Genomic DNA, 72,089 nt, shown 5'->3' with positions numbered 1-72,089 from the left:
GTAAATGTGAAACCTTTTTAATCCAGTTGACAATCATGGTCCCAGTATGAGGGCACTCTTCCAATATCTTTACATAAGTCAGCATCGAGTCCCACTTAGGTCTAAATTCATCATCCCAGAAGAAATCTCTAACCAGCTCTGCTGTTGCATCTTCAAACACGGTTCTGCTACGGTATACAATCGGGCGCCTAATAAACAAATCAAAGAAAAGAAAAATACTGAACAATTCTGAATGAAAATAACCATTCTTATAACTTTTGTCATCATATTCACAAGCTAACAGGTGTTACGTCTCAACTTAAAAAAAAGTGACAAGCCATGTAAACTTTACCTCAGGCTCGTAACGCCAAGCTTGACAAGCCATGTTGGACATAGAGCGTTCAAACATATTTTGCCAAACAACATCCTTACCATCAAGAAGATGCAGCAAATATTCTAGATCCTTTCCTGTGATAACATCATGGTCTCCCCCTGAATTTACAATGCTGCACCTATCAATGATAATTAAGTGAATCGAGTAATTCACATGTCATGGTCCATTTTGTGACACGAGAATATTAGCAAAATTGAAGAAGGTTAAGTTTCACTGAGTGTTGAGAAAATACACCACCTAATTAACCCTTCACCGCTGTCATCCCTTACAGTTAGCAAGCTAGAATAAAAACACCAAAAACACACTCAAGGAAACAAACCAACAAAATTTATTTATGCAAAATTTGACCAGATATCTTTTGTAGCAGCGCCAATGAGGAATATCATAACGGGAAATCAAGAAAATAAAATGACATGACGTAAATAATAATCTATCTAGAAGCCTACGTCATAACAGAATTATACATCTACGAGAAGACACTAAAAAGGCACTGTTACCAATAATATTAAATGTCTCGCTAATGATAGAACATACATCTACGGTGAGCGATCTACCAGAAGATTTGTGACATCAAATGTATGAAACAGGCGAACGTTTAGCATAGTAAAGGCATTAAAAAGTTTTGCAAAGTAAATACTTTAATAAACCTTGCATTTTTTGGGCAATCAGGTACGCAAAAGGTCAGTCAAGTTCTCAGTTGAGAAATCTCACACTGTTCTATCTTACTTACAAGCTACAAGCATACTTTAGAAGCATACGGTTGAAAAAAAAAGAAACCAAGCAGTTAGACCACACCAACCAGAGTGTAAGTAGCATTCTTATTAGAAATACTTTACGTTACTAAAAGCTTAAGCTCCAACAATGTAACATTTATCAAAAAATCTTAGACTCCATAAATAAGACATAAGCACACATAGATTACACAAACTTGAAGTTGCCATGTAAAAGCATCCATGTATTCTACTAAAACAACCAAACAATGGCATGATTACCATTAAAGATAACTTTCACATTATAAAGAAGTCACCTGGAAAGAACTAGAACAAAAATATTACATTTATGGAGCTAGCATTGTAAACTGTATATAACTAAAACCTAAGCTAGCGCATCATACCATTGCCATCTATAATAATGTCAGACATGATATCTTCCACTAAAACTAAGCCAAAATAACTTCTTGACATATCTGTTATATCAAGAATCTCTACTTTCAATAAATCAATCCTCATTAGATACAAGTTAACCGGTAATTATCCAGAAAATTGCATGTAAAAACCACTCTGATCTGAAGAACTGCAAACTTGCAGGCTGGTGCTCGTTAAGGATCACATAATCAAACATTAATCATTCAAATAATATCTCATTTATCTTCTCACATCAGCATGATTCAAGTACACTAGCCGACAAAATACAACCGTATAATTAGCAATTTAAAACCCTATCCAGAGCAGTTAAGAGTTCCATATTATCAGCTACAACAAATCATACAATTACAATGTCCCACTCAGATTTGATTACACCTAGATGCCAAAAGGCATTAACTAACACATATCTCAATTCAACAATGGTAGACCTAAACTTAATTAGGAAATTCAACAAGTAAACCTAATATTTCAATTCCAAAAATAAACCTTAAGCAAACTTCACATAGCTAAATCATATATCACATTAAGAAATAAATAACATTAATAATAACAATAATAATAATAAATTAATAATCAACAATTAATAATCAACGGTTTTGATCAAATACAAATTAAATTAACGTGCTAATTATACGAATCGATTAGTTTAATTATATAATTCAACATAGTGTAACTATAGTGTAGTGTAATTACACATTACGTATAATTACGTATAATTACATAATTACACTAATTGGTTCTCACAATTATCACGTAAATTTAATTTTTCGTTAACTTTCCGAATAATAATAATAATAATAATAATAATAATAATAATAATAATAATAATAAAATACTGACGTAATATCAGCCGGAACCGGCTGCCGTCCAACCACCGCACGCGGTGGCGGCTGATCCTCCTTCCGCCGGAAGTTAGACCACATCCGACGGCCAACAGAAAAGGCCGACAGAGCGGTGAACGCTAACCATAGGCGTCGAGCACCGAATCCGGGCGGAGCCGTCCACGCGAAGCCTCTTAGCTTCGAACGAAACCCTAGAAACAGAAGACTGGTCCAGCGTGGGGTCCAGGCCCATCCGATGAGAATCCCGAGCGGCCCAAATTGGAAGCGCGCATAATAATATGTCGACGAGTGTTTCGATTAGAGACGGTTTGGTGATGGAATCGATTAATGTGTTGAGGTAATTTTGGTAATCCATCATTTGATTTTGATTAATTGATAGATGATGATTTACGTAATTATTAATAACACCTTCGATCGGTGCCGGAGGAATTAAAACAAGGATAGAGTACGCAAGGAAATGCGACGTGGCTGGCTACTGGTGGTGGATTTAGTTTTGTAGTGTAGGACGGGACCCACTTTAGAGTCCAAGTGTCGAGATGGTTGTATTATTAAGGGGGTGTTTGGTCTAGCTTTTTTAATCAAACTTATAGCTTTTTTTTTACAAAATAAGTTTAACTTGGTGTTTGGTTTTGCTTTTTAAGCTTATGCTTATTAGCTTATATAAGCTAATTAAGAAGTTTATTTGAAGATGGCTTTTTAGCTTATTTGATAGAAACTTATTTGTTTAAAGGTGTAAATTATTCATTTGTCCTTAATGATGATGGATTAGTAATTATTACTCTAGCAAATCAAAAAATGTTGGATTTAACAACTTATTAAGACACATAATTAACTTGTAGAATATAAGCTAATCCAAACACTTAAGAATGACTTGTCAAATAATATAAAAAAACCTATAAGCTAATTTTTTATATAAGCATAAGCTTAAAAATAAAAGCTAGGCCAAACACCCCCTAAATTTCTAAAAGTTTTGAATACACGGTTTAAAAATGAAATGTTAAAAAACACATATCCTACCGGGTGATTTGCCCCAAGCTATCTTCTTATATCATAAGTTACGTAGACTAACCAAGCCAGTAAAAAAAAGCATCGTTCGTCTCGTCATAAGAATGAAACTCTTCTTTTAACCATTTTTTCTTTTAACCATTTTTCGACGTAAGAATAATCATTTGGTCCATGATGTTAAACATAGAAAGCTTTTACGAGAGAGTTATGCCGTGCGTACTTATTGTGTTCCTTGGTTTTGCTTATTATATACTAGGCTAGGTAATTATAAGAAAATGAATGATTGCAGAACAAAAACAAAAAAAACATACTCATAACATTAAATTATGAATTACATAAATAACATAAAGTTACAATTCAGAAAGAGTAAAACCGTAAAACTAATGCAAAATTGCAGATTGTTTACCGATAGCATATAGTCGATTGTGTTAATTTTTATTGGACTTCAAAAAGATGAACTTTACTCATGTGAGGGTTCAATTAAAGAGAAAGTTATAGTAATTTATTAGTTATATTAATTGAGGTTGGGACATATTAATGGTTGCAATTACAACATTTTCATTTAATTTTAAGCATTTAAAATTAAACTAGTGGTCCATATTAATTTTTTGCACTTCTCACGTAAACTTCACGCTTGGTGTTATGTAGGTTTGTCTCACACTATCAAATTTCACATTTAGTTTGATGTAGTGTAGGTCATCCATGGATGAGAGAAGATGGTTATCCATGACATAAACTTATTCAATGATCTTATAAAAAATTGGCTCTGGAGTTAATAGTGGTTTCTATTCTTTTCAATCTTATTCTTTTTAACCAAAGCTCATTTGACCCGTGAGATATAACTGAATCGTCCCCTGCCAGTTATTAAACAGGACACAACTGGTTCGTCCAAAACAATTTCTTTAAAAAGTTTTAAACATTTAAATAGTTAATAACAAAAAGTTGAACGCTATAACAAATAGTTTTTCAAAATTGGTAGGGTAACATGTCAAATACTTTTAGATAAGCAAATTTTTGTTTCCCATAATTCCATGTACATAGTCCAAAATATTAATTGATACATCCATAAGAGCGTATTTGAAGTGATCCATTAAGCTCAATTTCATTGTCGCATGACTGAACAAACCTAACACGATTATAAAAACATACAAAAAACAAACTAAACTTTAACTTTAACTACAAACATAACATACTTTATATATTCATATAACATTTGTTTTAATACAAAATTAATTTATATACATCACAATTATATTAAAAAAAAAAATCTAAAGTAACCCGCGTGACACGCAGGCTAAAAGCTAGTATTTTTATATAACTATATTTTTATGAGTTTAAAATTTTAAATAAAAGTTTCTTTTGAGAGTAGGTGTCATTATTTTATGAGGCCGGTTTTAAAATTTCTTGAAAGTAGTTAGGATTAAATTGTATAGATATATTACAAAAATAATCACTACGTTCATCGTCACAACCTAAGTATATTAATAAAACCGATCCTCTACTTCACATCATGTCTTCTCTTATCCATATCGTATCACACGTCAAACCAACTCCTAAAGTTGTGGTAATGTTGCCTTTAATCCTTTGTTTGTTGTATTGAAAATTTAACTACTATATTAGTATGAATGATATTAAATAAGGCGAGTGGGTACACGACAATCGTGTGATACATTGGATAAACTCTGGTAGATGCCTATTAAACCTGGAAAATGGCCCCATGTTAATGTTAATAGGTGTTTCAATTTGACAATTTATGATCACTACAACATACATACAACCTTGGTCCATAATGTACAACTTCCTTTTAAATATAGAAAGAGCGTGTTTGGCTGTGTTAAAATTACGTGCTTGATTCTTGAGTAAATAATAATAATAATAATTATAATAATAATAATAAAATTATTATTATTATTATAATTATTATTATTATTATAAGAAAAAGAAAAAACTTTTATAGGTATTCCATCTAGAGGTGTACAAATCGGGTATTAAAAAAACCCGGGTTCAGGTATAATCGGGTATTTGCAATCCCAGTTCGGGTCCGGGTATTGCCTCTAAAAACCATACCCTATGTATCGGGTTCGGGTCGGGTATAGCACCGTGTATTCTAAAACCGGGTATTTGAATACCCTATTTCCGGGTATAGAAAACACTATATTTTCGGGTTTTTTTGGGTTTTTTTTCCGTTTTTTTTCGGGTATAGATTGAAATTTTTTAGGTGTTGCACTTTTTAGAGGTATTTTTCGGGTATTTTCTAGTTTTTCTGGTAATTTCGGGTATAGATCGGCTATTCGAAAAACCCGGTTTCAGGTATTGGAAAAACCCGGTTCCGGGAATGGAACCCGTTCGGGTATTACCCGGTACAAATCGTATACCCGGTACAAATCGGGCCCGGTTCGGGTACGAGTTTTGGTACTAAAATGCATGCCCTATATGTACCCTACGTGTAGGTTCGGGTACGAGTTCGAGTATTAAAAAACCCGGATATAAAAAAATTGGTTCCAGGTTTTTTTTTCGTGTACGGTTCCAAATTCATTTTTGCACCTCTAATTTCATCACTTATACATGTAATTTTTTCCACCATGTTCACCAACTACCAAAACCCAAGCCCATTAGCCTCCTTTGTTTTCGCACCATGGTTTACATAAAATCAAAAGATTATATCAATTCTAGTCAAATAAAATCTCTCTGAGTTAGGTGTGACTGTCCAGCTTTTTGAGAACATGTTTGCATATATCAATAATAAGTTAATAATACATACAGTACTTTCAAATATCTTCATAATTGAATTCTAACTGAATAGGCAACCGATTAATGTTTTCAAAACTAGTGCATACAGCATACTTAGAGATATATTTCTAGATGTGTTAGCGCTAGGTTGGCGAAATGGGTCGGTTTGAGGATTCTACACAACAATTATTAATCAAGTATAGTCTAATATGCAACTCTCTCTCTCTCTCTCTCTCTCTCTCACACACACACACACATATATATATATATGATATCATGGACTCATAAGAAACGTACAACCTCAAATATCACCAACACTTTTTGAATGGATGTATTATGAATAAGAAGAGAACATAATAGTTAAAAGTGTTTCACTGAGAATAATTTATAACGGGTGGCCTTCTAGAAGTATTTATATATGTGGCTCCTTGTGAACCACACAGATTCACACTTGATCAAGACTATTCTGATTCTCGGTGACTAGCTAGGAACCTTAAGTTCTACTGAAAGTTGTATGAAAACTGATCATGAACGACGTAAAAGATTCACATGGTAAAATGATTGTCACTGGTAAGTTACTATTTATTAACAACACTTGGTTCATCAATAAAAGATGATTGCCGGTAGTAATTAGTTACTGCTCATCACAAGCAACTTGGTCCTTGGTACAACTTGGTCATTAGTGTTAACCATAGTAACTAGTCATCAACAAAAACTTGGGCTATCGATGACAAGTGTGCATCAACAACAACTTGGGTTATCGATTACAGTTGTGCGTCAGCAGCAACTTGGGCTATTGACATGTGCATTAGCAGCAACTTAGGCTATCAACAACAAGTTACGGTAGTACTTGACCAACTACTGATAGGCCAATCATGAATAGTAACTAAGTTAATATTGACCGAATTCCAGCTAAATGTATTTTTTCCTATCGTTGTAACTGAATAGCCCTAATTGTTATAAGCATCAATTGTTAGTTATACTTTTTCGCTAAGAGTTGCAAAAATTCAGTAAGTCGTTGTGACGGTTCTCTACCTAGAAATGGACGATCTTTTGGTACTACTTTTCATGTGATATGTTGCTTTTGCAATCATACTAGAGTTATTAGTGGATTCGATCTCGGAGTGAAAGGGCACAATTGGTACACAAAAAGATAGCATTAATGGTCATTTTCAGAAGGCCACAAATATTGGTGACCATCATTAGATGGTGATGGAAGAAAACTGATGTGACACCGATGTGGAAGAGGGAGAGAGAGCTAAAAAATGTCATAAAGAGAAAGATGGATGCACTCTACGCTTAGCCTTCTTTGTTTTTGAGATTATTGTTTGTAACTTTGTATGAAGCCAAAAGATTATATCAATTTTAGTCAATTAAGATTAGGGAATATCTCATAATAGGTTAGTTGTAATAGAAGAAACTTTTTCTTAAATGTGTTTGCTTACAAACTTAATAATAAATACTTTCTTATATCTTCATAATTTTTTAATCGAATTTTTTCAATATATACGCTATCTTCATAATTGTTTTAATCGAAGAAGCAACCCATTGATATTTTGCTCATAATAATGTTCGACCTTACCAGTGCATGTTGTGTATATAGGCTGTGAACGATGGGAGAACATCATAGTTAGTTGTGTTTGGTTGGATGTAATTCCAGAACGAGTAATTACACCCTGAAGTCTCTGCTCGAACAACCAATACAAATCCTCCTTGTGATTAAACCGGACGGTTGTATGAGGTGACGGATATAACACATTTCTAGTGGACAAATTTTCTATTTAATTTTGTTAAATGTTGTGAAATTATGTTGTATATAAGAGATAAGGTTCCTCCATTTTCATATGTAAAACAATTATGTCTATTCGAGTTAAAATGTTATATCAAGGTTATTAGAAAGAAAAGAAGTAAAGAAGACTATGATATTTTTGTCTCACATTAAGGAGCACCCTGGTTATCAAATCAAATAAAGTTTCTAGAATGGTCCCAAAGCAAGGGGAAGTTATGATGGCAGTTAAAGTGATGAAAATCTCAAAGTTTTGATAAGGTGTTTGTTTTACTGCTTTTAGGATGTGGTTTATTGAAAAACAATCTGATTTTTAGGATTATAAGTCAAAACAATGGCTAGACCTAAACTAATGTTTTCTTAAACAATCTGACTTTTATAATATATTAATAACTTTTTTTATTTAAATTGATTATGAGAAGTAAAGAGAATATAATTATTATAATTATCATCTCCCTTTGAAAGATAAAGTGAAAGAGTATTGCTTCATATTCTTTGCAACTGTCTACAAGCAAGGTCCAATGGGATGACTAATCCAACTACTAAAAGTAGAAAAGTTAAAGCAATTTGTTTGTTTTGTAGTCATGTTTTCACACTTCAAATTTCAAGGGATTTGGTAAAAACAAAGAAATATGAGACCACAAGAACATCTCAAATTTCAACGGCAAAATCACCCCCATATCTCAAGTAAACCACAAGAGCAAACTGTTTACTTATGATCCTTGATCAAGAATAATTATAACTTAACTATTTTGTTCTATAATCCAACAAATCTAATTGACCAAATTCAATAACATCTATGATCACGAACTATAATGAAAAGAGTAAAATGTTGGATACAAGAACCTTAATTCTTCTATATAACATAATGCATGTGTGTGATAACATATGACCCATGCATTGAATACACAACAAACATTTTCTACTTCATTTTCCAAGGTGTTATTTTAAAGTTGATGTTGATTCATCTCTAACAATATTTATGAAACATCATTAGGTGCTAAATATTTAATTATTTATAAAACAATTTTATTAACTAGTGAAACAAGTACATATATGTAATGAATATACTATTTCTCATTAGAAACTTCAATGTATGAATGCATTAAAATCATGAACAAAATAATTTTAAGTATTTAATGGTTATACCTAAACTTACCCCTAACATCACATGACATGTGTATATGTAGATCAGTGTCATCTTGTCATCTTTTTTTGTGCTCCTATTCAAAGAAAACATAAGATGACCATGTGTTTTCAATGCTGACTACTCGAACGTTGGTGGGAATGAAGCCTGGTCCGAGATCACTTTATATTCAATCAAATTGGTCTCGAATCAGGTATCATTCTCATCAACCATTCTTGAGAGAGAAAGAGAGGATAATTGTGTGTTCTATGTTTTGGTATGCATCTCCCTTAAATAAGTTGATGAAAGGCAATAACATCTTTGGACCACTTTAATGACATGTAAGATTCAACTCACCTTCATTACCATGTTTTTCACACACATTTAGAATTGTAATTATATAAAGAGCTCAAGAAACATATATCATGAAAAGAATTTGTCGCTTATATATATACATTTTGTATTTATTTATTTTAATGGCCAATGAATCCCCCAAATAAGCAAAATTCATCACAACGGGATGCACTCGTCTCTGAACTGGGGACCCTCACCTAGGGCCGACGCCCAGTGAACACTCGTCCAAAAGTACGACAGTGCGTTGGGATACACATAAAATTCAAGGATCGAACTAGCGATCGTTGCCTATTCATATAGTCTTTCATCATCACCAGGTGCCGAAACTAAATATTGAGGGCATGAATCGAACCTAAGTCACATGAAACACATGGCCTCTCTCTTACCACTCCACCACTACCTTATTATCATATACACTTTGGATAATTATTTAAAACAATATATAAACTTCAAATTCTATTTTTTCATAGAAAAACAAGAACTTTAGTGATATAATATATGTGTGGGTTGTTGGACGTAATTTCAGACTCCAAGTCACAAGTTGGTGAACTTGAGGGACCAATATTGACAAGTCGGTCATAGTTGATTATGTTTCCTAATTACGTTATGTTTCCTAATTGTATTGTAATTATAATAGGTAATGTCTTTGATAGCAAGTTAAGTTAGTCCTGTATAAACATGTCATGGTTAGACATTATAGATTGTGTGTGGTGTGAGATGCAACCGAGTTAGGTTTCATCTAGATACACACGAGATGTAACCGAGTTAGGGTTCATCTAGGGTGGAGTTGGTGTAACCGAGTTAGGGTTCATCAAGAGTTAAACCGAGTTAGGGTTTGAGAGATTTGTAATCAGTTTTTAGAGTTATATTTTCTGATTAATATAAACGAGAGTTATTCGTTTAATTCGTGTGTTGATTATCGATATGGGACTTGAATTGGTATCAGAGCTATTTTTTTATTAAACAAATTGGTTTAATCACTCTTGCTTGGTATCTTATTTGGGTTGGACAAGTAGGTTCAATCAAAGTTCGTATTTATACGGGTTGAACGAGTTATGTTTTAACTGTGGTTTGATTTATTTTATTTTACGAGCAAAGGGTTTGTGCGAGGCAACTACGGGATATCAATCTGAGCGATTCAGATTGTGTGAAAAATTGATCACTTGCGACGGGTGTGAAATTTACCTAAGTGATTCGGGTGGTACGGTGTGATACCGGTGAAGAAGGAAATTGTTAATCCGTGATAGATTGATCAAAGAGTGAGTCGTTTGTGTGAAGCAATCAACTTGCTGAGAAAGTGTGTTCGAGAAGAACTGATCTGTGACGGATCAATGTGAGAAAACGGGTGATCCGTGAAAAGAAAATCAACGAAGATTGATGTTCACTCGATTAGATGACCGGGATTGCAGCCAAAGGAGTGGTTATGCGTTTTCATACGGCCGAGGGAATGGTCGAGGACAGGGTCACAGAGGCAGTCGAGTTCGGGGGAGCCGAAGAACACATCTATGGATCAAGAAAAGTTCCGGAGAGATCAAGGCCAAAATGGTTGTGAAAATTGAGAAGGTCAAGATCATGGGTCAAATCAAACAGGGCAAAAGAGGCATGCTCGGAGTTGAAGTTTTACCTATTTCGAGTGATTGTTGGACGTAATTTCAGACTCCAAGTCACAAGTTGGTGAACTTGAGGGACCAATATTGACAAGTCGGTCATAGTTGGTTATGTTTCCTAATTACGTTATGTTTCCTAATTGTATTGTAATTATAATAGGTAATGTCTTTTATAGCAAGTTAAGTTAGTCCTGTATAAACATGTTATGGTTAGACATTATAGATTGTGTGTGGTGTGAGATGCAACCGAGTTAGGTTTCATCTAGATACACACGAGATGTAACCGAGTTAGGGTTCATCTAGGGTGGAGTTGGTGTAACCGAGTTAGGGTTCATCAAGAGTCAAACCGAGTTAGGGTTTGAGAGATTTGTAATCAGTTTTTAGAGTTATATTTTCTGATTAATATAAACGAGAGTTATTCGTTTAATTCGTGTGTTAATTATCAATATGGGACTTGATGGGTATGTATATGCGTGCGTGCGTGCGTGCGTGCGTGCGTATGTACTGATTAATATTCTATATTCGGAGGGGAAAAAAAGGTTACTGAAACCCCTATCCGTGGTGGGTAAAAGATATATGACACCCAACAAACTTACTGTAATTTCAAGACAAAATATACTTAAAGCAATCACATGAAAATAACAATACTTTCCTTTGAAAATGAAAAAATAAAAAAATAATCATACCAATTATATTTTATCAGTTTTTAATAAAAGAAAAACTTTTCGGAATTCATATTATGATATAATATTGATAAAAAGAAATATAATAAAATGGACGTGTCTATGATTATGCGATAGAATGAGATTATGCAATTTTAGTAAAATAGTAAGTATAATTAACTAAAACACAACATGTTGATATGAGGTTTACCCGGATTTCATTACATTTATGGTTTTAGCAAATAAGTATACATCATGCATCAGGATCATGTAAAAAGTCAAAACCGCATGAAGAAGTACTATTCCAGCACTTAATGTCACATTTGGATTAGTGGTACTATTACAAATCAAAAAGAATTATTGCTTAAAAGGTTTTAAATCATGTAAAAATTCAAATGGTGTGAATGTTGTGTTAAGAGTATCAACTTCTAGGTTTCTTGCCATTGTTATTCGAAGTTAAAATAATATGTATGTAAGTTTTAATAAAATCTTTATTTACAAAAATTGTTGGGTCAAGTTACTCATAAGAGTCACATATTGAGTCACTTGTTGGTGTATATAGAATGTACAAATAATAAGATGTTAAACAACAAAGAAGCAACCATCAAGGTCATCTTGGTACACAAAACGGCATTAGGTTTTCTATGGTTAAAAAGTAGATCGAATGATCCCGCTATCACGTGGCATAATTGGTGTAATTTTCTCTTTTTCTAAATTCATTTCTAACTGCATTTTCTTCTCAAGTCTCAGCCATTGTTGTTTCTCTCTTGTTTATAATGCAGAAGTTGTTTTTTGAAAAAAAAAAACCCGTTATTTTTTGTTTGCAAATACCCTTGAAATTCGAAGTCATGAAACATTCAACCTTACGTGAGCTTCAAGTGCGGATATTTTCAGTCCTTAACCATAACCCCATAAGTCGATAGGTGGGAAGTGGTGAATGGCAATACAAATGCAAAAGATGTGATATTTAAGTATATCATATACTATGATTATTGATGACGTCTATTTTATCATGTTGATAATTGTGTTATATGTGTTGTATTGTGTTTTTGAACCTTTTATAAATAATCGTGCTAACTCCGTGGTGTCTGTAACCCGCTTATTAAATATTTCGTCTTAGCGTTGTAGCAAATGACTCAATTTGTTAAATATATCATGTTCAACTTAAATATAATTTTTATACTTATAGCAAGTCAACACTACCCATTTGACACACGCACTTGACACATTTTAGCTTCCCTAAGCAGAATTCGAGGAATTCCATAAAATAAAACTCGTGTAGAAATGGTATTCATGTGTCCAGTTGCTGACGATTAGAAATATATTAAGGGTGACTTAATAAATCTAAATTTATTATTCAAGATAACTTGAAATCCTAAATCCAAAATTCATAGCAATTATTTATTTATCACTAAACCATAAAATAATAATAATCTAACAATTCCCAAATGTGAACATATCTTACTTACCAGCCAAAGTTTCAACTATTGCTTTTCCTTTCAGAGTTTATTATGTTAAAACTTATAAAATTTGATTTGCACATAATAAAAGTTAGATTTTCATACCTTTTCTCTTTTAAGTTATGCACATTGATAATCAATATAAATATCATGAAACATATCAAGTAGTTTTGAGTTTAAACTCAATTCAAGTTTTATAGACTTGAGCCTTCATTGAGTTCAACCTATATCTTACGGTCTTACTCCTCGTCCAAAATAATTATCCGCAAACATTAAACACAGCTATAACTATATATACTTAGGGAAAAAAATCACTTTAATTTCTGAATAAATTAACTTTACAGTATAATCTCGATAAAGAATAACCTCGTTAAATGAATGATTTTTTTTATTTATAAAGATTTTACTGTAATTGGATATATATTTTTTTTCAATTACCATTAAGGCCTGTAATTGGATGTATATTTTTTTTCAATTACCATTAAGGCCTGTAATTGGATATATATATATGTTTTCAATTACCATTAAGGCATGTCATGTGTAGATTGTAGAAGAGTACATAAAAAAACATTAATTACAGCAGGAAAACATTTTCTCCATAAAGAAAAAAAAACATCTTGCAGTATAAATTACACTTCATACATAATAATAAATATTAAATACCAAACCACCAAATAAACAAACAGGTTAAGCAAACACTGCAAGTCCCTGACCAAGATCAGGATTTGATAATAAAGTTAACAAAAATACAATCAAGATTGTATAAATTAGAGAACTCACCAACAAGTAGAGTCTCAACTCTCAAGAGTCAAGACTGCATAGTAACCTTCTCATTAAAGTCTTAAGTAACACTGGTCAAAACAGGCTCATTTAGCTCGGTTTCATCACGACTTTGAAGCTTATTGTTGTCGGTTTTGTTTGTTGTGTCTTGGAAGATAACAAGACTATGGCGAACTGTAGCATTTGTTGTGTTTGACTTGTCAACACCGACAGTGACGCTGCAGCTTTTACTTCTACCCAGTTTTGGTGATTTTGCACGAGTCGGCGGTGGCTGTAACAAAATTAAAAATCATTATTATTTGTTAGAACAGTCTAAATAGACAAAAATATTAGTATTACAATTACAGTCTATATAGACATTTAGTAACGTAGATTAAAAAGTTTCCATAAAACACAATAAGCTAAATACTTTACAGAAAATAATAAATATTGCACAACTGATCCCTGTAACTTGACCAAATTGCAAATTTGGTCTCCAAGTTTGAAAATTGCAAACTTAGTCCAAACATTTGTGAGAGAATTGCAGGTTTAGTCACCACCAATAATCCCAGTTAGTTGTTATGATTAAGTAAGGGTATATTTGTCATTTTACAATTTTCTTTTATTTATTTGTTTAAAACATAATATTTAAAGACGTCATAATATCTAAGCATATTTATAAACCGAAAGTGATTAAGTTGACGTTAGAAGTTTTGAAGTTTGAAAGACTAATTTATTGGGGTTTCAAATCTGAAAAGACACAATTACACTCACATAAATGGCACAAGACATCACTTTTACGTTATAAACTGAGATTAATAGCGGGGTCTAAATGTCCAACATTCTAACAAGTGCTTGAGCCAAGTTTGCAATTTATACAAATTTGGTACCAAGCTTGCAATTTGGTCAAACCACAGGGACCATGATTGCAATTTTCTCTACTTGGTATTATAATAACTGTATTAACAAAACATGTGAAGTATATAGTTTACAGATTACCTTCTTTAGCTCAACTTTTGGTGGTGGGCCCTCATGGTAGAAGCTTGGCATTGGGTTTGCCTTAAATGTCATACTCTTTCTCAGTTCCTTCAAGGCTGCTTCTTTTTCCTCCTTTTATATATAATTTAAAAAAAACATAAGCATTACGTGGCAAAAAGAAACTAGATCATGAAAAATATTATATGTGTGTATGTACCTTGGTCCTTGCCTCACATTGAATTTTCTCTGCCTCCAGTGCTTGTTGTTTCTCCTCCAATTTGGAGTAAAACTATAGAAAATGAACATAAAAAGAAGAGATAAGTGCCGTTTTAGTACCAGTGGTTGGCCAACTGCGCTACTTTAATACCTAATCTTTATTTTGTGCAAATGGCTACCTCAGTTTCCCAAAACTTGCATTTTTAATACTTTTTTTCTAACCCCGTCTATTTTTTCCGTTAAGTCATGGATAATTTGGTAACTTCGTTATTTTCTTTGTTTTTTTTTCTTTTCTTTTAAAAGCTTATATCTTATATACCCTAAATCCGTAAATCATAACATCAAAATCCAAATCCTAAATCCTCAAATATCGTAAAAATTCAAACCCTATGATGATATGGAGAAAGGGTTTGGTGATTTAGGATTTGGATTTTGATGTCATGATTTGGGGATTTAGGGTTTACAAGATATAAGCATTTAAAAGAAAAAAATAAAAGAAAATAACGAAGTTTCCAAATTATCCTTGACTTAACTGAAAAAATGGACGAGGTTAGAAAAAAGTACTAAAAATGCAAGTTTTGGGAAACTGAGGTAGCCATTTGCACAAAATAAAGATTAGGTACTAAAGTTGCGTAGTTGGCCAAACCACATGTACTAAAATGACACTTAACTCTAAAAAGAACATAAAAAAAAGTTAACATTCTGATAAAGTATTTATGTAAACATGTAGCTTTTATTACGAGATGAAACAGGAAGGCCTAACCGAACGAGCACGAACAGATCATGTTCTAGTTCTTTTACCTTTAATGAACAAACGATCGGCACGAACAAATAAACGAGCAGGGTTTTCTTGTTCGTGTTCGTTCATTAAAAAATGAACATGTTCACGTTCAATTATGTTCGTTTGTTAACAATGTAAATGAACAGTTCGCAAGCGTAAACAAACGAACATATATAAACATACATGAGCAGACATAACTAAGCTAAAACCAATTAAAAGCAAATGTGAACAACAATGTGTGAGGTCTAACAGTTATTAAAACTATACGAAATTGTCATGTGCCTAAAAATATAAAGAATAGATTTCGTTATTAAGAAACGTACACGATCAAACATAAACAAATGCACAAAAAGAAACATAAATGAGAGTACATGAACAAACATAGATGAATTTAAATGAACGAACGTTCATGAACATAAATGTTCGCTTATTAAATAAACGAACAAAAACAAACTTCCCACCAAGCAGTTCACTAACGGTTCACTAAACGTCCAAACTCCAAGATACTCACGTCCAAGATATTTAAAACTTTTGTTAATCATTAGTGTGCCAAATATGATTACAAAAGTTATATTACTTCAATAATCTACATGTTAAAATAAAATGAGTTTGGAGGTTTTATACTTCAATAATAATCTAATTTTTAGCTAGTTCTTTTTGTTTACATGTTTGATCAAAATTATAATAAAAACATAGTTCAACGCAATCATTCATAAGCAAGTAGATCAAAAATTGTCACCTCTATTAACATGTAAAATTTTAACAAAATTTGTACCTCTTTTCGTCTCTCTGCACGTGTGCTGCACCTGAACACAGGAACTGCAGCAGAAGTGGGCTTAGACCTTACAGTCCTTGCTATTGCACCAGTACTTATTATGGTTAAGAAATAGCAAAAGAATATAATAATAATAACAATAATAATAATAATAATAATTATTAATAACATTCATAACAATAGTTCTAAAGGAAAACAAAGAAATGGATACGAAGATGCTACAGAACAAGAATCATCATCATCTGCATGCTTCTTGTTATTCGGTTGCAAAGGCTTCCTCCCTACCGAAGGTGGGACCGCCTGAACCCAAAAAACACAAATTGAAAAACAAAATATTATTTTGATGCAATTTTATAAAGACTTACTTCATTTGTTTTCTTTGTAACTTGGATTGAACGAGATGCCTTGGCAACAAGATTGCCAGCAGGGCGAGCACGTTTTTCAGTAGCAAGAGCAAATGGTTGTGGAACAGTGTGTTTGGTTTTAGCAGACTTGGTTGAAGGTTTGATTGTTGTGTTTGACTTCTTACTTTCGCCTTCTGTTTGCTGCACCACAGATGGCGTCTTCTCCTTCACCAAGCAAGTTTCAGAGTCCACTGTATCATTATTTGAATCACCAGAAAGATTGTTTGTATGTTTTATGTCTTCAATAATACATTTTTTCACTTCAAACTCCTTAACTTCATCTGTTGTCTGAACATCATCAGGCTTTGAGTCCTCATTGACAGAAACGTTGGATTCAACCAATAGCTCATTACTTGAATCACCAGAAATATTATTATTATCATTATCATCAACAGTGACAGAATCCACTTCCTTGTCCATACATATATTAGCCACTTCCATTCCCATTATACTGCATACACAACAATGAAGTTAAAAAATAATAAAAATTCTATATATATACATATCAAAGACCATCTAGCATCATATGTAGAGTCACCTTAGGTACTAATTCATTGTAATTAATACAAACTTTGAACTTTCAGTTTTTATCTAAATTCTATTTACTAATAAGCTAAACAATAGGCTTGTTTAATAAACGAACCGAGCTTGTGCTTCACTAATTGAGCTCAATCCGACTTGCGAGCCTAAACGAGCCTGTTATTTATATAATTTTAATTTAACATATATCTACTTAATATTTGTTATTATATATAAGACTGGGATAAAAATAACCAAATAATATATTATATGTACTTGTTATATATTAAATTATTCTTTAAATACAAACACATATATTAATAATTATAAATACGTATAAAATTATTAATAAATGAGAAACGAGTCGAGCCCGAGCGCGAGCTTGAAAAATTACTCATGAGCCAAAATCAAATTTTACACCGTTTACAGATAGAGCTCAAAACTAGCTGAGCTCAAGCTCAGGCTCTCTATAAGCTAAATGATCCGAGCTCAAGCCTGGTCGAGCGAGCTCGGCTTGGCTCGTTTACACCCCTATAATTTTTAATTGTGTCACAAATGTTAATTACGCTACACTACTACAGTATAACAGTAATCAGCTTTCTGTTTAGCAAAACTTCAGCTTCATAACACACAAAACCTAAATTTCATGAATCACTTCAAAATTTAACCACTAATCTCACGTATTCCGTAACAATCCGTCACATAAACCCTAAATAACAACTTAATTTAAAAAACAAGACGAAAAATCATACTGTAAACCTAATTACAATTCAATTGCTCTGCAAACACATAAATGTTGCATTAATTTGAAAATTAGAGAAAATGTGACGAGATTCTTACGGATTAAAGCATCTGATCTGCGAAGGATTTGAACAGTTCGTCTAGAGTCCGAAAGTGATTTCTATTCGTTTAACGAGGAGTGGTGTATAAATAGTGGATGTGTGTTAACGGCGTTAAGTTACCACCGTTAGTGTAGTTTTAAATATTTTAGGCGCTGTTCTCTTCTGTTTCAAACGAGTGCTATATCGATGTGTTTTGTATTATTGTTTACAAAGTTTACACGTACGGACGTTACATTGTTGTACACGTTTCTACTGAAAAATATATAAAATTAAATTCCACTGAAAAATATATAGAATTCGACTGGTTAGTAGGATCGGGTTTACCATTTAAAATTAAAAAAGAGTGTTTGTAACCTGCATACCTACATCTCTAATCTCTATTGTAATTGAATCTTTATGTTCAATATATGAATTTTCATTATAAAAAAGAAATAAAAAAATTACCAATATATGGCAGTTTAAAGGTCTACAAGTTTATATGAAAATGAATTAGTGAAGTTTTATGATATCTTAAATTAGTTTATTGAAAATAATAGCTTTTTAATCCTTCTGATATATCTTAATAAGTTTAATTGGTAGGAAATAAGATTGATTAATTCAACTCAATCCAGCGTTAAAAAGTTATTTCATGTTATACATGTAGACATGTAGTACAAGTAATTAAGAATGTGTAATAAAAAAATCAAAAATAATTTCTATATATGAGTATTTATATGATAATGATCCTGCTATATAACTTTCACATATATTTCCATGAAATATACAAATATATTCACATATATACGAATTGCCATAGCTTGTAAATGTCTTGTAATATAGAAACCTAACTTTATAATTCAAACCCATTTATTTGTTTCTCTATTGTAATTAGGTTTTGTTAGAAATCAATGTATATAAATTATATAAAAAAGAAAGTCAAATTTCTGAAAGAATTTCATGTAAAAATAGGCGTTTCGTGTATATGGCAAAAGTTGTAACTACTAAAAAAAGTGAATTGGATCTTGTATTTGGAATGAAAATGTTGATTAACAAATGGAATATAAAATAGGAACGTGAAATTTGTTTCCGTATAGTTTTTTATAGAAACACTTAAAGAGAGACAAATCTATAAATAAGTGTCAATTTACATTGATCCATCTCTACGTTAACAAAATAAATTAAAAATAAAGAAGATATGGTTACAGCTAAATTAGCACCAAAAACAGCAAATTTGAGGTGGGGTTGATTATCAATCTGATGTGGATATTCTATCAAATTGTAACATTTGAGTTTAAGCCACTAAATCAGTGGCCCCTCCAATAGTTCCATTTGATTAATCCTCTTAAACCATTGTTGATAATACCCTTTACAACCTTCTTTTATAATTAAGCCTGTCATCATTCTCTTTTGATAATTATATCAAAACAATCATTTATTTCTTTGAAAATATTGCAAAGGAAATTTGTGATTTGCAAAACATTAGAGGTGTTTCGAAGTGGATAATGTGTAACATTTACTCATGTCGGGCTAACTATATCTCAAACGGGCATGTACATAATAGATGTTCGGAACAAGACATTCGTCTCGTGACAAGCTAGCATAATCGTAACTGTTTTTTCATATTAGTACCGGATATATGGGAAGTTTTGGATTACACTCCGTTTTGCAACACATAGCATTATAAATAACTTGAATAAATTGTTTAAAAAATGTTTTAATTAAACAAGGGTTCAAAAAGATTTATCCGTCAACTTCTTGTTATCGAGTATATTACACATATCCTGCATTTACATCACTTAATTTAGAAAAAGACAACGTGTATGTTACGATTTCATTATACTGGAATAATATTAAAACTTGAGTTGTTTTTGTGAGTGACTCAGTTCAAATAATATTAAAATTTGATTATTTTATCTTTTTTGTATCTCGTATATATGTGTAATCTTATAAATAATTAATCTATTCAATATAATTAAACAAATTACCCTATTAGTTAACAATTGTTGTTTATAAATAAAATGAATTAAAAGTTCGTATACACATCTTTAAACTAGCTTTGGCATGCAACTTTTATTTTGTGGACATACTTCTATATTCTTATTTTACATTTATTTCATTCGTTAAATATTAAGTTATATCGGAATCAGCTTCTTGACATTTCATCAATCATCATTAGCTTTGTCATTTACAATGATTCCATACTTCTTGTGTAAGAGGTTTTGTCGTTAGTTTTTCTTTTTTATTTTTCTCAACTGCTGAAGAAATATACTATTAATAAAAAAAAATAAAAAAAATTCTAGCAATGATTAAACTGTAGAAAACACCAAATGAGTTACATAGAAACGTTGCTTAAATCTAAACTACGCCACCTAGACCAATTCATGCTTCTGAATTCCGACCTGTTTTCACTCATATGAATGAGTAGGACTTGATCTCCTCAATGATGATGTGAAGTTGTGAACGACAATATTTTGTTGTCATAAAGTATATCATTCCAAATCCTCAAGTAACCCAATAAATGGATAAGAATACAAGTTAAGTCAAAGCTGTCTATTTGGGAATCCCACAAAATGTGTGCAACTGAAGTACAAGAAGATGTATGACCAAGTTTACACCAAGTGCAAATCTGTAGTCATAGATTTTACGAAATCACACGACACTAGAACATGATCAAATTATTCATGCATTTCATCGCACTTATTAGTTAATGCATAAATTGATAACTATATAATGCCTCAATCTCTTCAGAGATCGTCCATGGATGGAATAAGCGGCCTTAAAGGCAAAGTAACTAAATTTCAACGAGATAACATTAATCCAATCATGTGTTGATTTTCCTGATTTGACCCAGCACCTTCAATTTCTTCGTTAAGGGAGTGGAGAAAGAAATCGACCGAGTCATTACGTTTCTGTTTCCATTTCCATTTGCAACTCACGAAGCTTCGAGTCATGAAGAATCTCTTCCGTTTCCACAACTAGTCTATGATGTTGTCGTGTTTTGTATATCGATCTTTTACCTTGCTAATTTTATCCTATTGTAACTCATACAAGGCAAGAAAAAAGAACATAAAGTGGGATGTGGGCACTTATCAGCCCATAAATCATGCCATAAGTTCAAGTTTTATTCCCACATCCAATCACATCTCTCAGTTAATCCAATCGGTCACCGTTAGTAACCTAATACAATAATTGCGACCGATAAAAACTAAGGATTACTAAAACTAAAGTTGTTTAAAAACCTCTAAAACCACTTGAACCATCTAAACCGATCAAAATTAACAAGTTTGATTGATTTTGAAGTAACATGGTTCTGTTTTTTGCTTAAAATTGGGTTTCACGGTTCTATCTATGGTTTGGTAGATATTTATGAAAAAAAAATTATTATTTTTAATGTATGTAACTTTAATAAAGAAATTTAAAAATAAATGTGTACATGTACGAATCTAATTAATAAAAAGTATTTTTAATTGTAACATGTATAGATTATTAATAAGAATGCGTTCATGCTTTCTTAAGTTTTTTTGGTCTCTTTATTTTTTTTACCATAAACCTCTTTAATAATTAGAAGGTAAAACTCTTGGTCCTTTTCTCAAGCCTATCACTGTTTAGAACATTAAAAAAATCTAGAAAACATTGAAAATGATACAATTTTATTTTTTTTTGTTAAAAATTGCCTAAACCGTCAAAACCAAATCATTTTGGTCATTCAGCCAACCAAGCCAGTTTCATTTACTTTTTCCAAAACCATAGTTAGCATATGGCCTAGAAATTTCATCAGGATTGAATGAACATGTTCAGAATATCCCCGCCATCTGAGCATCTGACACTACTAATTTCATGTTTTCAAAGGTGATAACTTACTCTTAAGTAGACCTTGAGTATGTTAACTGTAAAAGGCTAGTACTTTGATAGAGAGCCAAATTGTTTTACCACACTAATTACGGTTATTAATACAAATATTATAGATTCATATTGTTTCAGTCTTTCTTATTGTGTCTTTGTATGTGTTTTCTAATTATTGGTATACATAAATCATTAGGGTTCGGATTAAGAAAAGATCGATAAGTTACACTCATAGATAATGTTGTTAAAGTTCAATCTTACAATAATTGATGAACAACTTCGTGCATTTAAGGTTGAATATGTAATTGTTGCTTATCCCTTTCGAGTTATTCCACCCAGAAAACATTCTACATTAGTATTAATTATTTTGTTTACGAAAGTAATTAGTGAAGTAGTGATTCATCTTGTTCCAACTTTCTTTGTGTTGTAAATGCTTCTCTCATTTTCTACACTTATAAAAGACAATATCATAACTCCACACTAAACATCAAAAGTCAAATATATGATTTGTGCTTTGAATTAGGTCCACACTAGACATCAATAGTATTAGTAAATTAGCTCGTTCGAATGTGACCTTTCCCTATCAAACCATTTGAAACTAGTAATTATTATTTTATTAGGAATGCTTTTGCAATAAATTATTAGGCATGCTTTTGCAATAAGTAGATTAAAAATTATAAAACCTTGTGTTACAAGCAAACCAAATAATTTGCAGGCATAACATACGAAGGTCCAACTAGACAACTAGTTGCCAACTTACTTGAATACTTGCATGGTTAGTTAACAAGTTATAATTAACAGCACAAACTATGTAACTAATTAATTTGCTGAAACTGAATAAGGAGATGATCGATCATGTGCTCTCATTTTTGCACCATGTACTTATAAGACGAATCAAATATTATAGTGCTTTTGTTCGAAACAAATCCTTTATTGTTTTTGTAAGTGTATAATGGTTATCGTATGTTACACAAAGTCTAAAAGACTACAATAATCAACAAAAAGATTATCACTAGTGTATTGATCACCGTCCTTGCTTTAAACCATCCACTTTTAATTCTCAGTTTCAACAGACCAGATTATTTATGTATATCAGATTACATATTTCTGGAACCTGAGTTTACATAAATTACACTATTTTGTTAAAGGAAACCCTCAAAAGAATCTTACATACTTTCAAATCAAATTTGGTTAAGTTCCTGTGTAAATTTTGTGGTTGCCTTTTATTATCAACAATCATGAATCACTAGCGGGGGGTTACTGACCTACCTGATCATCTCATTTCTTAAGTATGAAATCGTGGGATGTTAGGATGACACGTCTCCAAAGGGAAACTCATTAAACAGTCCACCCTCCATTAAGGAAACCTTCTCATATAACCTGAAACCCTCTATTTATTTTGTCATGCACGAAAACTTAAACTCAAGATCTCCTCCTTAATAAAGTATTTGGGATGTCTCACCTCACCCATTTATGTTGGGGATCATTGGGATGGCTACTATAGTTCATAAGCTATGTTTATCTTGTTCAATTATATATTAAACACTTTTCCACTTTCTAAATCGAAAGTGTATACCTATATATGTGTGAATTAGTTTTTATCCCCCGTATTACGGGGTTGTTTTATATTATTTGTTTTAATATTTATCTATTTTTTTGTATTTATATATTTCTATTGTATGAAAGTTAATAATATACTTATGGCTTGATGATAAATTGTTTGACAAATATAAGATGCTATAACCCGATTTAAAAGATATATGATTTTAATGAGACCCAAGACCCGTTTATTTCTTTTACTATATTTATGAAAGTGAAAGTTAATAATATACTTATGGTTTAATGAGACCCAAGATCCGTTTATTTTTTTTACTATCAAATTGGTTTTTTTAATTTAAATAATATATATATCTTTTTTAAAATAAATAAGATATTAATTTTTAGTATATCCTATTTTATAGGATTTTTACATCAATAATTTGGTGAGAATAATTTTTTATTTAATGAGATGTTATAACTCGTTTAAGGAATATCTGGGTTTGGTAAGACTCATACCCATGAATTCGGGTCAAATGCATGAGAAGACTCTATTTAAAAATCAAGCAAATCTGGTGACTCCAAAAAATGGGGGAGCGACCACATCGCAACACATAGGATTTTTTGGTTTTCGTTTATATATATTATTATAGATAAGAAAATATAATTAGAGATATATTAACAAAAATTCACATGGTGACTTGAGTATATTTTATTTGAAAGTATGCAGGGGATTTCTATATGATAACGTTTGAATAAGGCACCTATTTTATTTGATACCATTGACATTTACATTATTAGCACATCTACCACAATCCCTATTAGAATAATTAGGACATATCTTTTCTATGATAACTTCAATTCTGACTAATTAGCACATCTACCACAATCCCTATTAGAATAATTAGGACATATCTTTTCTATGATAACTTCAATTCTGACTACTTATTAGGAGTATCGACTTATTGCATGTTAAGAAATCAGATAGAGTAATAAACACTAGTATTTAGAACAAAACAAAGTGTTTACGTCTATCTAACTTATTTAAGACACATAAAAGTAGTATAGTATTTTTTTTTCTTTTGAAAGCTAATTTATATTTTCCATCTTTTTGCCTTTTATAAGGCTCGAACCCTAGTTTTTACTAACAACTTTACCATCGCATCACTACAGGTAAGGCAAGTAGTATAGTATCTACTAATATTTGAACTTATTTATTTAGGCATGATTAATAGTTACAACTAAAAACTTAGAGGGTGTTTGGGATTCCTTATTTTCATCAACTTATAACTTATAAACTTTTTGAAAAGTTAATAAGGTGTATAAGAAGATTGGGAAAATATAAGACCTTATGGATTTTAACTTATGGTGAAGACAAAATAGAAGGGTTTTGAAAAGTTAGAAATATGCAACTTATTAACTTAATGAGTTTGATTTACCTATTATACCCCTCTCACCCTTAAACCTTATTACACTCATTTAAAAAAAGAGTGCCCATTTTGGTCATTTTGGTTTTCCGCAACACATAAGCTAATCCAAACATTCTTTTAAAAAACTTCTTTTCAAAATTTCATAAGTTTATGAGTCATTTTAATCAAAAAGTCCTTTTTCACCTAAATAAGCAATCCCAAACACACCCTTATTTAACCCAACATTTGTTTTTACTTTTTAATTACCATCTTTTGTGTAGGACCTCATCCATCATAATATTTTTAACAATATATATTACTGTATAATAATTTGAAAGTTTGGTGCCGTTAGACCTTTTATTGGCCCAAGCGGCACCACACCATTGGTTGCATATATTTTTATGTTTTTTATTATTATTTTAGTTCTGATATCGTAACGAATATTGATGATCGTCGTCTGAATCAATCAAAAACCTAATTATTCTAAATAGAAAGAGCAAGTAGGGTATCGTCTCACAAGAAGTATGCGGTCAATGCAATTCGTGTAACAGATTTATAAAACTGGTTTTTAGTGCTGATCACACCAGCAAATTTAGTAAATGTAGAGAACTAAGCAACGAACAAATAAACGAGTTGTAAGCAGTTAACAAAGCAAATCACACCCGGGAATTCAAGTAAGCAACCAAACAGTATCTCATGCAACCTAACAGATTTATTATTAACGATTAACAGAAAACTGATCAACCAGACAAACCTTAGACGTCAACAATTACTTTACACACGGCACTGGTTATCAAACAGTCCTTGCCAGTGTGACTCAGTTAAGGGCAATTGTACTTTTTATCGTATTCAATCTAACCAAACAGTTATATGACTAATTATTTAGCAACTGGTAACAGATCGTTCAGACCAAAGTAAACTCAAACCGACCGAACACACATAAATACCAAACATCAATAACCATATATTAATCATCAATAATCAAAACATAAGTATTCTTAATCACAAGAGAAAAACTATAAAGGGTTACAAACTATACATCCCGGGTGCGATTCTAGGAGATTAGCCGAGCCTAGACATCATTGAATCTTCGATATGGATGATAGAAATCATATGTAGGGTCTTGACACGAGCTAGGATAGTGGAAATCGCCTTCTTGGACTGCTGGAATCGCCTCTTGGTCGTCAAAAACGAAGTTAGGGTTTCTTGTGATGAAAAATATGATAATAACCAAAATTTCCCGTCTGCACACCCGTCGCGGTACCGACAGGTTCTTCTATGGCCCATCGCGTACCGCGATTGACCAAAAGTCAAAGTCTTCATTTACCGCGATGGGACCCTCAACACACCCATCGCGTACCGCGATGGGTCCTGACACAGCCAACCTCACTAAATGTCATCGTTTCGTGTGCTGGACATCCCGGGTCTTCATTCCGTGTCACAACAGGTCCATATTGAGTACTTTAACGCCTGTGACCTGAAATCCAATAATACACGTATGAAGTATCGATAGTTCTAGAATAAACAGTTAAAACTAAATAATAAACGAACTAAAACATATACAAATTAACCGACCATCACATCCCCACACTTATCTTTTGCTGGCCCTCAAGAAAAACTCTAAAACAAACATCGACCTCCATCATAGGTATGTAGATTATCGCCATTAATACTAGTAAGGTTTAAGGTCATACTCAGTTTCCCAGACTGACACTGTTTTTAGATTGACATCTCACAAATACGGTTAAATGCTATAATAAAAACAATAGAGCCGCCCAGACAGGTGTACTTTGTTTCCGGTTAAGGCACACATGCTTATACCACTCGTAATATAACATCACTCCTCTCGGTTTAATATATAGACTAGCAAAAGATGTGACAGTATCACTCGGCTCTCAATATCACTCATAAGTACATATTAATCCATCAAGCTACTTTGGCACAAATGCAAATCAAGAGGTCTTTAAAAGGGTTGTAACGGGGCCAAGTCTAAGGGTATGGAAGGGAAATATTTAAGTAGCTCAAACGATCCGACTCGGCTTATTACAAAACATCTAAATAAACGAAACTACTATACAACTAACTGACTGATTATATACATCTAAATAAGCAAACTATCAACATACTGATTTCACTTTTTTTTTATATAAACGAACTTCAACGAACTACAGAATACATAACTTAATATAAACAGACATCTTTTTTTAAGCATAATAACGTGATGCTTAACCATGAGATAAATACAAATACAAGGCAAAAACAAATACAATTACAGATACAAATAAACCTAGTAAGCCGGATCGTCTCGTAACATAATGTCGAGGTTAAACAAACGAAAAATAAGTCCAAGAAATGTTTTCTAAGGGACCCAACCCCCCGCCCCTCACATTAACCTCACCTCATATGTGTAATAATGAGGCCCCAACCCCCTAGTACCCACACTCGCACTCATCCAGACGAGGCTTAACCTAGTTGCCTCTATCACCTTTGCATTTTGCCAATTATGATCCCGTAATCCATGAACATCAGTGAAAGCACTCAAATGACATGTGTGTACTATATATTATATGTGTATTATATATATTTGGGTCAACTCACACACATACCGGAGGAATAGGGTTGACGATAAAAACATGTGTACATGTCCCCATGACTCGTTATCCCCGCCTAAACGACCCCATTTTCAACTTCTCGTTATAAAAACATTTGTGAGTAAGACTAATGAGACGCTGAAAAACCAACCATGACCAGAAACCTATAACATGGCATTAATGGCCATAATTAACAGTTAACAACTTTGGTTTCTGAACACTCTTCGAGGTACTATTGGGCTAAAATGTTTCAAATTTCCCCCATCCCCACACTTGAGGTTTACATTGTCCTCAATGTTAAAAATGATAGAACGATTAATAAACATTTGAGGGACGGGGTTGAAATTGATTGTTTTTACTATTAAGTAATTTTAAAATTTCAGGGCTCATGTGTGGCGGTACTATTAACAATTATACAATTACACTTTTAACGTTTAAATAATAGGAACAAAATTAAATTATGAAACTGAAATCACCTGATATCAACGTGACTGGAGAAGGACCAGTCGGCTCGTGAACTCTCGTAACACTCGTATACTCTCATCTCATCCAATTACCAAACTGACAATCGAACCTGCAAAATCTCTAGATGTGTAGAAGCAAGCTTCTCACAAGTGTAAGACATAGGTCTTTAAGAGTTATGAAAATGAATATTTGTTAATTTTATTAAAACAATTACCGAGCCAAATTAATTCGTTTCATAATAAAATCTGTTAAGTTAGTTAAAAACGTTAAAAGAGCTAACTCACTTTCGTAGGAATCACGATTGCATTTAGCGTATGCAACAAGCCCTGTAAACCCCCAGGTAGCCTGGGAGGACGAGTGGGGTCTCGTGAGGGTTTATAGTGAACTACACCCACAAAGTTCGGTTACAACAAAATATACAGATAAAATCAACACAGTAGCAATCAAAAGATATATGAACATATAATCCCAACCAGTTACCCAAACATGATCCCCCAAAATATAATATAATATAATACAGACCATGATACTAATAAAAACAAAATAAAGTGAAAAAGGGTAACCAAAAAGCTACTGTACTGGCGGATCATCATATGCCTCTTCCTGCGGATCCACCGGCGGGTCCACCGCAATAATAAATGACTGGGGAAGTGGTACCTGTGAAGCAACAAACAATAAACGAAAGTAGTCATCATGGTGGCCCAAGTGGGCCCGCGTCTGCTCTCCCTGAGCCAACATGGTCTCTAAAATCTGCTGCTGCTGATAAATCATCTGTAATGTGACGGGCTGCTGCGGCTGTGAAGATGATGATGATGATGTTGATGCCTGCCTCAACGGATGCTGCTGCTGAGGCCGCTCAATGTGTGGAACCGGACGACGCTGCGTACGTATCGGAATACCTCTCTGAAGAGAAACTGCAGCCTCCGATCCCTCTGGTGGTGGTGCCTGTGGACCCTGTCGGACCGAGACTAAAGCTACTGGATCCTGCTCCTCAACGATCCCGGCCCAACGGGCCTCCTATATCCCAAAAACACCCGTGGCGGGCCCCAACGTAAAATATCTGGTCGGATAGCGCTCAAATACCCCAAGTCGGTCAGCGATCCTCGTAATATAAGGCCCTAAAGGTAGGCGTGCCGAGGATCCCTGAAGTCTGCTACCCCGAGCAAATGACGTGAGCAGGAGCATCGCCACATTGGCCGGTCGCTGGCCAAGGATGGAATATAAGCACCGCAGATCTAAGTTGCTGCACTTCTAGTGGCCCGAATATCGGCCGACGAGAGTACAGGCAACGATCCTGTGAATGTAGAGATGGACGGGGTCCCGGATGGACGACTCCACAACAGCACTGGAGTGGGCCCCTTCGGCGATCTCCTCCCAATACTGATCTAGATGGGTCTCCGTGAGCCAGTGCTCACGTGGCGCCTGAGCATGTGTCGTGTAACCACGTATACTCTGAAGGAAGGCAGGCGCCTGAACCTGCTCGGCCGTGTAAAATCCAGTGGCCATCGCGAAATCTGGGACGGACATCTCGTACAACTGCCGTCCCAGTGAGAATGAAACCGCTCGTGGCTCACTGAACTCTGTGGGCGTAAAGTCAAATGTCGAATAAAACTCACGTGTGAGCTCGACATACGGAATCGAGTCACACGTAAGCACATCTGCCCACGGAGCAGTCAAAAGTTCCTGTACCTGGGTGACGATCTCCAACTGACGCAACAATGTCCAATCAAATGAGCGGTGGTGGAGAAGCTGCATCTGTCGTATCCGCTGGAATCTCGTATACTCCTCCGACATGAAGTCAAATCGTAGAACCTGATGAGGAATACGTTCATCACCCATAATAACTGCGGGCTCGATGCCCGGTACAATCTGCACCTCGTCACTACCGTAGCGGATGACACGAGGGTCAGTCCGCTGCCTCTTGCGCCGGGTGTGTGAGGACTCTGGTGCATCAGCCATATCTGCAAACTCAAGCAAACACGTTAGATATGCTAATATGGCGACGACCGTATAGCATTTCGGTCGCGGTCGTCCCATATAATAAAATAACATTAAAATATTATTAAAATAAAAATAAAGAAAGACGAAAAATTAGGGGACACCCTGTGCGTATTTCTCAAAACCAGATTAACCCACCCGAATGGAGATTGAGTACGGACGGGTAATCAATTAACAACTCAAACTGTCAAGGTATCCTCGAGACTCGATTAACAAGACACAAACAAACCTGACTCGACATAATTCGATTAACTACACACAAACAAACAAAACAAAAGACAGACTAACATACTTGACACAAATTGACCAACTGTCTCGAAAAAACATGCACAACAAACAACTGATATGCCGATTCGGGTTTTGAAGTATTAATAAAATATTTTTAAAAATATGTTCACATAAATCGTTTAATATCGAATAAACACTATCATTTATTTTATAATAAAATAATGATTTTTAAACGTGAACATCAAAAACCCGACTCAACACAGTGTCCCGAATTCCCATAACCCGGTAACTCAACCATGTTCATAAATGCCATATCGACCCTAATATCCGGCCATCTAGTTTAACAAAGTGACACCCGAAACAAAATCCCGACAACCTATAAATCCAACAGCCCCTGTATATACCCGACATTCATAACGACTCCAATAATCCCGATAATTCCGCAAACCGAACATCGACAAAAGAAATTAATAATGTGAACCGAACATACCTCGAAGTCGACGAAACAAAGTGAATCTAATACAAATGGCAGTGGTGGACGGAGGAAAGCGGCAGTGGTGATGTATGGTGGAGTAGTGGTGGTGGGTGTGACTAGGAAGACGTGGGACGGCTGTGTGATGGTGGTTGTGAGGTGGTGGTGGCAGGTACGGTGGGTGGGGGTTTAGTAGTGATGGCGACGGGGGTGGACGGAAGTAGACGGGGCGGCGGTGAGAGTGGCTGACGGGAGTGGCTGTGGTGGGTGGTGACAGGTTCGGTGGTTGGAGAGAGAGAGGTCGCCGGAGAAGAAGAAAGAAAGAAGAGAGAAGAAGAATGAAGAAGACGGTGTTTATAACGGCCTGGGTCGGCAGAGCTCCATGACCCATCGCGTACCGCGATGGGTTGATATAGACTGGGCGCGCGCCGCCGCCCAAAATAAAAGAAATTAGGGTTTTAACCCCATCGCGGTACGCGATGGGGTGTTATGCCTAGCCCATCGCGGTACGCGATGGGTTCAGGAATCAGATTTGGAATTTTTCGAAAACGCACCTGTTTTGGCATCCCGACATCACCCTGTACACGTTCAAAACTGAAAATACCTTTACATACCTGGAGTGACGTGTACTACACCATTGCTTGCCAAACTTCTATAATATCCATTCTTCAACAAGCTTCCCCACACTTGGCGTTTACTGCACAAAACTAGAGACGACACTAAGTTTAAGACTCAATAAAATAAAAACAAAACTGGACAGACACTTACAAACCCCGGGTTGCCTCCCGTAAGCGCTGAATTTAAAGTCTACAGCTCGACAGTGCCTCGAACTCAGTTATCTTCATAAACCGGTGAAGTCACAATAAAATTCACCGATTCCTTATCCAGCTCGTGTATGTCCTTCATCTCCAAATATGGCTTCAGTCTATAGCCATTTACCACTTGCCTCAAATGATCATCGAAATCTTCAATCTCGTACTGACCATGATTTCCAACCTTTACAATCAAATACGGGCCCGTCCACTTACTTTTCAACTTACCCGGGAAGAGCTTCATCATTGTGTTGTACAACCACACTCGCTGACCAACTTCAAAATTCTTCAACCGGATATTAGCATCATGAACTTTCTTCATTTTCGCCTTGTAAGCGGATGCGCAATCGTACGCTTCGTCTCTCAACTCCTCGATCTCGTACAAAGTCATTTTTCTCGCTTTACCTGCATCATCATAATCCATGTTAACCTGTTTAGTAGCCCAAAACGCTCTTTGTGCAATTTCAACCGGTAAATGGCAATCCTTTCCATACATAAGTCTATAAGGAGTGGTTCCAATTGGCGTTTTATAAGCGGTTCGGTAGGCCCATAAGGCATCGGTCAACTTAGTTGACCAATCCTTTCGGTCCGTCCGAACAGTTTTATGTAAAATCTGTTTTATTTGCCTATTGGAAACCTCAACTTGTCCACTCGTTTGTGGATGGTAAGAAGTTGCAATCCTACGATAAACACCATATCGTTTAAGCAAATTCCCGAATTTAAAATTCTTAAAATGAGATCCCCCATCACTTATGATGGTTCGGGGGACTCCAAATCTCGAAAAAATATTACTTTGAACGAAATTGCAAACGACTATCTGATCATTTGTCCTAGTGGCTATCGCTTCAACCAATTTAGAAACGTAATCGACGACCACTAGGATGTACAAATTACCGTGTGAATTCGGAAACAGGCCCATGAAATCGATCCCCCAGAAATCAAAAATGTCAACAACTAGGATCGAGTTCAAGGGCATCTCGTCCCGCATAGAAATACTCCCGAGCTATTGCACTTTAAACAGTGTGTCGCGAACTCGTGAGCATCCTTAAACAATGAAGGCCAAAAGAAACCACTCGTTAAAACTTTTTGAGCGGTTTTCTGGCCACTGAAATGACCACCACACGCAGACGAATATGCGTGTTCCAACACTGATCTGACATCCTCCTCGGGTATGCATCGCCTGATCATCTGATCTGCACCAATTTTAAACAAATCCGGATCGTCCCAGATGTACTGTTTAGCTTGGGACATCAACTGTTTCTTCTTTCTCCTTGGCCAATGATCTGGTAAATCACCTGCAACTTTAAAATTAACAATATGAGCAAACCAAGGATTTTGTGAGACTGCCAGGATATGTTCATCCGAGAAGGACTCGTTAATGGGCCTATCAGTGTTCCCATTTTCCACCATAATTCGGGACAAGTGATCTGCAACAACATTTTCACTCCCTTTCTTGTCCCGAATCTCTAAATCAAATTCCTGCAACAGCAAAACCCATATGATAAGTCTCGGTTTTGCATCCTTTTTGTCCATGAGGTACCTGACAGCAGAATGGTCAGAATATATAATAACTTTACTACCCCAAATATAAGACCGGAATTTATCTAGAGCATATACTATTGCTAGTAACTCCTTCTCGGTTGTGGTATAATTTAATTGAGCATCCGAGAGGGTTTTACTTGCATAGTATATAGAAACGGGTTTCTTGTCAACCCGTTGACCCAAAACAGCCCCGACCGCATAATCACTTGCATCACACATTATTTCAAAAGGTAAACTCCAATCGGGTGATTGCAAGATCGTGGCTTCAACTATATTCAAATTCAAAATGTCAAAGGCCTTAGCACATTCATCATTAAAGTCAAACGGGGCATCATTAAGTAATAAATTACATACGGGTTTGGTAATGTCACTAAAACACTTAATAAACCGTCTATAAAACCCGGAATGCCCCAGAAATGATCTAATGCCTTTGACATTGGTGGGATGAGGTAAAGTGGAAATAACTTGGACCTTAGCCCGGTCCACCTCGATCCCTCGACTCGAAACAATATGGCCCAATACAATTCCCTCTTGGACCATGAAATGACTCTTTTCCTAACTAAGAACCAAATTCCTTTTGACACATCTTTTCAAAACTTTTTCGAGTTGGTTTAAACATGACTCGAAAGATGTGCCGAAAATCGAAAAATCATCCATGAAAATTTCCAAAGACTCCCCCACCATATCTGAAAGATACTCATCATGCACCTCTGAAAGGTGGCGGGGGCGTTACATAACCCGAATGGCATTCGCCTAAACGCGAATGTGCCATACGGGCACGTAAACGTGGTCTTTTCCTGATCTTCAGGATGAATAGCTATCTAGTTATACCCGGAATACCCGTCTAAAAAGCAATAAAATTTTTGACCAGATAGCTTTTCGACAATTTGATCGATAAACGGAAGCGGAAAGTGATCTTTTGATGTTGCCGCGTTCAGTTTACGATAATCAATACTAATGAGCCACCCGGTTACCGGTCGGGTGGCGACCTCGTTACCTGAGTCGTCCTTGACGACTTGGATGCCCGGCTTTTTCGGTACTGTCTGTGTCGGGCTCACCCACGTGCTGTCTGATATGGCAAAGATAATGCCAGCATCTAACCACTTCAGCACTTCCTTCTTCACCACTTCCCTCATGTTCGGGTTCAACCTCCGCCGAGCATCGTGCGCGGGTTTGACAGCCGTATCTGTTAGAATTTTATGCATCACAATTGAGGGACTGATTCCCTTCAAATCCGATATCGTCCACCCGATTGCTTCTTTATTCGCAACCAACACTTCCATCAAAGCATTTTCCTATTCAACAGATAAGTTAGAAGCTATAATAACAGGCAATGTATTATTCTTACCAAGAAAAACATATTTTAAATGCTTTGGGAGCACTTTCAGCTCGACTTTCGGTTCTTCCAGCATTGATGGTTTCAACCCGGTATCAATCTTCTCGGGAAGCAGTTCCACCTGAACTGACCATGGTGGACGGTCTCCTCGCACAGCTGCGATCTCCATTTGTCTTTCCTCATCTTCCAGCAACTTGTCTGTTTCCACCTGTAACCTGTCAAACAAAAAACACGTCTCCGCTGTGCCATCCGAACTAACGACAGAGTCATATAGCGGAATGCACTCGTCAATGACATCGGCCATAAAGCATTCGTCATCGACCGGAGAGTTATCTCCACGTGTGAAAACATTAATTCTCAGATTACAGTTACCGAATGCCATGTCAACAGTACCATTTCTACAATTAATGTTGGCATTTGCGGTAGCCAAAAATGGTCTACCGAGGATAACCGTAGGTTGTTTAGTCCTCTCACCCGAAACATAATCGAGGACCAAAAAGTCAAATGGAAAGTAAAATTCTTCCACCTTGACAATAACGTCAGTCAATATTCCTCGGGGCAGTTTTGGTGTCTGGTCAGCCAAGACAACCGTGGTGGCAGCCGCACGAAACGGGCCAAAATCGTACTGGTCGTATAAACTGCCCGGGAGAATACTGATGCTAGCTCCAAGATCTAAAAGCGCCCGAGTCATTTTAAAATCACCCACTTGAATGGGTATAATGGGCGTTCCCGGATCTTGTAGCTTGGGTGGATGAGCACCCGAAAGAAGTGTACTCACATTATCGGTAAAATCAATCTGTTTAGAAATCTTATGACTCCTTTTCTTTGTGCACAATTCTTTTAAATACTTAGCATAGGCGGGAATTTGTTTTATGGCATCTAAAAGAGGAATGTTAATTTTGACTTGTTTAAACGTTTCCCACATTTCTTCTTGTTGCGGGCCTCGTTTTGATGCCATCTTCGCCTTTGATTGCGCCAACAAAGCATCAGGATATGGAACGGTTTTCACCTTTTCCTTATACTTATAGTTGTTGGTGTCATCCTTCGGAACCGATTTATTATTTTTAGTTTCACTTTTGTTAGGTTTATTTAATTCCATCGGTTCCGGCTCGTCACAACTGACGAGATTTTCATCAATCTCTTCCACCACCCCATCAACCAAAGGTGGTGGACCCCCAACCTTGTTATCATATTTCTTACCATTACGTAAAATACTTACCTGGTTGACGTGCTTTTTCGAACTTGAACTGTGATGATTCGGGTTGACTGTGGTGTCGCTCGGAAGTTGGCCCGCATTCTTTTGTAATTTCGCCATGTCTGAAGCGAGCTGACCAATTTGCTTCATCATTGCCTCCGATGATTTATCCCGTAACTCCAACTGTTGCTTCGTCTCTGCCTTTTGATCGGTCATGGCTTTCAATAGCGCATCCAACTTCGAGTGTACTGACTCATCCGAATTACCCGAGGACTGTTTCTGCTGATCCTGATTACTAGAAAAATTTTCACCCCGATTACCGTCTCTGTTATACCCTCGATTCTGATTACTCGAGCCCTGCTGATAACCGCTCTGGCGGTAATTACCATGCGATATGTTCTGACTCGATCCCTGAAAGTTCGGGTTCAACTAAGAAGACGTTTTCTCGTAACGAAAATTCGGGTGGTTCCTCAGGTCGGGGTGATATGTGTTCGAATTGAACCCTTGGCCTTTGGAATCCCCGTAAGCATAACTGACTTCCTCAGTATCGTCCTCCTCGTCATCATAAAACTCGGGGCAATTTTCTGCTTTGTGCCCGAGTTCACCGCAATCTTCACAAACCGGGAATTTTACTCCAACTTTCCCGACTTCTTTCTTCTTACCCTTTCTGTACCCAGCCAGTTCACGTTCTAACTCAGCAATTCTTTCAGACTCACTCGTGACTACTGACTTAACCGATCTGGATGAATTACCACGTCTTCGTCTTTCAGCTGCTGCTTCTGCCTTCGAATCTTCACACATGAACTCTAAATATTCCCAATCATCTTCCTCCGGCTGATTCAACAACTGACTATTACACGAGGCCTTAAGATGCTTTCGGTCCTCGTACGTCAAACCATCAACAAAGCACTTTACCAGTTCCCACAGTTCGATTTGGTGATGTGGGCATTTTCTGATCATATCCTTATACCTGGTAAAAGCTTCATGGAATAACTCACCTGGCAACTGTGAAAAGTGACGAATGTCTGAACGGGCCTCGGTAGTCTTCGACTGTGAATAAAACTTGTTTAGGAAGACTTGTTGCATCTCAGCCCAGTTTCTGATATTGTGTGTTGGTAACGAGTTAAACCACAGTTTCGCTTTGTCTTTTAACGAAAACTGGAATAACCGCAACCGGACTTCATCCTAATCGAATGTACGGGTCTTCCGAAGCCATCCCATTGAAATGAGGAATGATGTTGATGTAAGATGGCCGGGACTTGAAAGTTTGTTGTCCCGGCACTCGTTCCTGTGGGACCAACGGGGATATTCCGTCTGAGATAGCCGGTCTGAACCGACTGTTAACACCATGAGCCGGGGCTATGTAATTTCTCCTTTGCCCACCGGGGTTTCCCATACCGCCCCGGTTAACTGAAATACCACGAACTCTTTCAGGCCGTTCCGCCTGATTAACCCTGTCTCGACCCCTTCCATTATTGTTAACGGGTTCAGCTCGTCTTCGAATTACCTGCTCTTCCACTTCTTCTTCATACTGATTATCACCCTCAACCTCTGGTTCATCAACCTCATTCTCGGGCTCAACCGCCCGATTCCTCCTAACCCATCGTTCTACCTCATCATGCCCGAAAACCTTCGTTTCCATTATTATCTTCACCCTCATCCTCATATTCAGTCGGAACACTCGATCGAACATCATCAATATTTATCCGAACTCGGCGGTTGGGGTTATTGTTTGGAGCGGATGGTCCGGCTTGGTCAAAGTTGAGGTTTAAGTTTCGGTTAAGGTTTCGGTTTTAATTTCGGGTTCTGGAAGCACGAGCTGAGAGATTTTGGTCATTTGGATTATTGAAATTTGGTGGGTCAGGTATGTTGTCTGGGTGAAACTGGTTATTCTATGGAAGTGGGTCTTGGTTTTGGTTGTTGTTCTGATTTTGATTCTGGTTCTGGTTCTGGTTCTGATTTTGATTCTGGTTCTGGTCTTCCATTTATGAGTTTCTGTTTTATACTCGGTTCTGCCGAGCTACTCTCTCGATTTCGGGCTTGTAAACTAACGGAGATTGTCGGCCCGAATGGCGGGTGCGCATAAACCTGTAATCTGCACAACTAACACAACCCGCGTAAAATGATAAAATACAAATAAAATAAAGTAAAATAAAATTAAACACGAAAATCAAATAACACGAAAAACAAAAAGCGCACTAACTCCCCGGCAACGGCGCCATTTTGATGACCGTCGTTTGAGTCAATCAAAAACCTAATTATTCTAAATAGATAGAGCAAGTAGGGTATCGTATCACAAGGAGTATGTGGTCAATGCAATTCGTGTGACAGATTTATAATTATGAAGTAACTGGTTTTTAGTGGAAATCGCCTTCTTGGACTGCTGGAATCGATATGGATGATAGAAATCATATGTAGGGTCTTGACACGAGCTAGGATAGTGGAAATCGCCTTCTTGGACTGCTGGAATCGCCTCTTGGTCGTCAAAAACGAAGTTAGGGTTTCTAGTGATGAAAAATATGATAATAACCAAAATTTCCCGTCTGCACACCTGTCGCGGTACGCGACGGGTTCTTCTATGGCCCATCGCGTACTGCGATTGACCAAAAGTCAAAGTCTTCATTTATGTCCCATCGCGGTACGCGATGGGTCCTGACATAGCCAACTTCACTAAATGTCATCGTTTCACGTGCTGGACATCCCGGGTCTTCATTCTGTGTCACAACAGGTCCATATTTAGTGCTTTAACGCCTGTGACCTGAAATCCAATAATACACGTATGAAGTATCGATAGTTCTAGAATAAACAGTTAAAACTAAATAATAAACGAACTAAAACATATACAAATTAACCGACCATCAAATATTACCGAAATCAACCAAATTCGTGACGACTTGCTGCTATAACGTTTAGGACCGACAACGCTCGGGTTTTATTGACTTTTTTAATGTAACGAACGTAATCAAAACCAAATGAATTTACATCAACTTACCACTGAAACGTCTGAGACTGACAACGTTTGTGTTTACCAATGCCCAGCTTTGACCAACTCATCGGGGCCGCAACGCACCGGTTTTATCAACCGAATAAACAAAAAAAAACTTTGTTAACGCAAAAATACAACAAATTAACATAACAAAACACGTATTGCGGTTACGAACCGATGACACTTCGGTTGATATCTTGTTACGACCCAAAAAATAAAGCAAACCATAAAATCGTCCACTATGAAATACAACAATTTAACATTTTTAAAATTTTTAAAAATGCGGCGAACAAAAAAAACACGGACGTTGCAGTTGCAAGCTGATACGATTTTGTTTATTATGAGATCGAGGTACAGAAAAAGTGATAAAAAAAACTCACACGTTGCGTTTGCGAACTAACGCGAATTCAGTCGGAATCGACGTTGTCGAGACTAAATCGTACATAGAAAATCATGTGTTGTGGTGGTGAACCGACACGGGTTCGGTTGGTATCAGATTACGACTCCGAAATTAAAGCAATAAGTTAATTCGTTCACACTCAAAGCACAACAAATTAACATATTTACATAAAAAAGAACACGACGAAAGCCAAAAATATAGGCACATTGTGGCCTTGACCAGGAGTGGGTTCGTACAAAATCGATAGACTAAAATAACTCACAGGGAAAATACCTTGAGTTGCTACCGCGAGCTAACGCGAATTTGGCCTGAATCATTTGACGGTATCAACGATAAAAAAAACCGTATTTTACGGCAGCGAACCGACATAAATTTGTAAATGTAAAACAAATTAAAAGCAAATAAGAAGTTTGGCGACCAATCACATGATTGCGTCGCCAAACTTCTTAATTATTATATATAATAATTTGCCGAATTTATTATTTTTTTGGTTTTAACGACTGTGTTCTACCAAAGTTGTTTATACTGTAATTAACAAACACAATTGATACTAACTGAATTCGTGTAGACTCGCCATCATGACGCTCAGCTTTTACCAACGCGCGGGTTTTATGACCGAACAAACATCATTATAAATATTTTTATTTTCTATATGTTAATTTGACAAGTTTATTTTTTGTTTTTAATTTTAATATCGTTACGAACGTGCTCATTACAGGCCGGACTTTTTAACATGTTAATTTTTAGTTATACGAGCGTCACTACTATTTCCGTGTTAACGTACACATTATATATATATTTTTTTAACTTTGTGTCGGTATCTTAACAAATCTAACCCATACCAACCAAATCCGCATTTCAAAAAGTGACAGGACGGGACATGTATATAAACATATCCCAACTGCCCCGGCGCAACGCGCCGGATAAAAACTAGTTATGAATAATATAACTCTAAAAACTATCAATATAATTTAACCACGATGGATTAAACCTTCAGTAAAAAATAAAATGCAATTGTAACAAAAACGAAAAACAAAAGATTCTCTCTTAACTGTCTAACAGCATACCCGCCAAAACATAACCGTCTGTTAAACCACCATACGAATAAACCAATAGAAGCCACCCACGTGGCACACTTTAATTAGCCAAACCAACCTATATATAAACAATCGTCTTCCATCTTCGTTCCATTTTCAGTACCAGTCTCACTTTACATCAACAAACGTGCAACAAATCGCACAAAAACCGCCATGGATGAGCAGAAAATTGCAGAAGTAGCACCGAAAACGACAAAGATGCCGAGAATTCGAGTGTCTAACACCAAGAAGCCGTTCATCTTCTACCTTAATCTCGCTAAGGTTAGGGTTTCTACGCTTTTAATCGCCTTTTGTAGTTAAAATATTGAATTCGAGTGTTTATCATCATCTATATTCTGTGATTTTGTTGTTTCTGATATCAGTTTCGTAGTTTATTATTATTCCTTTTGAATTTTTGATTTAGTACCGTAATTGAGACTGAAATTTGTGTATTCGTGTGAAGTTTTCGTACTTGCCGATTGAAATTACAGTTTCGTGGATAAATTTCTTATTGATGCGTGATTTCGATTAGTTGTGTGTAATTATATGGTTCAACATTGAATCTGAGTGTTTCTGGATGTTGATTGCTTGTTTATCATAATTTTGTTGTTTCTGATTATTCGTATGATGTTATTTTATTATTTCTAATCATTTATATGCTGTAATGCTGTTGTTTCTGATCGCTTTTCGCAGTTTCTTCTTATGTCTATTGATCTGTGTGACTGAAGATTGAATTTCAGTCTTGTGGATGAATAACTTGATGATGTAGATGAATATAACTTAGTTATATGTGATTTATATTAACTAGTTCTTAACATCATAATGTGTGTTTTCACTTTCGTGACATTCTTTAGGGTAGATTGATTCTAGAGATTTGTTTAATGTTATCGTTCTTAAATTGATTTGATATGTTATTTGTGACAGAAATACGTAAACCGTTACAACAATGTCGAGCTTACAGCCTTGGGAAAGGGTTAGATTCAAGATATATTTCTGCAATTTTTTAACAGTAATCATCAAGAACATAATGCACACTCATAAACATGATTTAACTGACTTCTGTTGATGTAATGCATGCAGCCATACCAACTGTTGTTGTAATATCTGAGATTCTGAAGTCAGATGGAATGGCAACTCAGAACTGTAAGAATAATAACTTCTTTGTTTATCGAATTACATCAAACATTGAATCTGAATAACTTGTTTTGGTATTTTGAAACAGTGATCTCCATTTCAACTATTAAAAACAAGGATGAAAGCACTGGAAAATCCCTTCAGAAGGCCAAGGTATGCTCGTTCCATTCAGCTTTGTTTAAACATCTTGCTGCATTATCTTACGCATTTGATATTGATTTTTAGATTGAAATTGTGATGACACTGAATGAGCATTATGATAACTCAAAAGCTAAGGAAAACATATTGAAGAAAAAGAATGCTCAGCATAAGGTCAGTCTTTCTTTGTTGTTTTCCATGATATCACTAAGTTGACTCTTTGACTTTGTTCTAAGTGTGAATATGTTAATATATCTCATAGACTGGAGTCAAGAAGACTGGTGGAACACCCGATGATGTCACTGCAAGTAAATCACAGGTTGGTTGTGAATAGAGATGCTGATTTAGATCAAATCATGATTTGTGATTTGTGTGTGTCTTTCTTTATCATCACAGGATAAAACAGTTGATGGTAAAACTGAAGTCAAGAAAGCAGTGGATGAGACCAAGGTTGGTTTTTGTTTGGTTTTTTGGTTTAAGTTCGATGCTAAAATTATTGTAATTAGCTTCATTCTCCCTTGCAGATTAAAACAGAGATTAAGAAATCTGCAGCCAGCAGCAGTAGCTGAAGGGAATGTTGATCAACAGGAGAATAGAGACAAGATTTTAGTAATGTTGTATGATAATATGAGATATTAGTTCCAGTTGAATTCTAACATGACTATAGTTTGTACATATTTCAATCATGCACACATGTAATAAAATCACAACTTCTGCATATTCTTTGAGTGGTTTGTTTGCAATTTGCAATTTGCACAAAGGTTTGATGAATCTGGATTGAATATGAGAAAGTCTGCAGAGGAACAAGCCTTGATCTTTGAGAGATATAAAGGCACGGGCTTTTAATAACTCATTTTAGTAAATAAAATAAAGATATGAACTTTCTTTTTTTTATAGCAAATAATCTCAGTTTAATAATTAAAAAAGAGATCATAAAGACCGCTCAGTTTAGTAAAAAGAGGTTGGATATCAGGCCGACAAGGTAAAAAAGAAAACTAATCAACACACATGGGCGTCTTCAATACAAAACTAATTTTACATAGGGAATCAATAGAACTGGATAATCAATTTATAAATTTTTTTATAAATATGAAAATTTACACTGTCGTGCAAAAAGGCTGGTGAGGGGACCTCGGGGGCCACAAGGATCCTTCATCCATGCGGATAATGGAAGTGTATGTATTGAGAATTGAATAATACATGTGTACGTAAATGTTTGCCAGATATATGATATATATAATATGAGTTAGAATTGTATGATGTATCATAATTAAAACAAACGATACAATTATTAATGTGGTTTTCGGTCCACTGGCGTTAATCAGCATTGACGTCGAAGCCACCACCACGCCCCATACACCTCCCTTAACGCCGCTTTGTTTGTTATACTGCTACTACCCACAGTCCCTCCCTCCCGCACCATTACCATCGCTTACCGCCCCTCTGGTGCGTTTATTGCCAGCGGGCGTCAATAGACAACGAATAGCCTTAAACGAGCTTAAATTATTTAAACACAAAGTTGACCCTTTTTTGAGTTTAGGCGGGGATATAAATAAATAATAAACCCTCACTCCTCCTTCCCAAACACGCACAAATCTTACCAATCCGCCATGGAATCAACCAAACACACCTGCTTAAAACTCCAAACCCCCCAAAATCCGATTATCACTTATTATTCGTTCTAACCGTCGATTTATTCTATTTTCGACCCGTATCCGACTACATCGATTTGTCCGAGCGCTATCTACGGTTTCAACAACCCGGTTACGTATACGGCTTCGCTGATGCTGGAGCTGGATTAAAACGAGTAGGTAGTTTTATCTTAACTCATTATTATTATTATTATTATTATTATTATTATTATTATTATTATTATTATTATTATTATGGTTTAATTTTATGATAAGTGTTTTAAGTAATTGAATCTGGAAAAATATGTAAGAAGCTTGTGTAAGAAGTTGATATTATTGGCAAAATGATTATTAAGATTAATTGGAAATATATGAGCTCTGATCAACTAGTTAATTGATTGTTTATGAATAATTACTGCAAAACAAACTTTCAGAAAACCCTTAAGGGGTGTAAACGAGCCAAGCATATCCGGAGCTCGACTAGGCTTGAGCTCAAGCTCGGCTCGTGTGCGTTTTTTCAAGCATGGGCTTGGCTCGAGCTCGGCTGGTTTGTTATGTATTAATTAATTTATATATGTTTTTTATATATTGTGAAAACCTTAAACGAGTCAAAGCTCGGCTCGGTTGTGTAGTGTGAAATTAATACATGGAAGTCTAAAAGTAAAATTTAAAAATTCACAAGACTCTAGCTCGCGCTTGATAACCGAACGGAGGCTCTGGCTCAGATTGAGCTCGAAAAAGCTTGGTTTTGAGGTTTTTATCAATTCACTTTAGTGATGCTAAATCCCTTGCAGTTATCATGGACTTTTGAAAAAGAAGGTACAAAGCTAGAGTGGAGATGGAAATTTAAACCAGCTGAAAATAGTATGAAGATAACTGCAGGAATCTTGGATTTCCTGATGGATGCTAACATTCGCCTAAGTGTAACGATAACACACAGTTTATTATTATTGCTTTATTGTTACTTGTTAATGTTGTTATTAAGTTTCTGTTAATGTTCTTTTTTCTTTTAACAAAACAGGAGGAAGTTGTGATGAAAACAAAGTCAAGTGATAAACTAAAAGCAGAAGCTGAGAAATGTCTAGAACAAAGTGAGAAGTTTCAGAATGAGAAGGCAGAGTTTGAAACTAAAATTTATACTAAGGTGTTTCTTATATGCTCCAAATTAATGAAATTGTTGGTCAAAGCATATGAATTTGATATGTTAACAATTAACTACTAATAATTAGTAAATCAACATTATCATCCTTTCTTGTGCAATTGTAACCATATTTAAAAATATTGCAGTTTCTTTGCGTGTTGAACTCAAAGAAAGCAAAACTAAGAGAGCTCAGAGACCGTGTGTCATCAGATCATGCAAAATCACATGATGACGATGATGAATCGAGTCAGAAAACCGAGACTTATGATGGTGATACTGAAGATGAAGAAGACACTGCTATGCATATTACCAGCACTTCAAAGGGCACATCTCGTGGTCAGAAAAGAAAGTAGGAGTTTGACTCTTGAATACGTGTTTATGTTAAAACGTTTATACTTGTTTGCTTTCATATGTTGACATGAAGTCTATGTACATGGTTCGGTTTTACTTTAGGTCAGATTATGGTTCTTGTTTTGCCAATGCCATGCGATCTTTGGCATGAGCGTAGAGCCTTTGGACTAGTGTTGGCTTGAACCTAGACCTGTTCATGCACCTAAGCCGGTCCTAGGAAAATGCAAACCAAACTAACTCGCCTTTTTTTTTTTCTGTGAAACATATATTCTTTCACTAAGAAAACTAAATGTGGTAGCATAATTTGGTGGAATAATTTGGATGGACTCATGGAAGTTTCACTCATCTAAAAGGAGCTTTTCTCAATATGATGCGTAATAGTTTCACTCATCTAATATAATTAAAATAATTTTTAGCTTTTATATAAAGAAGAAAACGAGTTAATTTGTGAGAACAACACGGATGCTACTAAGTACAGTTTAGGGAAGACAAAATAGAATAATAAGTTGACAACTCTATCAATACAAAAAAAGATTATCGATTGCTTTGCGAAAGAGGTTCCAAAATGCTTTGTGAAGAAATTAAAGATGATGTGTTTGGGTTGTTAGCAGATGAGTATAGTGACGTGTCTCAAAAGAAACAAATGGCTGTAGCTATGAGATATGTTGATAAACTAGGAGTTGTTAAAGTGTTTAATTGGATTCACGTGAAGAATACATATTCTTCAACTCTTAAAAAGCCATCGTTTCTTTATTAGCAGATAATCAGTTAAGCATAGATCAAGTAAGTAATACGTTTCATACTTTCATTACATAAACTTAAAGATTATATTGTATCCTGTAGTTTATTTTTGTTTAAACAGGTCAAGGAGTCAAGGTTATGACGGTGCAAGCAACATGCGAGGAGAGTTTAATGGATTAAAAGATTTGATGTTGATAATTCATTAGCAAATTACAGACATTGCTTTGCTCATCAACTTCAGTTAGTGATGTGGTTTTTGCAAGAAAACATACCGGTGTGTGCTTCTTGCAAAAGAAATATATGATGTTGGAGGCAAAAATAAGAGAGTGGAAATAGAAATTCTCCTTGGTGAAATTAAGATATAAAAATGATTAAACTAAGAGGTTTCTCTTGTAAGAGCTGGAGACACACGTTGAGGTTCTCATAATAAAACAATCATAACTTTGTTTAAATAACCCAGGAAGATTTTTAGGTACTTGATTTTATTAAAGAAGATGGAGAGTGTGCAACAACGACTTCTATCATATTTTAAGATTTTTGATTTTGTGTTTTATATACACTTGTTGGACGATACTTTAGCCTTCACAAATTCTCACATCTTAAAAAAAAAGAGTTAAGACTTGTTAGAAGCGTTTAAGTTGATAATCGGGATAAATAGAGCATTGAATAATCTAAGTCAAAATGGTTTTGACAAGATGTTGGCTAGAGTGACATCGTTTTGTGAAAAAAAAAACAAGATTACGATGATAGATATGACAAAATTTATGGTAATCAAAGAAACATGATGAATATCATTACTAATCGACATCATTTTGAGGTTGAAGTTTTTAATAAGGTTTAGGATATGCAAATTTAAGAACTTGACAATAGATTTAATGAGGTCTCAACTAGCTTGATAAAAAATATGTCCGGTTTAATTCCTTGTGATTCGTTTTCTAAGTTTGACGTATCTAAGATAGTGACATTTTCTTATATGTATCCGAATGACATTAGTAATAAAGAAAAATGTGTATTTCTAGTGATCTTACGACCTTTTATCACAATTTAAAGGAAGGTGATAAATGTGCAAAATTGGGTGGAATGTGTGGCATTGCTCGTGTAATGGTGGAACCAGAAAATACGTCACTTTTTATTTGGTTTATCGTACATTGAAGTTAGCATTGGTTTTACCAGTTGCAAATGCAACCGTTTAGAGTTGTTTTTTCTTCTAAAATGAAGCTTATCATGACGAATTTGTGCAATCGAATGGGTGATGAGTATTTGAACAATGTTTTAATTTGTGTGGTCGAAAAAGAAGCTCCTGATAAAGTAAAAGAAGGTGATGTAAGGGCTTGATTTCAAGCTTTTAAAAATCAAAGAGGAGCAATATGCAGTTAATGTGTTTAAGTTTATTTATTTTGTGTTTAATATGAAATACATTAATAAAAAAATGTACCTTACCCTTGACATTTGGGTCTAGATCTGCCACTTCCACAAACATTTGACATATATACGTGTTAGCCTCCCGACTTTATTTACAAACTTTAGTTTATTAGACTTTTGACACAAAACTTCTGCGTATATACTTTTCTTGAGGATTAAGTTGTAAACCGTAGTATGTTCTCTATATATGTTCATTGTACTTATAATATCCTCATCACAAGTGAGGCATATAACAAAAATAAAGTATCATGTCTGCAACTCGTGGACATAAGTTAGCCGAGCGAATCACGTAAATCTCACGTGTTTATCTTCGTTTATTATTTCTCTTGCAGTATCATTTGTGTTTGTGTCTGTTTTGCAATACTCGAATCCCTAACATTCACCTCACCAAGTGACTAGCGATTACTAAAACACTATTTACGAGTGTGAACACTAATGCAATTTTTCAACGATACATATAAAAGATAATTGATATTGCATGTTTCAAAAGAGAAATGCTCCATGTAGCTTCAAACCTTAATAAATTAGTATTCTTTAACACAAATAAAACTGAAGAAGACTAAAACACGTACGTTTATGTTGCTCCGTCTTATTTTATGCATCAAAACAATTTTAAATTACAAAAAATATTAATTAAATCTAAAGGGATGGGGCATTATTTAGATACCTCTTTGGGCAATTTTAATTAGAGCAATATCGTCCATGACAATAAGACCACCACCCGTAGTGGTCAATTGTGGGGTGGCGTTTTGGGTTTAAAATGCCAAAACAACACCGCTTTCTTGGTATTTTGATTTTTGAATGACTCTTTGAGCGCGAAAGTTGTGTATAAAACATCTTTTTTATAATCTTTCAACAAATCATATTTTTTTAAAAATTTTTATTTTTATTTATATTATAAAATTTAAAAAGTAATAATTGTCTAATGATTGCTGGAGAGTTATGATTATATACTTTCTTTTTTTTTTTGCAAAATGTTAAAATACGGACTAGACGTCACATGACGTAAAATGTCTGGGGAGCTCAAGTTTGACCATGCATGGTCTAAGAGTGAAAGTTAGAAGTTTAATTGATGACATTACAAGTATGAATTACAATCAGCCAATTATTTAAAGTTAGGATTATTTAAATCCAGTTACATAATAAAATATAAAAACAATTTTATTTTGACTATGTGCAAAAATAATATAATTTAAACATCTTAATATGTAAAATCAGATTGTCGGTTATGTAAATTTGTAACGTATAAAAAGTTATATATGCACGTCTTGCTCCCCGTTTGTATTGGAGACGGTGTTAACAATGTTTATGATGAATCATAAAAGTGCTAGATGTTAAATTTTTATTCTAGTTTCTACTTACGTTTAACATGAACCATTCTTAGTAAAAATCTACCTATACAAATAAAACGAGACGATCTTTCTAAATGTCATTCAATTAGACCGTTCACATTCACATAGACTTTCAAGTGTATAAGTTTTCATTTTTATAATTCCACCTCATGAATTATAAAATGAAAAATATGTTTTTGGTGGGAATCGAACTCATTGCATTGCTTTTAAAAATGTTTATGACTTACTAACTCAACTAGGATGAATTGATGGTAATCTTATCTTTTTCTTAATTGGTAAAGATTCACAACCTTTCATTTTGAATTCTAATACAACACAAATTATTCTTAATGATATGTGTGTTTTAGAAAATTATTTATATCTTATGAATCAATAACGTATGTAATTATGCATATTATTAAATTTAACTTTTTATTGTATTTTTTAACCACCCATGTATCACACGGGCTCTATCCTAGCGTATATATATACACTTTCACGTGTTTAAAATTAGCTTTTGGGCATTGTTCAAACTAATGGCCCGGTGTTAAAGTTGCTACCATATAGCCTGGGGGTTATGGGCTCAGTAATGTAAACAACTATTTATGAAAATACATGGCAAGGTTGTGTTTATCGTGTCCAAGTTGGCCCGATATTCCAAACCCCGCGCATAATAAAACATTGTGCACATGGCTTACCTTTCATACTATTTAGTAAAACACTCGTAGCTCCATTCCACCCAAAATTTGCAAATTATAAAACATAGTCTAATCTTTCTTGGTCAAGATTTGAAAAAATAACTAAGGTTGTTAGGTTGATGATGCTTTGAATCTGTTTAATGAAATAGCTAGCACAAGACATATGGCGTATGCTTCAAGGTTTTATTAACGACATTGCTAGAAAAAAGAATATAACATAGACATGAGTTGTTGCTAATTCGTCGCAAATGAGATAACCCATTAACAAATGACCAACGACCTTTTCCGTTAGTAACCACCAATACTGATGAATTTGACAAATATGGCCGTCGATAATCTCCCTTTTCTATATGGTGTGATGTTACCAAAATGAAACATTACTCTTTAATATTTTTGAACAAATCTTTGCCCTAGGTGTTTTTGTTGTTGAGACTAAGTATCGTTACTAAGTGTTGTTGTCAAGTGCATCACACTATTGAAAACAATCATCGTCTTAAGTTGTTACGTTAAGGGAGTTGTACGAGATGTGATGATGTTTTATACACATTTTTCTTGAACAACAACGCCAGTTCTTTATTTGTTATTAAAATAAATGAGATTATTGAGGGAGAAAAATTATTCAAGATGATCAAGGTGTCGCAAGAGGCGTATTGGTCCACATGGCAACACCTGATTGATCCACTTTATTTTTTATTTTTTATTTTAAGTAATTTATTTGTTGTTTTTGTAGTTATTATTTTTATTACACCGTGATACTTGTTGAATTCGTATGAGTTCGCGACCGCAAAACATTGATTATTATATTATTATTATTATTATTTGTTCGTGGTGGGTTTTTTTTGGTTTTATATATACCTTAGCTTGTTGTTAGATAGAAATCACTATTGACTTTTCCCAAGCATACCCACGGCTTTGCACGTTACCAAACGTAGCCACGATATTTTGATTGTTAAGACACCCAAATCACCTCCATTAATTGTTAAGATCACCCAAATCGCATCTTTATAGTTTTTAATTCATTTAGGTATTATTCTCGAAAACTTTTTTTTTCTTAAATTAATAAACAAATAGTAATAACTTGCATAACTATCAATTTTTATTGAAATATATCCTCATGATTTTTGTTGAAAATATATTAATTGTGTTTTTATATAAATTGGATGTGGCTCAATAGTAGAGCACTCACTTTACTAGTGAGAGATAGGGGGTTCAAACCTCACTATCATCAAATTATATGGGAGATATGAGGGATGACTATGGCTTGCCAGTTCGAGTCCTGATCTCACCCGGTTTTACCGGCTCCTCGCTGTCGTGCCGTTTGGCGGGCGTGGAGATCAGGTTTTATCCGTCCCTCAATAGGTGGAACGCTAGGGGCTCTGTCCGGACTAGTGGCCGGCTCGGGCTACCTTTAGCCAATGAGGGCCGCGTACGGAGTACCCGGCGTTACTTAGTTGGTCGTTCCAAAATATATATATTTTAATACATATATTATATATAGGGGTGTGTTATAATAAAAAAAATAGTTTTCTAGAAAGAGTAAGAATCAATCTAGACCATTGGATCTATGATCTAGTGGTTGAGATTGGTAGTTTTTAAACTACCAAATAGTTTCCTAGGATTAAGGATTTATGCTACATAGTTTCTTAACTCAAAATTTTGTGTCATTCCTACTCTTCCTACAAAACTATGGATTTTTATTTTAACCCTTTTCTATATATATATATATATATATATATATATATATATATATATATATATATATATATATAGAAAGATAAAGGATCAAATACAATAATCCCTTATCATACAATAGCTACGCGAGTTTCTTCACCATCGATTTTCAAAAAAACACGCGACCGTTTCTAATCCTCTGCTCCACTGCTCCATCGATTCCGTACGCCTTCACCGTCACCGTCCAATAATTGCATCTACCGTCGCGACCGTCGACGGTACCGTCGTTAACACCATCTTTCTAGTCACGCCTTTTTCACAGGCCAGTTGATAAAATTGACCAATTAAAATTGAAATTGTTGAACTAATTGATCAATTAAACTTTGAAATTGGTCCAATTAATCATCAAATTGAAGTTTCAATTAATCAATTTTGAGTTTTGAGCAAACCCAGTTGCAGACGTTCCATTTTTTGTTCATATGATCGAATCAATGATCAAATTAACGGTCGATTGACGATTGTTTGATGATTATGAGATTATGTGAAGTGATTTCAATGTTCAATTTCATGTTTACAGGTGTTAAACACCCAGAACTTCTTAGAACTTCTAAACTTTATCAGTTTTGAACACCCAGAACTTCTTAGAACTTCTAAACTTTACCAGTTTGAACACACAGAACTTCTTAGAACTTCTAAACTTTATCAGAACTTCAATATTTTTTTGAACACCCAAATCTTCTTGGAATGTATTAGAACGTTTAAAGATGTTCTTTTTTGGTCAGAACGTTTAAAGGTATTCCGTTTTGTTTCAGAACGTTTAAACATAATATTTGTACTGAACTTATAAACAACATTATTTAAAAACGTATAAACAGAACGTATAAACTTTTTGTATTGAACTTTTAAAGTTTAATTGATTATGTTCTGAACATTTAAATAGAACGTATAATATGTTTAAACAGAACGTATAAACAGATCGTACAAACTTAATGTTAATACGTTCAATGTCAAAACCCAGAATTCAAAACTCAAAATTGATCGACGAAAGCTTCAAATTGATAATTAATTGAATCAATTTCAAGGTTAATTGATCAATTAAGCTCATCAACAATTTCAATTGGAAATTGCTTAACTGACCTGTGACCAACGATCGATGGTGGATTTTGATGGGTATGCGTTAAGTATTTTTAGGTTAATTACAATTATGCCACTAAGCAATTGTAATTTTAATTAGAATCGATGGTGTAGGAAGTCGCGTACCTAATGTACGATAACTGATTATTGTACAGTAACCCACCCCTATATATATATATATATATATATATATATATAGGGGTGAGTTAACGTACAATAATGACTTATCATGCATTAGGTACGCGACATTCCAGAGCGTTTTGATTAAAAAACGCGCGGTGGCAATTTCGTAAATAACCCAACAGTAGTTCGCGATCAAAATTCGTCGATTACAAATCAAATCTGATCCAAATTCGAAACTTGTTGCTCAATCTAATCCAATTTCTAAACTCTAATCACAACTTACAGTATGAAATCTCAAAAGTCAAAACCCAAAATTGAAAAGAACGTCACTGAACATAAAAAATCTTCAAATTGATCAAAAATTGATGATCTAATCAATCGAAATTATGTGTAAGAGGCTTTAGAATCATCAATTGATTATGAAAATACAGATTAACACACTTAATTGAGCTCTGATTAGGGTTCATGTTTAAACGTTCTGCTCAAAGTTTAAACGTTCTGATCAAAATAAACACCAAAATGATGATTTAATCAATCGAATTGATGTGTAGAAGCATTTAGATTCATCAATCAATTATGGAATTGCAGAAATAACGCACTCAATCGAGCTCTGATTAGGGTTCAAAATATTATGTTTAAACGTTCTGAAACATAACAGAACATCTTTAAACGTTCTAATACATTCAACGAAGCACTGGGTGTTAAAAAAAATGAACATCTTTAAACATTCTAATACGTTCTAAGAAGTTCAGGTTGTTTAATAAAAAATTTAGAAGTTCTAAGAAGTTCTGGGTGTTAAAAAAAGTTTAGAAGTTCTGATAAAAAGTTTAGAAGTTCTAAGAAGTTCTGGTTGTTCAGAACTTCTAAAACTAACAAAAAAAATAGAAATTAAACACATGTAAACATGATATTGAACACTGAAATCACTTCATATAATCTCATAATCATTAAACAAACATCAATCGACTGTTAATTTGATCATTGATTCGACCATATGAACAAAATATGGAACGTCTGCAACTGGGTTTCTTCAAAAACTCAAAATTGATTAATTGAAACTTCAAATTGATGATTAATTAGACCAATTTCAAAGTTTAATTGATCAATTAGTTCAACAATTTCAATTTCAATTTCAATTGGGCAATTTAATCAACTGACATGTGTCGGAAGATGATGGTGGTCGCGAAGTTGGATGGTGGACGGAATCGTTGAACGGCGATGGTGAAGGTGAACGGAATCGACGGGAGAAGAGGTTGAAGGAGGCCGGCTCGCGTAATTGTGATTTTAGGTTAGGATGGTTATTGAAGATGGACGCTCCTGACACTCGCGTACCTATTGTACGATAAACGATTTTCGTATTCCATCCTTTACCTATATATATATATATATATATATATATATATATATATATATAGAAAAGGGTTCAAATAAAAAGAAATAGTTTCCTAAGAATGGTAAGAACCAATAGATTTTTGACAAGTGGCATTACAACATATGGTGAAAGAACAATTCTAAGAAACTATGTCGGTTATAGTGGTGAAATAGTAATTATAGGAAACTATGACGGTTTTTGATAATTTTAAATCTCAACCATTGATTGACATGATCCAGTGACTATGATTTATTCCTAGTCTTCTTAGGAAACTACTTCTTTTTAGTATAACTCTCCCCTATATATATATATATATATATATATATATATTAATACTTCAAGCTACTACAATTTCCTTAACGGAAAGTATCATAAAAACCCGACATTCTTTGGTAGTTTTCTCGATTAGAGAGTTTGAAATCATAAGTTCAAAGAAACTCTTTATAAGAATGGGTGTTGAATATCCTATACGAGTGAAGTAACATATGCAACTAGATTTAGATAAATGAGTCTTAATCGTGATAGCCAACTTAAAGGTTCCAGGCCTTCTTTTTAAGTCACCATATATTATTCAATTTTTACAAGTTGAGGAACATTAATAAACAATTGTTGGATTAAGGGACTTTTATTAGAAAACTAAAAAAATATGTTGGGTTTTTATGATTTTTTTTCCAAAGCATAGTATAATTCGCTTTCCATCATATAATGGGAAATAATATCACGTTGTGAGTCTTAGTCGTGACATGAATTTAAATCTCTAAAGTTGCCATCGTGCAGAAAATAATAATAGTTTTCTAGATGAGTCTTCAATGTATGGTTAACGAGTTACTGGTCCCCCGTCCTTAGAAAGCGAATGAGTGTTTTCAATGAAATATCTTATGTGATGCTCGGATTTCTTTAAAACTATCGTTTTTCTAGTATGAAATGCTCACCGAATGGCTTGCAACTCCTATAATAAAAGCGATAGTAGTTTCTAGTCTTTGAAATCAATTTGGGATATGGGAATATTTGGTGAAGTTAATTAAGAGAAAAGCCGAAAAAGGGTTGGATTGCGATCAACAAATAGATCATAAATGAAAGAAATTGGTAATAGAGATGGCAGTTTCATCTGTCATTCATGCTCTGTGGTCACTCTCATCTTGATTTTCTAGTTTTGCTACTAGCCAATATGGTGACATACATGTCTTATTGATAGTACATTCAATTATGGATCTTTACTCATCCGTACTTATCATATAAGATTTCTCCTTTCCCTCGATTTGTTTTTATCAAATTTGAATTTTCCTGTTACAATTTGATCGAGTATTGGAAAGCACTACACCTAAAGACGGAAGGCCAATATCATTATATCTAAAAAAGGTAAAGATTGTGATGTGGGCATCATGCATATATGCATTGTGGAGACTGGAGAGTGATGGTTGTGGTGGTCATCAGAGAGATTAGCCAAAATTTGTGGCTGGCTAGAATTTAAGTGATCACTAGATATATTGCCGGAATTTATGGTTGTGATGCTAATGTAAAAGAAAGTGTACGTGTTATTTGTTTTCTTTATTAGATTACTTAGATTTTTTTTACTGATTTTAAACTAAAGAGTAAAATAGATTTTTCACACGATTTAACAAACATCATTTTAGGAATCACCTATGTTACCACGGGCACGGGGACTAAAAGTGTCCTTAGTGAAACTTAGCAACCAAAATCCCAATATATATGATTATCACACAAGCAACATGCATTTAATTAACTCTATAAATAATAGACACACACAAGAAGTCTTGCCACTTCATATATTAACTTATTACTTCCTAGCTCCTCTCTAACACCATTTTCTCGCCATTTTTAACAAACCAGTTATGCAGACAGGTCCTCTCTCTCTCTCTCTCTAGTTTTCTCTCTTTGACCTACACATGATCATATATATTTTAATGTTTTATGCAGATCGGGACATCCTTGCAGCTGCAAAACCCGAAAGTGTTGTTCCACGACTAGATTTGACCGGATCCAGCCAGGTTGGAAAGCCTGAAACGTTTTCTAACTATGTTGGTAAGCTCAACTCCCCGCCATGCATGCGCGCTCAACCCCGCCATGCATGCGCGCTCAACCCTCCGCCATGCATGCGCGCTCAACCCCGCCATGCATGCGCGCTCAACTCCCCGCCATGCATGCGCGCTCAACTCCCGCCATGCCACGCGCCAAACATAAAGGTCGGGAGCCTAATAATATCCCAAACGGCCACGCGCCGATCTTAAAGGTCGGGAGCCTAATAATATCCCAAACGGCCACGCGCCAAACATAAAGGTCGGGAGCCTAATAATATCCCACATGGCCACGCGCCAAACATAAAGGTCGGGAGCCTAATAATATCCCAAAAGGCCACGCGCCAGCGTAGGTTGGGCACACCTCATAATTTGCCCGAGGATGGGAACCTTGTAATACATCCACTTTTAGTTGATATGTTTTTGCAGGTTCGGCTACGAGTCGCACAAGCACCTATTACATTATTATTATTATCTGGCCATTTGTGCCTCCATTATTATTTTGAAGACAAGCCGGGATAGTCATCCTGCGTAGAAGAGGCCCTTGTGGGCCAGTCATTATCATCATATTATAGCTTATAAGCCGCAACTCGCGCATGCTTCATTATTTTATAGCTCGTAAGTCGCCTCGCGCGCAAGCTTCATTATTTTTATAGCTCGTAAGCTGCCTCGCGCGCAAGTTGCGTTACATTATTATCGAGATGCGCACTCTATCTTTTATCAGGCCCCGCGCCTCTATTGTTATGATGCGTGCTATATCTTATTCATGCCAGTGCACCATTATTATCATAAGGATCACAACATGTCACCATCATGGAGAAAACCTCTCAAAACTCAAAGACAATAAAGACAAGGCCGAAGAAAGGGGAAAAAACCGCCTCATATCCTAACACACCTTATGAAGTCCAGAGCTCCACCTAAACGCTTGCACGTCTAGGAGCAACACTGGACTTGGGGGGCTTGTAGGGGTATGGTACTAAACCCGGCTTACGACCTTAATTTATTATGTTTGGCTTGTTTTATTATATGGGCTAATACAATATTATTGGGCTGAGGGGGTTTTGTGGATGTAACCCTAACTGGGCTAGGCCCATTAGGGTACCATGATGGTGGCCATGAGGCTCCCTATATAAGGAGGTCTCCACCTCCTTATTAGGGGTTGGTTGTTCTCAATAAGAGCCACCACCATAACCATTTTTGTGTCTGTAAACAAGAAATCCTTGAGATTTCTTAGCAGTCACCTCCACACCCCCAAAAACCATTGCAGATCTTAAGCTACCGGAGAAGAAGATCGAGTCGTGGTTCGTTCATCTCGAAGACCGGGGAACATCGTCATGGATAAGGTCAGATTCATTTCATGTTTCTACAATAGTCATATATAATAATAATATTTAATTGTTTGTATCTATAAGTTGATTATTTGTGAATTTGCAGCAAGGCAACTTGGATTTAAGGATGACAATGAGTGTCCGGAATTCAGCAAACTGATAACGGAATATGCGAGGGGCTCGAAAGCCGACTTTCAAGATGAGATTAAAGTGTACTTCTCAAACGAAAAACAAGTGGAAGAATTGTGTGAAAAGCTTAATGAAGAGCTTGAAAGTTGCATTCTTGGCTATTTTGCATTTCACTGGAGCAAGGCTTCTCTTATGATCAATCAGGTAAAGTTTAAATATTGTTTGATGATATTATCATTATGTCATCTTCAATCGCCTTTACATGTTCCTACAATACAGATATTTGCTAGGAAAAAGATCATTCACATGTTTTGCTATGATTCATAGATAATTAAATAAAATCTGTAGCAAATACCTATTATTATATATATTTAGACTTAGAATGAATACAAAAGATATTACAACCATTGTGTTGCTCATTCTTCTAGCCATCTGATCTATTTGACTTAATATCACGGAAACTGATTCATACCTAACAAAACATGTTCATTTTAAACTCCTTATACTTTAATTTTTTGGATTGGAAGGTGCTAAGCGATGGATCTGATGAGAGTCGGCTTAAAAACGTGTTCCTGAGCGGTTCAAGGTGAATTTAACTATATTAAGTTAAATTCAAGCTCGATTTTAACTCGTTTGCAACCCAAAATATTATGTATAAGCCCTAAAACTAACTAAGGATATGTAGTGATTAAAACTAACTGGTTTGTCATATTATACTGAAATTTGATGTAACCTTCATGTATATATTACTAAACGGTGGTTGACTGGTTTCAGGTTAGGTGAGCACACATTTTTAAAGAATAAATCACCCAACAAGCTGGCATAGATGACCTTGCCAAAATCCATTTAAAAAATTAGGAGTACTCATTTTGGACGCAAAAAAATTATTAATAGCGATATTTAACAATATTTATAAAATGTGCCAGTAAACTCACGAATTATATGGATTATAATTATATAGTTAATATTATCAGTATTAATCAGTTCTCGTTAATAACTTAATGCAAGTATATATAGAGAAGAAAAATCATTTTCGACAACGTTAATCAACTATACTAATTGCATTTTTTTAAACAAATAAGAAGTTGGTTTAAAAATAATTCACAACTATTAAAATGATTTTAAAGTATGCCTTTGATAAGTTTTCTATAACTTTTTAAAAACAAGAGAAACCAATATATGTTTATATGTTATAATGCTACAAGCCTACAAGTGTGTAAAGCTTTCAAATATACGTTTTTTAGGAAGACTACATTTTCTTGAAATGGTAGGGAAACATTTTAATCAAAAACATAGACACCAAGGAAAATGATTTCTATAGGACCACCCATGAGACAATATAAAACAGGATTCAATAGGGGCTGGCCACTCCCACTTGGGCCTGTTTGATTTCTAATTATGAACTATCACCTCACTGATATTACAACCCTTCAAATAAGAGTAAATATACTTTTTACTTGATTTTTTATTAATGTACATATACACTTGTTTATCTTTTATAATTTTAAATATATTTTAATTGAATATGGTGTTTCGATTTATTTACTTTTACCTATGTTTTGATATAAATTTAATAACAAAATACAACTTGTGTCAATTATAAAAATAATAAATGATACCCAGTGGCGGCCCAACAATTTTGGAGGCCTAAAGCGAAGTAAAAAATATGGGCCTTTTTGCATTGTTTTTCTTTGATTATCACTTTCGATATATTATATTTTATTGTGAGTTATGTTTGAAACCTTTGATACATAAATGTCTTGGGTATGATCACGTAAGTAACAAAATAAGAATACTCATTTTGTATACAAATGCTAGACAAAAAACTAGACAGAGGACATAAAAAAATAAAAATGAAACGCATAAATAGGTCATTGAAAAACAAATACTCACAAGAAACAAATTAATTTATGATCACTTTTAGATAGGTATTCAATAGGAGATCTACAAAACAAACTAATAAGAATATGCCTAAGAGTTAAGACATGCTAGTTTATTTTACATGAATGTTCTTTATAAACAATCGTTGCACCAAACTTCATGAAAAGTGACATATTTTTTTATTTGAGAACTTTAAATTTTTGGCATGTCCTCCTCCTAGAAGGATATGCAATTGCAATTAAAAAAAATAAAAGGAAAGCTGCAGCAGGGACTCGAACACAGGTATATTTTTTTATTTGAGAACTTTAAATTTTTGGCATGTCCTCCTCCTAGAAGGATATGCAATTGCAATTAAAAAAAATAAAAGGAAAGCTGCAGCAGGGACTCGAACACAGGTCATCATGTTGGCAAAACAGCAACTCTACCAACAGACTACACCAACAAAGTGCAACAGGAAACAGAGAACAAACAATATATATTCTAAATACAAATTTTTTTAAATGGAGGCCCAAAAATTTTGGGGGCCTAAAGCCCTTGCTTTAGTCTCTAAGCCTATTGGGCCGGCCCTGATGATACCACTTAGCTTTTTATAAAATTCACATTAAAATGTAGATAAAAAATAAACAAATCATTTTTTTATAAAATTAACATCAAAATGAGTGGCGCGACTTCGTTTTTAACAAACAATTTGTCACATCATTTAATTTTTTTAATTAGTTTGTTTATTATAAGTACATAACAAATAATTTGTTAGAATTAGAAGTAACTATATTAGTTAGTAAATAAATATTCGCGAGAAGAGTATAAGAATTTGCACCTAGTGTTTAATTAAATATATATTGAGAAAGAGGAAGAGAGACAGTGTTTCATAGGGTTCTAACGAACCGAAAGTTAACGATTCATGAGTTGTTACAAGTTCATTTATAATGTTTCTTTAGTTGCATGAATATTAAACAATAATTCAGTAATACATATACGTACATATAGTTATATAAAATATGAATTTTATAGTTACTTAACTATGATATTTTTTCAAAAAGGAGTAGCGGCGCAGCTTGTTGTCCGCTTGCCTTCTGTTTCGATGTAATCCAATAAACAATCATACAAGTTTTGAGGTTTTAAATGATATGACAAGAAAGTCGTATATGTTTGTATATTTTCATTCATATTGAATCATTACGATTATAACACATTCACTTGTTAATACATATATTCACAATTATATAACTGTGAATAAAACGTTACTAACACCACCTGGATTTTTGTAGTTTAAGATGGTTTTTATTAACTGGATTGTTATATAAATGTAGAAAGCAAAGATTTGATAGAGTTACAAAGGACTTAAAAGTGACCAGGGCAATCTCTACAATGGTGGAGGAAATGAAAGTGATGAGAATTACCACTCCTAAAAAGGGTGATGGCAGTGACGCCTTCACGGAAGTGTTGGGCCCCGTCGCTCTTTGCGATAGAAGCCCAGTGCTTCTCTTCATGGGTGGCGGAATGAGAGCTGGAAAGAGCACTGTACTCAAAGAAATTCTTACAGAGTAAAATATTTGTTTGGTTTATGTTATCAAGTATTTAGCCGTTATGATCAATCACTTTCTTAGCTCATATTTTATTTTCGACCAAAACTATGTTGGAAGTGTTTCGGACTCCAAGTCACAAGTTGGTGAACTTGAGGGACCAATATTGACAAGTGGGTCATAGTGCTTATGTTTCCTAATTGTATTATAATTATAATTGATAATGTCTTGGCTAACAAATTAGGTTAATCTATATAAACTGAGTTATAGTTATACATTATAAATGTGGTGGTGTGAGATGCAACCTAGTTAGGGTTCATCCAAGAGGCACACATGAGATGTAACCGAGTTAGGGTTCATCTAGATGTAACCGAGTTAGGGTTCATCAAGAGTCAAACCGAGTTAGGGTTTGAGAGAGTTGTAATCAGTTTTTTGAGTGAGATTTTTTGATTAATATAAATGAGAGTTATTCGTTTAGTTAGGGTTACATCCAGATGAACCCTAACTCGGTTACATCTTGTGTGTGACTCTTGGATGAACCCTAACTCGGTTGCATCTCACACCACCACATCTATAATGTATAACCATAACTCAGTTTATATAGATTAACCTAACTTGTTAGCCAAGACATTACCAATTATAATTACAATACAATTAGGAAACATAACCACTGTGACCCACTTGTCAATATTGGTCCCTCAAGTTCACCAACTTGTGACTTGGAGTCCGAAATTACTTCCAACAATCACCCCCTAATTTTTGACTCGAAATAGGTGGTTCTTCAACTCCGAACATGTCTCGTTTAATTTGTCCTGTTTGATTTGACCCATGATCTTGAAACTATGGCAGCGCTTTTTGGTCGGGGGCTGCAGAAAACGCGGTAGTGGTGGAAGCCGACGCTTTCAAGGAGACAGATGTGATTTACCAAGCCCTTAACTCAAGGGGTCGTCACAATGATATGCTTCAAACCGCTGAATTGGTACAATCTCTCTCTTTGTACCTATAAAGTTTAGTTTGGTCTGACCAGTTATTTTTTTCTAGAGCAATATGGGGTCATATCAAATCAATAGGCTTGTTTTATGATTTGAATGTGAATTACCTTTATGATTAAAAAAACATTCTTTTTAAACTTCAACGGACCAATAACTGGTCTGACTAGTGGACCGGTAAGATGACTAGTTCGATAACTCTTGGAACACCGTACACAATGTAGATATAAAAAAAATTGACTATAAGAATGGACCATAGGTGCATCAAACATATACAGATGCCGCTTCTTCTGTATTAGTAACAGCATTAAATGATGGGAGAGACGTGATCATGGATGGGACACTGTCATTGGAACCATTTGTGGAACAAACAATTGCCATGGCGAGAACTATTCATAAGCATCAGTATCGAATGGGTGTTGGCTACAAGGTCTCCGAAGATGGAACCGTGACTGAAGATTATTGGGAAAAAGTGGAGGGTGATGTTAAACCAAAGAAACCTTACAGAATTGAGTTGGTTGGTGTTGTTTGTGACCCTTTTCTTGCAGTTACTAGAGGAATTAGGTATAATGTTATTGATCTTATTTTCATAATGTTTAAAATAAATTGAGGTTAAATATTTTATTATTTATAACCTTGCAGGAGGGCTATAGCAGTGAAAAGAGCAGTGAGAGTCAATTCACAATTGAAATCACACAAGAGATTTGCAAATGCATTTAGAAAGTATTGTCCTCTTGTTGATAATGCCAAGCTCTATTGCACCAATGGTATTGGAGTCCCTCCAACGGTAAGTTTATATTTTACTTGTTTATTTATATATGCTAATGAGATTAAGTGTTTAAACGAGTCGAGGCGTGCATGAGCCCTTAGAAGTCGCTTATTAAATGCTACAATAGAAGGTAAACAAGTTCAGTCTCGAGCTAAAGGTTCAAATGGATCTCATTTACTAAACGAGTCTATGCCCAAATCTGAGTTTTATATACCGAGCTTAATCTAACTCTCAAGATTAATAATCGAGCATATTAGTTCCATAAATATACAGTTTTATAAACATATACATCCTTATAGATATTATCATATATAAAGTAAATATATGTTATGCAAAAAAAATTAGATAATTTTGTTTAACATAACGAAAACTATGCAGTTGATATGATTATAATAGTGTAAATATGTTATTTATTGTCTTGAACTATGTGAATAATCATAACTACTAATTTCTTTTTGTTGTATTCATCATTTAATTTGTTACTTTTGTTTATCTTTTGCTTGAAATGAAGTTAATAGAGTTTAAAGACGGCAATAGCAATCTACTAGTTGATCCAGATCAAATTAAATGCTTGGACGCATTAATCGAAATCAATGATGAAGCTGATTCCATACACGAGCTTTACTCAGACCACAAAATGTTAACAGATAGTGACTCTGTGTGGAAAGAACATGTCTTGAAGCCGGGTAGAATCGAAAGTCAACGTGATTTGAAATTGTGATAGAAAAAATCGAAATGTCCAAATCTTAACAAGTATTCCCGAAGTTAAAGACTTATCAAATTTGGTTGTATTTTGTTTCTAACGAGTGTTTGCGCTTGTGATTGATTTAAATACAAATAATTGGTGATTAACGAATTTGAAAACTCGCATGTGTGTAATAATCAATTTTAAGCCGCTTCTAATTTCTTTTACGTAAATAAAACTTTATGTAAGTTCACCTTTTTTTTTCTTTTAGCAATTTGCGTTCAATATATTATTCCATGTTAACCCACTTTTAGTCCGAAGATACAGTTAGTGGTATTCTTAATCTGTTAAAAATGTGAAAAACATCATTTCTAACATGTCAGTATGAGTGATGTTTTATCCCCATAGTTTTAAGTAGGAGGTAATACGGAATAAACAAAGTTGTACTGGCTATTAGACTTGTTTTTTGCAATCGCGGATTAGAAATGAATTGCAAGCTTTTAGAAGGAGACACAACCTCTAGTGGTCAAGCCTTTCTTTGAGGCTCCTTCACTTTCAGTGGTTCCCTACCCACATCATCGTGGAGGTATATTGGTAATATTGAAGAAAGATTATATGTTTAGAGAGTTACTAAAAGGTAAATCCCTATAGTGTGCAGTCCGTGAGTCCATCTGCTTACTAGCCCAATGATATAGAAGATTAGAGAGTTACTAAAAGGTTCATTTCACATTAACTTGTATTTGAAACTATGTACCAGTCACCCTTAGAATATAGTAATACTATTAAAGTATTATAATTGTCCACATGACAATCAACTAGGCTGTCCGTATATGATGCCACATAGATGTCATGTAGATCATTTCCTTATTAATCATTACCTATTACCTAAAATACTAGGCTACCCATTTAAGTGTTAAATATCGTGGGTTTTGGGTGCCATGTTAACCCAACAACCTGGAACTTTGACTACTATATTATTTGATATCCTTTATCAGTCTCAATCATATTCATTTCCTACCACCATCCAAAACCCTAATTGCCTCTCCAGTTCTTCTTCAATCATAAGTTCAGTCTTCTATCTATCTAAGGTATTCTTTTAATTGATGTTTTTTTAAGTTTAATTGAAATCGTAGGTTATCAAAACCCTTACCGTTTGAAAGTTTAATCGAAATATTTGTTATCCATTATAAGCGCAATCAGTCACTGTAAACCCTAATCCAATTGATTCCCTACTTTTTTCATAAGTTTACTTTTCAATTTTGTTATCGTTGTTATTAACTTATTCCTGATCAATAAAATGAACCTCATAGTTTAATAATCATTTTATGATAGTTTCATCTTTACCTATTTATATATCGTGAATGGTTAGTTAGCATACAAGTACTTACCCACATTTTGGTGTTAATGATGTTCATGTTAAAGTTGAAGTTGGTGGTGAAGATGATGATGTTCAACGACGATTTGTAATTGTTCATTAAACTATATATTGTAAATGATGTTAGTAGCATATATATTTTGTTAATTAAAATGAAGCAAAATATAACATGCACTAAACTATTATTTGGAAAGTTGTTAAAAGTTTAAAACCAATGGAAATGATATTATTCAATTTGAATTCAAATTCTTGTCATCTTTGTATTATTTGAAAACAACCTTTATTTTTAACAAAATTCCACACTTTAAGAGTTTTAATTACAATTTTAACATGTTTTTTTAATTTTCAACAATTTTTCAAAAATCTAAACATAATAATATATGGGATTTAAAGTTAAAATTTAATAATTCAAAATAAAAAAATTATTAAAAATATATTTTTAGTAAAATTTCATAATTAACAATATATATTAATTACGTTTAACTTTAAACCTAATTTACTTTTACGTAAATTCGAACATTAATATATATTTTTTAAAACCTTTAATTATTTTCAAAGTTAAAATAATTCTTTTAGTATTTTCAAAATTATATAAAATTCACTTATTATAAATCGTTATCTAAGTTTCACAAAATATTAATGTCACTATTTTTACAATAATGTATAATAAAAAAGGTATTATATTTTTACTCATCTTAACTAACAAATTTTTTAAACATAATATAAATATTTCAATTCTAATATCCAAACAAGTTGATAGTTAAGTTTTCATAATGTTTTCACCTATAATCATTCTATGGTATCCACCTAAATGTCATGTCACATGTTTTCTACTTTGGGTATGCCAACTTATCATTTTCATATTATATAAACCTTAACATTAAAAACCATAATAAACATTTTTAGTTTCCTCTCTCTCTCTCTCTCTATCTCTCTCTCTCTCTCTCTTGTGTTTTACATCCACACTCCGGCGATGAGCTCTCACTTCCACCGGTTTAATATTTCTTCTACTCTAAGGTTCGATGATTATGTATTATTGAATATTATTCCGATTTATCTTTCATTTTAGTTTAATGACCATTGTTTAATCTGATTATCGTTTACTCTATTTAGGTTTTAAATCAGAATCCAAGGTTAAATGAACGTGTTGAAGTTTCTGTAATTGCTTCATCTTCCTAACAATGAATTGCTGATTTAGGTGCTAATTACAATTATTCTCTTAAATATGGTTGATTTAGGTGGTCATTAGAATTATTGTCTTACATATTTTGATTAAATCCATTGTTAGTTCTTGCTAAACCAAAATATGTGTTTTTATTTTTTTAATTTAGTATATATAAATTTAAATTTATTATGTAACATTAATTTAATTTTATTCAATTCAGTTTCTGGCGGTCCGAGATTGTAAATTAGCGAATTGTCTTAAAGGAGTGTGGATATTAGGCTATCCTCTATGGTTAGGGGCTTCGAAGCCCCTCCCAATTGCCACATCAGTGCCACGTGGGCACTGGGGGCTTCGAAGCCCCAACCAAAGATGCCCCTCTGTGGTGAGGGGGCTCGAAGCCCCTTTAATTTTTTTTATAAAACTAAAAAACCAACAAATTTATTAAACTTAAAATATTATAAAAATCAAACTAAATTAAACTAAAAAACATAAAAAAATGTACAAATAGAAAAACAAAAAAATACATAACTAATATTCAGCGTCCTTGCTTTTTTTTTGCCATTATCCTTGCTTTTTTTTTCTCCAAAAACGCCCGCGTGGCCGGATCTAGATGCGAGAGATCCTTTGCGAGGAGCTTGAAATCCTTCTTTCGTTGCCGCTCCGATTTAGCCTTCTTTCTTTCTTCATGCATGGCTTTGTATTCCGCATGCATCGCTTTTATTTCTTCGTGTATTATCTTGAGTTCATTTTTCGAGTGTTTTTTATCCTCGCGAAACTCTTTAAGTGCAAGCTCCAAGTTGTCAAACCGCGCACTCACATCGGAACTCATCGAGGATGTCATTCTAGACGAAGATCCCCCACCTCTAGCCGCCGCCTTGGCCTTGTCTCTTCCTACCGGACGTGGCAACTCATCTGGTTCATCAAAAAGAAAATGGGGATCAATCTCGTTTAAGTTAAATTGAGAACGAGCATCCGACCTGGCTTGAGACGATGATTGATTGGCCGAAGTAGACGTTGTTTTTGACCATTTGGACGGCCACGGTGAAGATGTCTGGATCGGATGCCACTTTGGCGAGCTCGTGCATTTCCTCCAAATTTCAAACATGCTCATGCCGAAGTGGTGACCATGAAGGCCCTTGTATTGTTTCAAGATAGCCCGAAGGAGGTTGGCGTCGTTCGTGCCGCTTTGATGTGTTGCAAAACACATAGCGTTTTATCCCGTTTTTGTGTTGTTTTGTGCGTAAACCGTTAACGAATATAACGTGTTTGTGACACTCGTCAATTTCAGGTTAACTCCGTTAATCCGAACTCCGTTAATTCAAACTTAAGATCACACGAACCATAACGCATATCTCATTGCATTTAAACTAGGGTTTAGATGACGCATAACAATCACTACACAAGTAGTCTTTCGGAATTTCACCGAAACACACACGAGTCGACTCAAACCATTGGTGAACAAACGATGAATATTATAAACAAGTACTTGATATAATTATGTGTTACGTTTATATGTATAAATGTGTGCTTGTATGCATGTCATTATATTATGGAGGTGATTTATGTTTTATGCTAGAATTATACAAAATAGAAGTTGAGGGTGCTAGTTGTAACTTGTTATTATATTTAATAAATATATAAACAACATAATCACCCAACCCTAACTCCACTCTCTCCCTCTCCCCTACATGACGGCAGCAGCCCCTCCCCCTTCACCATTCTCGGCCGATTACCACACACACACATACACATACAAGTTGTTTACAAGGTTGTTGAAGGATCCAAGGTGATAACTAGGTAAATAAGCTTCATATCTAATTTATTCTATCATTTAATTGTATTATTAAACCTGTAAACATAAACCCTAAGTGTTAAATATGTTGTTTGTTGATGATTTAGGGTTACATGCATGATTGTTAGCTCATAGGTTAATTGTTTATTGAGTTTTGATGAAAACTGATGCTGGACAGATTATTGAATTCGTGTTTGGATGACTGTAACTCGATGTTAATGTTATGTTTTGATGCGATTGTTAAATCTATAATATACTAGGTCGAGTCTAGTTTCTGAAAAGTCCGAGTTTGTAATTTTTGGACGTATAAAAGTTTGTTTTTATTATTTTACAAAACTGTTGTGCAAGGCTGATTTGGGAGACCTGCTGTTAGGCTGTTTTGAAATTATCATATCTCATAAACTACAAGACCAAATGGGTTAGTTTCACTTCTGGAAGTTAACATATTGAGTAAAGAATCTAACCCAATTGGTCTTGCATTATTTGAATTTACTATTTAACGGGAATAACAAATATCATTCTATTGCGCACGATTTTGACTACTGTGAGTTTACTATAATGTTTTGGTCTTTGTGAGAAAACTATGTGGAATAAAAATACAATAAAAATAGTTCTGGAAACCTAACTCATGTGTGCTTTTGTGACGATTTTTGGTGAATTAATTGATATGTTATGATCTGTTTAATAGAGTAATCTTTCAAGTAGAAATCTGTCTTGATAAAACTAGCTGCTGAACTATGTGAAAATACATGAAACGTGTTTGTTAATAGATAATTGCCATGTTTTGACTAAATTGCCCTTGTGGGGAGATAATTTTGTAACATCCTAAAATTTTTATAATGTTAAATAAAAGAAAGTTATGTTTAGTGATTTCACGTTTTAGTTATTTAATGTCGAGTAAGGAACGGGTCATGGGCTTAGATTACGTAAGATGGGTTAAATGAGAATGGGCCTTGGGCCCGTGGGCTTGAGAGATATAAATACCCATCCCAAGCCCAAGATATCATTTTATTTCCATCTTTCTCTTTTACACACTCAAAAACACACACATAACCGACCGAGATCCGAAGTCGAGACCCGAGATTGTGCTGGTAGATCTGAGTTGGAAAGGTAAGAACTAATCCCGCAAAGCTAATATTACTGAAAATGGTTAGGATTTGACGGGTTAATCGGACCCGAAACACAACTGCCCAAATCGGACCCCTAAAACGTCGATTTTAGGCCGATTTGATGGTTGGGATTTGTAGGCGCCGATCATACGATTCCGTGGGTACCAAAATCGAGTTATTTGGCTAAGAAACGAAGGAGTTATGGGCAAACAGATCTGCAGCGCGACAACTTCGCCTTCATCTGGGCAACTTCGCCTTCAAGCGATGAACTTCGCCTGCAAGCTAAGTTCGCCTGATGAACTTCGCCTGCAAGCCAAGTTCGCCTGATAAGTTCGCCTGCAGCCAAGTTCGCCTGATGGCAAGTTCGCCTGATAAGTTCGCCTGCAGCCAAGTTCGCCTGATGGCAACTTCGCCTAAATGGTAACTTCGCCTAAAAGCCAAGTTCGCCTGAGGTTTAACTTCGCCTAAAAGCCAAGTTCGCCTAAGGTTTAACTTCGCCTAAAAGCCAAGTTCGCCTAAGGTTTAACTTCGCCTAAAAGCCAAGTTCGCCTAAGGTTTAACTTCGCCTGAAGCCAAGTTCGCCTAAGGTTTAACTTCGCCTGAAGCCAAGTTCGCCTAAGGTTTAACTTCGCCTAAAGTGAAGTTCGCTTAGAAAATAAATTAAAAACCTAATGGAAAATGTGTTAAGGCAGTTATCGAAAATAAAATTTTTCCAAGCTGACCTGGCAGCTTAACCCCAGCCAGGGGCTCTGCCCCTTGGACCCCGCTAGGGGCTGCCGCCCCTAGAACCCCGCTGCCAGGGGCGCTGCCCCCGGACCCCCGTTCGTTGTGGGTCATATATAGATAGAAATACAAAACGAGAAGTAGTAGTTAATTGATATGTGTAAATATTATACAGTTAGCCGAGCCCAGTTAAAGAAAGGAATTACGATCAACGGCGAGCGTAACAGGATCCAGGTGAGTTTCTAGCCCCATTCCTTGTTATGTTTTCGGGGCTGTGTGCATACTTGATGTGTTGTTAATACATTTATCCTAAGTGATAAGTGTATGCCATATGTGATATATGTGATATGTATGAATGATTGCTTGATGGTTCGTGAACGATCTTCGGATATTGCACGTACTGTCAGGTTGTAACGTTATAAGCCATACGTGATATATGGGATATGTATGAATGATTGCTTGATGGTTCGTGAACGATCTTCGGATATTGCACGTACTGTCAGGTTGTAACGTTATAATTATGGTAAGTAGGATATGTATGTTTATGTGTATGAACGTAATAAAGTTAATAAAAGAAGGAAATGACGGTTGTATGGTAACGAAGAGGGAACTGAACCTAATATTCGAAAACAAGGGACCAGACCCTAATAATATCTGTGATGTTAGGGACCAGACCCTTATAATATCTGTGATGTTAGGGACCAGACCCTTATAATATCTGTGATGTTAGGGACCAGACCCTTACAATATCTGTGAGGATAGGGACCAGACCCTTCATAATATCTGTGATGTTAGGGACCAGACCCTTATAATATCTGTGATGCTAGGGACCAGACCCTTATAATATCTGTGAGGTTATAGGGCGAAAGGCTCTTTAAAACGTATGATTATGAATGTAAAGAAAGTATGTAAGTAAGAAAGAAAGTATGTAGGTAAGAAAGAAAGTATGTAAGTAAGAATGAAGGTATGAGTACTTATGTGTGTATGAAAGAAAGTTATGAGGTTAAGTACGTATGTATGTAATAAGGTATTGTATGGTATTGTATGATTAACTAGAACTCACTCAGCGTAGCTGACTTTTAGTATGCACGCAGGTGAGTAGGTTGAGACAGCTGGCTTGAGTGGAGGACACATGGCAGAAGACTAAAGCCTGGCATCTGAAGATCTGATATGTTTTATAAGTTATGTTTTGATTTTGAAAGACAAGAGGAATGTTTTAAGACATGATTATGAATCGATATGTAATGTTTTATGAAAGTTTTATATTCCGCGTAAAGTTTTTAATTAACTCTGATATTTAGAACGGTGTTTATGAGTAAATCCAACACGAAAGTAGGGTTACCGGTAACGGGGCCTTACAAGTTGGTATCAGAGCAAAGTTCGAGAGATTTAAGCATCCTACATGCTTAGACTCGAACAGAGAATGGGATTTAAGTAAGAAAGGAAAGAAGATGCCAGTCCAAGAATGCCATGTGTCGCTCAAGCAAGATCAGTAAAGGTAAATTGTATGATTAAATGATATATGTTAATGAGAAAGAAAAGATATGTGAACGACAGGGATAGGAATAATTGATTGTTGATTTGACTAACTACTTAAGTAGAACCAGCACAAATAGACTCATAAAAGGAAGTGTATAGGACACGGAAAGTAACGTGATCAGCTAATCACAACTGGCCACTGTTATTACCTGTTAGCCTTACCATCCTTGTACTAAACGGTTCCTTGAGTGACGATGTTTGTGTTTTCCCCTTTAGAATACTAATGGCTGGAGCTGGGGAATTTGTTGAAACTGGGGGTCGCGCTGGGCGTCGTGGCAGGCCTCGTCTTGTCCGGCAACCCTCGGTGGAAGAAGCTTCCCACACCGAAGATGAAGGAAGCGCAGCTGGAGGAGACCAGAACAACAACGAGGAAGTTCAACTTAGCCCTGCAGTTCAAGCAGCCATCGTTCAGGCTGTAGTTGCTGCTGTGAAGAACCTGAATCCCGAAGGATCTGCTGGAAGCCGTGAGCGAACTGCTGAAGGGGCGGGTGGTGATGGTAGAAAGGATGGGGAAGGTGAAAGAGGGGCCTCGAGTGGGGATAAGTCTGTGAAAGTCGATGATAGGAGAGGAGGACAAGGTGGGTGCAGCTATAAGTCCTTCAAAGGTTGTGACCCGCCTAAGCTGACTGGTTTAGGAGACGCAATCGCCACTCTCCAGTGGATAACCGCTATGGACAAGGTTATCCGCATTAGCGACTGCCGTCCCGACCAAGCTGTGGGTTATGCTACTCAGTCATTCGTAGATGAGGCTATGTATTGGTGGGAGAGTTTGGAGCAGAGGAAGACCCGTGAAGAGATCAAAGAGATGAAGTGGGAAGATTTGAAAGAGTTGGTAATGAAGAAGTTCTGTGCAGATGCCGAGGTTGAAAGAACGGAGATGAAGTTCCAGAATTTAAAAGCCGGTATGATGACGCATCGTGAGTATACCACGGAGTTCAGCCGACTATCTAGGTTGGTGCCTGACATGGTTGACACTGAGGTCAAGAGAATCAAATGTTATGTGAGGGGGTTGCCACAAAAGGTCCGCATGTTAGTCAGGGCGATTCAACCTGCTACTTTTGATTCGGCTGTTGGACTCGCGGAAATGGTCTATGCTGACGTGGCCGCGGATGATAGGGTGGTAAGGGACGAAGAGAAAGAGAAGAAAGGGGTCACTCCTGCTAAACGACCCGGTACTCAGTTATGGAACTCCAAGGATAAGAAACAGAAAGTGTGGGAGAAGAGATCGTGTAAGACCTGCGGAAAGTGGCATGGTGGTGAGTGCAAGTGGGGTAAAAGTTCTAATGTTTGTCTCAAATGTGGAAAGGCTCATGGTGGGGAATGCAGAATGGGGTCGAATGCCTGTTATAAGTGCGGGAAGGTAGGGCATTATGCCAATGAGTGCAGTGCGAAGCCAGCATGTTACAAATGTGGCAAGACAGGCCATATGTCAAGGGAGTGCACTGAAGGTGTAGCTGGAGGTAGTGGAAAGAAGGATGCCGATCAAGCTAGGCCCAGAACTAGAGCCTACATGCTGACCCAGGAACAAGCCAGGCAGATTCCGGATGTCGTCACAGGTACGTTTCTAGTGAACGATGTTTCCGCTTCTGTATTATTTGATTCTGGTGCAAATAGAAGTTTTGTAGCTACGACGTTTAGTAAACTAGCTAAAATGAAAGGCTGCCGAGTGTCTGAAACTTTTGTAGTAGAAACCGCAAGTGACACTTCGGTGAAAATAACAAAAATGGTTAAGAATTGTAAGATAGAGTTAGAGGGACATGAGTTCCCTGTTACTTTGTACGTTATGGCCTTAGGAGGGTTCGATGTAGTCTTGGGTATGGATTGGTTGTCTGAGTTTGAGGCTCAGATAATATGTAAAAGTAAGATGATAAGGTTAAAGTCATTGGATGGTAGTGCGGTGACGGTTTATGGTGATAAGGAGAGTTAT

General features: G+C 35.1%; 3 protein-coding genes and 2 pseudogenes across 5 annotated transcripts in view; 3 read left to right on the top strand and 2 right to left on the bottom strand.

Annotated features, from left to right (window-relative positions):
* Window positions 1–2,785, bottom strand: part of LOC143554547 (uncharacterized) — a 3,410-nt pseudogene extending 625 nt beyond the window's left edge. Inside the window, exons 1-4 of the transcript XR_013139040.1 lie at window positions 2,359–2,785; window positions 332–491; window positions 291–292; window positions 14–188 (exon numbers count right to left, since the gene is read on the bottom strand). The product of XR_013139040.1 is annotated as an uncharacterized LOC143554547 (transcript). The remainder of the gene's footprint in view (window positions 1–13; window positions 189–290; window positions 293–331; window positions 492–2,358) is intronic.
* A 10,921-nt stretch (window positions 2,786–13,706) lies between these two features.
* LOC143554545 (uncharacterized) lies at window positions 13,707–18,511 on the bottom strand. Its single transcript, XM_077044272.1, has 7 exons — window positions 18,363–18,511; window positions 16,965–17,454; window positions 16,811–16,899; window positions 16,600–16,693; window positions 15,045–15,116; window positions 14,849–14,959; window positions 13,707–14,141 (listed from the first exon to the last, which is right to left on the bottom strand). The coding sequence occupies exons 2-7, from the start codon at window positions 17,448–17,450 to the stop codon at window positions 13,932–13,934; spliced, it is 1,062 nt and encodes a 353-aa protein (XP_076900387.1). The 5' UTR covers window positions 17,451–17,454; window positions 18,363–18,511; the 3' UTR covers window positions 13,707–13,931.
* A 20,231-nt stretch (window positions 18,512–38,742) lies between these two features.
* LOC143554556 (uncharacterized protein At2g34160-like) lies at window positions 38,743–42,301 on the top strand. Its single transcript, XM_077044282.1, has 6 exons — window positions 38,743–38,787; window positions 40,302–40,514; window positions 41,157–41,205; window positions 41,313–41,375; window positions 41,455–41,519; window positions 41,592–42,301. Exons 1-6 carry the CDS (start codon window positions 38,743–38,745, stop codon window positions 41,718–41,720), a joined length of 564 nt encoding a protein of 187 aa, XP_076900397.1. The 3' UTR covers window positions 41,721–42,301.
* Window positions 42,302–43,073: 772 nt separating this feature from the next.
* LOC143554544 (DNA repair protein XRCC4-like) lies at window positions 43,074–44,929 on the top strand (annotated as a pseudogene). The gene is made up of 4 exons (XR_013139039.1): window positions 43,074–43,311; window positions 43,930–44,058; window positions 44,157–44,279; window positions 44,423–44,929. The product of XR_013139039.1 is annotated as a DNA repair protein XRCC4-like (transcript).
* Window positions 44,930–54,774: 9,845 nt separating this feature from the next.
* Window positions 54,775–62,617, top strand: LOC143554543 (calmodulin calcium-dependent NAD kinase-like). The gene is made up of 9 exons (XM_077044271.1): window positions 54,775–54,982; window positions 55,058–55,162; window positions 56,590–56,816; window positions 57,140–57,198; window positions 59,804–60,037; window positions 60,866–60,995; window positions 61,265–61,569; window positions 61,648–61,792; window positions 62,286–62,617. Exons 1-9 carry the CDS (start codon window positions 54,973–54,975, stop codon window positions 62,493–62,495), a joined length of 1,425 nt encoding a protein of 474 aa, XP_076900386.1. The 5' UTR covers window positions 54,775–54,972; the 3' UTR covers window positions 62,496–62,617.
* The last annotated feature ends 9,472 nt before the right edge of the window (window positions 62,618–72,089 follow it).

Source organism: Bidens hawaiensis, unplaced genomic scaffold, assembly GCF_021521415.1.
Source record: "Bidens hawaiensis isolate Kalapana, Puna unplaced genomic scaffold, B.hawaiensis_p1.1 tig00017759_1, whole genome shotgun sequence".
Lineage (NCBI taxonomy): Eukaryota > Viridiplantae > Streptophyta > Magnoliopsida > Asterales > Asteraceae > Bidens > Bidens hawaiensis.
Note: the sequence above shows the minus strand (reverse complement) of the source record. Positions and strands in the feature narration are given on the sequence as shown.

What these genes read in the sequence shown, in the direction of transcription:
- LOC143554545 (XM_077044272.1), bottom strand. Translation starts at nt 17,450, where the DNA reads ATGGGAATGGAAGTGGCTAATATATGTATGGACAAGGAAGTGGATTCT. An exon ending in TTACAAAGAAAACAAATGAA is followed by an intron (nt 16,900 to 16,964) that starts GTAAGTCTTTAT and finishes TTTTGGGTTCAG; the next exon opens with GCGGTCCCACCTTCGGTAGG. An exon ending in CAAAAGTTGAGCTAAAGAAG is followed by an intron (nt 14,142 to 14,848) that starts GTAATCTGTAAA and finishes ATTTTGTTACAG; the next exon opens with CCACCGCCGACTCGTGCAAA.
- LOC143554556 (XM_077044282.1), top strand. Translation starts at nt 38,743, where the DNA reads ATGAATTTACATCAACTTACCACTGAAACGTCTGAGACTGACAAC. An exon ending in AAACGTCTGAGACTGACAAC is followed by an intron (nt 38,788 to 40,301) that starts GTTTGTGTTTAC and finishes CACTTTAATTAG; the next exon opens with CCAAACCAACCTATATATAA. An exon ending in GCTTACAGCCTTGGGAAAGG is followed by an intron (nt 41,206 to 41,312) that starts GTTAGATTCAAG and finishes TAATGCATGCAG; the next exon opens with CCATACCAACTGTTGTTGTA.
- LOC143554543 (XM_077044271.1), top strand. An exon ending in GTGTTCCTGAGCGGTTCAAG is followed by an intron (nt 57,199 to 59,803) that starts GTGAATTTAACT and finishes ATATAAATGTAG; the next exon opens with AAAGCAAAGATTTGATAGAG. An exon ending in TGCTTCAAACCGCTGAATTG is followed by an intron (nt 60,996 to 61,264) that starts GTACAATCTCTC and finishes AATGGACCATAG; the next exon opens with GTGCATCAAACATATACAGA.